The sequence below is a fragment of the Gadus morhua genome, chromosome 22 (genome assembly GCF_902167405.1).
Source record: "Gadus morhua chromosome 22, gadMor3.0, whole genome shotgun sequence".
NCBI lineage: Eukaryota > Metazoa > Chordata > Actinopteri > Gadiformes > Gadidae > Gadus > Gadus morhua.
The window spans coordinates 19082017-19133490 of NC_044069.1; the positions used below are offsets into that span (position 1 = coordinate 19082017).

At 49.7% G+C, this 51474-nt stretch overlaps 4 protein-coding genes across 5 annotated transcripts in view; 2 read left to right on the plus strand and 2 right to left on the minus strand.

Moving 5' to 3' along the window:
- Positions 1–6516: 6516 nt before the first annotated feature.
- oxsm (3-oxoacyl-ACP synthase, mitochondrial) lies at positions 6517–9646 on the minus strand. The gene is made up of 2 exons (XM_030347292.1): positions 8494–9646; positions 6517–7067 (listed from the first exon to the last, which is right to left on the minus strand). The coding sequence occupies exons 1-2, from the start codon at positions 9480–9482 to the stop codon at positions 6665–6667; spliced, it is 1392 nt and encodes a 463-aa protein (XP_030203152.1). The 5' UTR covers positions 9483–9646; the 3' UTR covers positions 6517–6664.
- Positions 9647–9805: 159 nt separating this feature from the next.
- Positions 9806–14869, plus strand: ngly1 (N-glycanase 1). The gene is made up of 12 exons (XM_030347290.1): positions 9806–9996; positions 10098–10212; positions 10313–10525; positions 10623–10785; positions 11227–11446; positions 11573–11694; positions 11860–12005; positions 12333–12443; positions 12852–13031; positions 13250–13435; positions 13700–13877; positions 14067–14869. The coding sequence occupies exons 1-12, from the start codon at positions 9896–9898 to the stop codon at positions 14234–14236; spliced, it is 1905 nt and encodes a 634-aa protein (XP_030203150.1). The 5' UTR covers positions 9806–9895; the 3' UTR covers positions 14237–14869.
- A 238-nt stretch (positions 14870–15107) lies between these two features.
- Positions 15108–33965, plus strand: top2b (DNA topoisomerase II beta). 2 transcript variants are annotated; one of them, XM_030347288.1, is made up of 36 exons: positions 15108–15627; positions 16871–17059; positions 17651–17741; positions 17975–18038; positions 18850–18995; positions 19107–19204; positions 20451–20663; positions 20946–21119; positions 22002–22103; positions 22298–22435; positions 22721–22859; positions 23274–23431; positions 24053–24178; positions 24732–24842; positions 24930–25035; positions 25151–25260; positions 25619–25711; positions 25899–26013; positions 26308–26429; positions 26531–26679; positions 27017–27248; positions 27360–27494; positions 27944–28144; positions 28423–28618; positions 28756–28847; positions 29094–29249; positions 29362–29445; positions 29861–30055; positions 30483–30645; positions 30845–31006; positions 31712–31901; positions 32080–32159; positions 32487–32585; positions 32970–33101; positions 33196–33284; positions 33385–33965. In XM_030347288.1, the coding sequence occupies exons 1-36, from the start codon at positions 15586–15588 to the stop codon at positions 33604–33606; spliced, it is 4914 nt and encodes a 1637-aa protein (XP_030203148.1). In that variant the 5' UTR covers positions 15108–15585; the 3' UTR covers positions 33607–33965. The 2 variants fall into 2 exon arrangements, with proteins under 2 accessions (XP_030203148.1, XP_030203149.1); XM_030347289.1 differs by having other exon boundaries at positions 16904–17059.
- Positions 33966–37211: 3246 nt separating this feature from the next.
- Positions 37212–51474, minus strand: part of LOC115536085 (retinoic acid receptor beta-like) — a 20275-nt gene continuing 6012 nt past the window's right edge. Inside the window, exons 4-6 of the mRNA XM_030347736.1 lie at positions 41153–41357; positions 38039–38197; positions 37212–37771 (exon numbers count right to left, since the gene is read on the minus strand). Coding sequence (XP_030203596.1) covers positions 37362–37771; positions 38039–38197; positions 41153–41357 — 774 coding nt within the window. The 3' untranslated portion in view covers positions 37212–37361. The remainder of the gene's footprint in view (positions 37772–38038; positions 38198–41152; positions 41358–51474) is intronic.

The following is a 51474-nucleotide window of genomic DNA, read 5'->3' on the forward strand; positions in this document are numbered from 1 at the left end:
CACATTCCTTGAAGACCTACACAAGGTCTCATTTTGTTTATCTGTCATTGCCACAAACCAAATTAGGAGTGTATTATGTACACGAGAATCAATGCTAGATCATAAGCAGTAGTCAAAGTTAAAAAACCTTAATGTGCTTTTAAGGCGTCTGAATGTACGTTGTGATCAGTGTGATGCCCGTGAACAGTTTGAGTATTGTAACATTGCAGTGTTATTTTCTTCTATGGCTACTCAGAATACTGTCGTTTTGGTTATTTCAGTTCAGTTCACCTTTAAAGTCTTATTTTGTAATGCAAAAATAGTTACAGATTTCCGAGGATATAGTGTTGCCGAGTAGTCCAAGGTACTGAATTTAGGCTCCAATTCGAGGAGGCGCTTTTTCAAATCCTTTGCAAGGGCTTTCAACCCTTTCAACCATCCAAGCAAAACAGTCAGGAGTTTTGGGCTCGTTGTCGGTCATTTTTGTCATAGTCTTAGTTGCCATGAAACTACAAAAATAAAACAAATTGGGATATATCTTCAGGCAAATTAAACCGGACACATCATTACTGTAATGCAATAAGTAGTATATATTTTACTCACTTTGGACAATTATGCCTAAGCGTTGCCCACTGCCTGGGGCCGAGGCGCCGGTCCCTCGGCAGCGAGGCTCTGGTGGGAGACAATCGCGGCAACAAACCCTATCTCCTCCATGTCGTGATTCAGTCTACTTCAGATTGATGTGGACGTGGAAGAACCAGAGATGTCGGAGAACCCGTCGCAGTCGTTTGAGATTTGCGATATCGTCTGGAGGTGCACTCAGCTTTTGGCCGTCACAATAGGTATTATATGATATAGGTATTGTGGGAACCCGGCCCGGGCCAATTAAGGTCAGGGCGAACACCTATGGAACAGGTGGAGAAGCAGGGCTTAAATAGCCTGCTTCTCCACTCATTCGGGGCTCTCCCAGCCATGTGGCTCCTTACGGAGAGACCGGTCCTCGTGGGTGACGGGATTCCACCCACGACGGATGGGACCGTTGATTCCTCCCAGGTTTTACGTTCTTTTGTGTTTTGAGAGACTTTGTGTTATGTTTTAGATTAAACATGCCTTTTTGTTTTTTTTCCCCTCAAAGTTGTGTCCTGTTTGGGAGGAGGTGGTTCGCTCACCGTGCCGGGTTGCCACAGTATCTATGAATAATATGATATTATTTAGATATAGAGCTCCAGGACTCCCGCTGGATCACCCGGATTGTTCTAGAATATTTACAGAACACGGCCAAAGGCTGTGTGCGCCTCGCCATTGTTATAAATCCACTGCAAACAGAGCGCATGGTACCGTGGCCGCAAACTGCTCAGGGCCACAGCCCCACCTTCCTCCTCGACCCGCCTCCTCCTCCTCATTTGCATTAAAGCTACAGACACCTAAACGGCGCGTTTGGGTAAAGCATAATGTGCGACTGGCTCGTAGTAGCTGTAATTCTGCACCATGGCTGAATTTCGGGATTTGCGTCTTCAAATACTGTGTTAGGGGCCCAATATCTAGATTAAAGCATCCATAAATAAGCATGCCATGGGACCTTTAAGTTTGAGCAACATGGTGTAAAGACATTTCAGGAGGCTCAAGGAGGAGAGTAATATTACATTTGAGCAACAAAGTGTAGTATTGCGGTGGACTCTATAGACATAGTTCCCCATACTGTGTTATTGACATATTTTCAATGTGTTGTAGTGACCCTGTCTCTTTGAGAACACGTCACTTGTGTGTTGATATGCCGGTCGGTGCGATGTTTGTATTTAACGTTTTTTATATGACAAAATGAACGACCTGCCGTTGATTGTCTAAATCGTCTCTTCTCTTCTTTTACCGCAATTTCTACAGTCTATAGACAGAACGTCTTACCTGGGCGAGTGTGTCGCTACCGTGTGTGTGTGTGTGTGTGTTCTTACATGGGCTCGCGTGTCGATGGCGGAGTCGTTATGTTTAAAAACATAATGTCTTACCTGGGAGAGTCTCGCTGCGGTGTGTGCGCGTGTGTGTTTGTTCTTACCTGCGCGTGTGTCGATGGCGGTGGCATTATGTCTGAAAACATAACGTCTTACCTCGGCGAGTGTGTCGCTGCCTTTCTCTTGGCGTGCGGTGTTTGCGCGTGCGTATGTGCGCGCGTGTGTGCGTTTCTGTGCATGTTCATGCGCATGTGTGTGTGTGTGTGTGCGGTGTGAGTATGTGGTGTGTATGTGCGTGCTTGCGGTGTATGTATGCGTTCGCGCCTGCTGTTTGTGTGTGTGTGTGTGTGTGTGTGTGTGTGTGTGTGTGTGTGTGTGTGTGTGTGTGTGTGTGTGTGTGTGTGTGTGTGTGTGTGTGTGTGTGTGTGTGTGTGTGAGCTGCAGGCTGCTTGGCACATGTGCACATGACTAACTTGAGTAACTGCGCCGACAGGCCTGCTATTATAGTAGTAAGATATATATAAGTCACTCCCTGTTGGAGTGCCTTCGATTGAGGTGGAGCTATGATAAAGCGTTGTAGTGAATGTGATTAACGCCAAAATGAATTCCCTCACCAAGAGATGTCCCGAATGGTCAGAAATTAGCCAGCAGCGGCCGGAAATCGAAATGGTCTAATAATGATTAAAGCACAGTCAACTCAAAACACTATTCTTCCAAGAGCACTTTATTCACTATCACCGACGGATGGCTCTGGCATCGCTATAGAATCACACTCACTCTTAAATCGTGCCTACTTCACCTTCAATGCAACATGCTTCATGTATTTAGTGTTCCTGAAGAGAGGATAATCCAGAGCGTTGAGGGAACACTGATGAGCTGGGAGCTCTCTGACACACACCCACCAGCAGGGAGACAGATCTGTTGGACGGAAGAGATAGATCCTGGAGCCAGAAATATTCCCTGAGAAGATGTCGGGCTTTCCTTAGTCTCAGGCTCCTCCACCACATTTGTCTCTGTCGAAGGTTTTCAAATTAAAAGAAAGATGAATAATTTATTTATTCATTAGCTGTACATGACATCCACAAGAGTTAATAAGAAATCTCTAAAAATGGCCTTAAGAAAGAAAGACATCCCCCCCTGTGATTAATCATCGATTTCTGCTCTGCGTTAACGTTATGAAAGTCTTCATCAAGAACCACTGAGTGTGTGAAGTGTATGGTGAGGCTGAGACAGCAGGCCAGGTGGTGAGGAAGGACCATTATATGGAGGGCCCCAGGACCACTATATGAAGGGCCCCAGAACCACTATATGAAGGGCCCAATAGGGCCCCAGAACCACTATATGAAGGGCCCCAGGACCACTATATGAAGGGCCCAATAGGGCCCCAGAACCACTATATGAAGGGCCCCAGGACCACTATATGAAGGGCCCCAGGACCACTATATGAAGGGCCCAATAGGGCCCCAGAACCACTATATGAAGGGCCCCAGGACCACTATATGAAGGGCCCCAGGACCACTATATGAAGGGCCCCAGGGCCACTATATGAAGGGCCCCAGGACCACTATATGAAGGGCCCAAGGACCACTATATGAAGGGCCCCAGGACCGCTATATGAAGGGCCCCAGGACCACTATATGAAGGGCCCAATAGGGCCCCAGGACCACGATATGAAGGGCCCCAGGACCACTATATGAAGGGCCCCAGGACCACTATATGAAGGCCCCAATAGGGCCCCAGAACCACTATATGAAGGGCCCCAGGACCACTATATGAAGGGCCCAATAGGGCCCCAGAGCCACTATATGAAGGGCCCCAGGACCACTATATGAGGGCCCCAGGACCACTATATGAAGGGCCCCAGGACCACTATATGAAGGGCCCAATAGGGCCCCAGAGCCACAATATGAAGGGCCCCAGGGCCACTATATGAAGGGCCCAGGTCGACTATATGAAAGGCCCAAGGACCACTATATGAAGGGCCCCAGGACCACTATATAAAGGGCCCCAGGACCACTATATGAAGGGCCCCAGGACCACTATATGAAGGGCCCAATAGGGCCCCAGGACCACGATATGAAGGGCTCTAGGACTACTATATGGAGGGCCCTTGTTAAGGAGCACAAACACGCACACACGCACACACACGCACACACACACAAACACACGAACACAACACACTCACGCACACACCACACAACACAAGCATACACAAACACACAACTGGGTGTATATATTTTCCCAACAATGTGCTGGACTCCAGTCGAATGCTTACTCGCGCTATTGGGAAAGAAAGAAGAGGTCAAAGAGGAAGTTATCAAAACCATTGTGCGTTCATCATTGTGAAAAAAGTGGATCAAACACAACAGCCTAACATGGGATCATTAAGGACTATATTTCTATCTCCCTTCCTTGCGTTACCGGCAGACCGCTGCATTGCTGCCAGGAGGGGGGGTCGTACGTGGGCTGGCTACTCTTATAAAAAAGCCAACGAAATCTAATTTAGGGAGCGTTGCTTCCTCTCCTCTGGTTCTCTGCTCTCTCGTCTTCTCTTACTGCTGCTTCTATGTTTGAATGCATGTGCTGAGCTTGTCAGTCTTGACGTTCAGTTTTTGCACCCAAACTAGCTACCGTCACATGATCAAATAGGGACTAGACATCGGACTACTGCATGTTGTCGTGGAAATATCAATCATAACTATAATATACAATGAAATTATATTGACCTTGTTAATATAATTACTAGTCAATTTAAAAGGAATTGTATGCTTTCCCGCAGTGTTACCTCGCTTCCTCTCTCTGACTGAGAGGTGTTCATATCATTGGCATTTGCCATTGTAGCCACGAAGTCTGATACTCAGGCTATGCCAATCGACTGACTTCTTTGTTATGGAGATTCCTTTATCTGTGTTGCAGCCTTGCTTGCAGACTTGCAGACATGTCCACTTCACCCATTGTGTATCGCAGTTTAACTTGGCCTCTCCCGCTAATCCTAAACTCTCCATGATGGTCACTCCCCCACACCTTTGTTTCCTTTGTATTAACCCACGATGTGAAAGTTTCCCTATAATAATCTTGTTCACTCATTGTCTCACATGTATCCTTGGTAACTTTGCCGCCTGTACTTTCCCATGATAATGCGTGCTCTAATATTAAATCAAATATTTTGCTGGCCGGCGTGTCCCAAAGATAAGTTTTTCTTTATCATATATAACCCAGCAATCATTTTCATGGGACAAAAATACCAAAGAAAATAACAATTTATTAATTTAATTTAATCACTTCCCATAGTTTATTCATAGTTTTGATATTTTATGAAAAATAAGCATTTATTTTTGCCATAGATGCTGTTTTACCCAACAAAAGGAAATCTTTGGCTTTACCTTTCGGGTTGCGAGGGCACATGAAGCAAACGGCCGCGTCAATGAAACAGCTATTCTCTGAGGTGGCAATCTGAATCCCTCAAAAGAGCCGGTTCTCCGCCTTACCAACTGCTCTCTACAGCGCCCCCCCCTGCTCCATGGGCCCCAGGCAATGGCCCCGCCCGCACTGTCTCTATCGACGCCCCTGCAACACACAGTACATACTGTTAGGCCTAACCGGATCTCTCCAAACACCATCCTTCCTTTACCATGCTTAAAATCCCATTATTATAACCCCTAACCTGACTTTCTCTTCTCTGATACAGCTCCACTAGAGAGGCTCTGAGCACCTTGTCCTCTGCACAATAACCGTTGTTATTTCCAGGAAGGCCTCAATAGAGGAGCCCCTTACATAACAACACGCTCACTCTGAAGGCCACGGCGCCTTGTTATCCAGGTATATATGGCTGATTTTCTGATTTTCTCCTCCAGGGCGGCGGACTCCTCGGAAGAGGTTTCCTCCGTTCCTCCACCCAGGCCCTTTCAGGATGTGTGTTGTTCGTCCCCTCATGGCCTGTTGTCTAGTTGGGGAGGGCCGTGCAATCAGGTCGCGCCCTATTGGCTAAATGGACTTCTAGGTGCTACTGTACAGCCATCATCTGACCTACTGTCTCCACCAGACTGTACTCGTGGTGCCTGTCCGACAGCACCCCCTGGTGGTACAGTTCTTTTACATTTCATATTCTTCAAATGTATATGTGCCTGGGAACCAGAGGAGGCTGAGAGCTGAGGTTCTATAACAGATAGGCATTGTCCTGGTCTGTAAGGCTAGACTATGAAGAACCTCCTGTAGATGGAGGAGGTGAAGGTATTTGACAACTGGCCAAAGTCTTATGAAACCATTTCTAACTTTTATATTTCTAACCTATTTATTTATACTTCAGCAACTCTAAACAATTCCTAAACCTTAACCAATACCTACTTAACTTTAGCGCTTCAAACTTTGTACCTAATCTTAATTCCAGACCCTAACCCTAACCTCAGCTTCAAACTTTACTGCCAAATCAAAACCTAGCATTAACCAAGATGCTGTGGGTAGATCTGCACCCGGCTACACTCTGCGTCCTTCTACAATAAAGTCAGATCCTGTGATCCATCTCTCAGAGTATTGATATGCTATCAACCAAATGACAGAAGGGTAATCTCTCCCCAACATGATTACAATTATATGCATGTTCAAAAATATTTATTACTATTTTACATCATCATTGCGAGACAAAACTAAATAAAACAAAGGCGAACATACGTGAGATAAATAAGGTCCTTACAGTAATGTTAGTTCATGTTTTATGTTCATGTATCATGGTCCTATGGTCGTCAGACGCTGGCCAGACACAGCGTGGCGTTGGTGCCCCCGAACCCGAAGGAGTTGGTGAGGGCCACGCGCCGGCCCGGGGCCCCCCACTGCTGGGCCCTGCAGGGGACATAGTTCAGGGGGAACTCGGGCTCCGTGCGGTCCAGGTTGAGCGTGGGCGGCAGGACGCCGTGGTAACAGGCCATGGCGGTGAAGGCCGCCTCCAGGGCCCCGGCCGCCCCCAGGAGGTGGCCGGTGGCCCCCTTGACCGACGACACGGCCACGTTGCCGGCGTGCTCCCCGAACAGACGCTGCAGCGCTGCGTTCTCGGCGGCGTCGCCCAGCGGCGTGGAGGTGGCGTGGGCGTTGACGTACGTCACGTCCGTGGGCAGCAGGCCGGCGTTCCTGAGGGCGGCGGACATGGACCTGAGGGAGGGGGGGGGACACTTTAGCAGACTGCCTGGGGGCCACTTCAGCACCACCCGGAACAACAACCAAACCGGAGTTGGAATCAGGCTTCAGGTTCGATTTCAAAATGTGGGGATCCCTCCCGGATGCACTGACCAATCGCAACACCCTCTGCATCGGGCCTAGAAATGAGGCCCCTCCCCTTTTCCCCCGGACCCCAGTTCCCAATTAACTGCACATGCACTTATCCCCCTTCTCCGGATTCTCAGTAGATTACAAGGTAAAGTACTGACATCTTAAACATTAGCAGATGTAGAGCAGTGAATTACTGTGATTTAAATCCACTCATCACCTTATTAATTAAACTTTTAAAATATAAACCACATGTGCTTATGAGAAGTTATTGTCTGTCAACCATCACTGGCTTGAGGTAGTTTGCATATGTGACAAACACAGTATCAAGCAAAGCAGCCGCATGTAATTAAAAACAACAACATGAAGATGGGACATGAATGAGCCAAATGACAATCACTTCTACTCAGACAATAAGCATGCATTCAACCTATTGACAACAGTACCACTGTGTGTGTGACTGTGGAATACATTTATAAAGCAGGCGTTGTTTGACTTTGACTATCGCATTAACAAGTTAACCATAACATACAAGTAGTTATAAGTTAAGTGGGAGATAGAATGCAGAGGGCTCCATTCTTTGTGGCCGTCATAAGCCCTCCCGCCTCTTCCTCTCAGGATGTGGTGAGCCAGGTATAGGATTACTCTATTTAGGGGCCAATTTCGAGTCAACAGAGTAATCAGGGTTCATCTCAGGGGTGCCAGACGGTGTAAGTGAGTGACTGAATGTCCCTCAGTATGTACGCCTCATTGACTGCTGTCCCCAACCTTTTGCCTTTACATGAGCCAGATAATGGCTTCCTTTAGGATATGGTACACACATTCATATGGAAGAAAAAGTTTAACTTTGATTGTGACATTAATTCCTTGGCCTTAACATGTAATTCAATTGAGAAAAATAATGAGGTCTGCTGGATATAGAGATGACAGCTTCAGCGGTATCAACGTTAGAGGTCAAAGGTCAACTTGGAACCGGCTTATTGAAACATGGGAAGAATGAAGGGGTTCCTTTCAGAGGGCGGCTATCAGGAGGGCTGATGAGTGACACGTGGGTTTCCCCTCGGAATGTGCTCCTTCATTGACTCTGCTTTTTTCAACACTGGTCACAGTCATGCAGGCAAAATAATGCTGATTCTCCATTAAAACCTCAGTAGTTTCCTACCATAATACTACATTTAGTGAACATTCAACACACCCAAGCGGCATTTAAGTTTAAAACGTTTGTCAGATGGGATGCATTTGGACCTTTAGCTATTCCTTTCCCTTGGATCCAGAGTTTGAGTGAGACAAGGATGTGGAGTATAACACCGACCTGAGCGCTCCGTCCCCGTCCTCGCTGGGGGAGGTGATGTGGAAGGCCTCCCCGGACAGTCCGTAGCCCAGGACCTCCGCGTAGATCCGCGCCCCTCTCCTCTCCGCGTGGCCCAGCTCCTCCAGCAGCATCACGCTGGCCCCCTCGCCCATCACGAAGCCCTCCCTCTCCGGATGAAACGGCCTGGAGGCCAGGTGGGGGGCGTGGTTCCACTTGGTGGCCAGGGCACGAGCCCGGGCGAAGCCTGCTAAGGCCAGAGGACACACGCAGGCCTCCGCCCCGCCGCACAGCATGGCGTCGGCATCACCGTGACCTATGAACCTGGCGGCGTCGCCGATGGCGTGGGCCCCTGTGGTGCACGCTGTCGACACGGCGTGGTTGGGCCCCTTCAAACGGTGCTTTATACTGATGTGACCTGCAGCCATGTTGACAAGGATGCGAGGCATGAAGAAGGGGCTTACTTTGGAGTAGCCCTTAGTTTGCAAGAGAATTGCAGTTCTACTTAACTCCTCCACGTCCACCATGGACATGCCCACGGCCACCCCTGTGTTCAGCTGTTCCTCTGGGGTTTGAGGTGACCACCCTGCGTCATCCAGGGCCAGCTGTGCTGCACCCAGAGCCATCACGATCCCTGGGGACATGGCCTTCCTTTCGAAGCGGGTCGTGAAACTGTCCTCGTCAAACTCTCCTTCCCCTTTTCCTCTGGGCACAAGTGCAGCCACTTTACATGGGATGGACTTGTATTCCTCCGGATCTAGGCCAACGATCCCACTCTCACCGTTGATCAGACGCTCCCAGGGCAGCGACGTGCCTGTCCCGAGAGGAGAGACCACCCCGATGCCAGTCACCACCACCCTCCTGCGGGGAGGACATGTGGAGCTGGGACGGCTCCAGACTTGGCTCGGACACACACACGACCTATTGTACACGTGAGTTCTGATGTGTTGGGAACGCAAGGGAAGCCTGGACAAACATGATAAACTGGACATATTTATCTGTCTCGGCGTCGAGTGGAAGGGAAGGGGATTAGACGATAAATTGACAACCAAACGATACAGTACCTGTCAGTCTCTCCAGTATGTCAGTCTACCCAGTCTGTCACTTTGTCACAGCGGGGATCTAGCGAGCTAACGTTAGGCAACCTCTGTTAACGCCTGTTTTAAAAGTTATTCTCTATAGTCAATCGTAGCGTAACGCAGATTAATGTTTCAGAGTAGGTGTATTTATTTAAAAGATCTCTAAAAATAAGAAGTTATTTTTAAATTTATGTATTTTTTATTTTGCAAGTTATTTTGTTCAGGCGCTATTGGGTCAGGACCAGGGCCAGGCCCCCTATGGAGGAGGAAGTCCGACTTTTTTTTTGGTCGACGTAACATCACAACTCTGTTTATTAAACTGAACCATGGCTGTGTCACCGGGAGTGCTGAGCCTCTCGGAGAACCCGGACCCGGAGTTCCTGGACGCCGCCAAACTGCTGCTCACCTACGCAGACAACATCTTAAGGTAAAGGTTGAAGAAGAGCTGTGCTGTGTGCTGATTGTCGGCCGAGCTGTCATCGTCTGGATATCAGACGTGATCAACGTGTGTCTCTGTGTCTCCTACAGGTATCCAAACGAAGACAAATACAAATCCATCCGCATAGGCAACGCCAAGTTTTCAACCAAACTGCTGCCGACTAAAGGCGCAGTGGAGTGCCTCTTCGAGATGGGTTTCGAGGAGGTACCGTCGCTAGATCTGGTTGCCAATATAAAGTCTGGATGTCCTATTCGATGCGCGCAGGATAACCACGAGCCTCGACACATAATGATCCTCTTTTTAGGGCGATACACACCTGGTTTTCCCGAGTTCCGCATCGGTTCACCAACTGAGACGCATAAGGGAGTCCATAGCTGCGGAGAAGGACCAGAGACTCGGTAGACCGTCTTCTCAGCATCCTCCTCCGACCACCACCACCAGCACAGCTTCAACAGCAGTGTCTGCTGCTACGCCTAGCCTGCCAAGCACCCCAGCTCCCTCAGCAGCATCCCCATTGGTATATGTTCTCAACTATGTTTTATATACATTTATTGCAGCTATTTGAAGATGCATGTTTGTTGTTAGAATCAATGTTTAACTTCCTTTCTTCGCAGGTGGGCAGCATGGGTTTCTTTTTGACTCTGCAGTCCAACTACCAACATGTCATGGTGTACGAAAGCCTGGAGCTCCAGCAGAAGGCCAGGAGCAAGCTCCCCTATGAAGAGCTCTCAGCAGCGGCTGTAGAGAAGTTAAACGTGGCTAAAGCAAGTGATCCAGGTACAACTAAACCGTTCTGGCTGTAGAGATTAAAGAATGGATGTTGGATGACCTGCATGACTCGGCATATACGGGCTGTGCTCCACCTTTTAGGCTGAATATCTTTTGTAAAGGAGTCCTTAAAACGGCTGGATGGTGCAGCCACATTGAAGACCTAGCTATAACATTGGAAAGTGGAAACATGTTATTCTGAGCCCTTTCAGTACCGAACTGAAATCTGTTAAATATCACACCCGACATGTTTCACTTTCACTTTCACTTTCACCTTCAATGCATACTAAGTAGTATAACAATAACATTTAAACAATTTCATACCTGGTTTTAAATATCCCCATGATTGAAGGTCGATTTTGCAAACTCGGCACAGTGGTAATAACATGCAGGGTATTTATAACTATTACTTTATGTTGTGTGTTTTTTTCTTTTGTTTAATTTCTTTAGAATGCAAGCTTGGAAAAGAGGACTTTCTGGTCATGGAGTTGCTGAGATGGTTCAAGAAGGAGTTCTTCTCCTGGGTGAACTGCTTGCCTTGTAGCCAGTGCGGCGGTGAAACAAAGACGGCGGGGTCCCTGAACCCGAGCGCTGAAGACACGCGCTGGGGGGCCCAGCGGGTGGAGAGCCACTATTGTCAGTCTTGCCATGTTGCTACTCGGTTTCCCAGGTGAGTCTCTGTGTTTACTGGACGGTCCAACACGAAAATAGTAGTCATTTAGGCAGCGGATACAGTGAACCCCTTGTCATCTGGAGCACAGCCACATACAGACCACTGTGGTTTATTATGGTTCAGGTACAACAACCCAGAAAAGTTGCTTGAAACCAGAAGAGGTCGCTGTGGAGAGTGGGCCAACTGCTTCACACTGTGTTGCCGAGCCGTGGGCCTGGAGGCCAGGTATATCTGGGACAGTACAGGTGAGGTTTCTCTTGGCATTACACATTTAGATCTTCAAAAGAAGATCAGGTTAGAAATAAAGGCGGTGTTGGATATCATCATTGGAAGTCATTCAAAAAATGTAATTGCCATGCACTCCAGGTTAAATAGTGTGTAAACGAAAGGGCAATCTCCTGGCTCCCCAGACCACGTGTGGACAGAAGTGTACTCATCGGCCCAGCGGCGCTGGCTGCACTGTGACCCGTGTGAGAACAGCTGTGACAAGCCTCTGATGTACGAGGTGGGCTGGGGGAAGAAGCTGTCCTATATTCTGGCTTTCTCCAAGGACGAGGTGAGAGCTGCCTCCCTCTCTGTATTACCACACCTCCAGCTAGATATAGTGGCCTGGGCTTTTGTCAATAGTCAAACATGTATTTGATGTACCTCTCTTGTTACCAGTCAACTTTATTTAGACAAGACATTTCATACACAAGGCAGACGTGCTCTGTGTTGCATATTAACTGAAGCCTGCTTATCCATGTTTTGTTTTGACTGACAGTTTTTTTATTCATACAATTGAGCCGTATATTGTCTGTCTAATCGAAGTCCTGATTCCAGCATATGATTGTACCCTGGGTGAGGCAGTAACCCCAGATGGGCCGTGTCTCTGGGCTTGCAGGTGGTGGATGTGACCTGGAGGTATTCCTGTAATCACCCAGACGTGCTGACCAGACGGACCAAGGTTCAAGAGGCCTGGCTGCTACGCACTATAAGCGGCCTCAATGTCACGGTACCTTTCATTACGATCGTTATTCAGTACAAAACATTTCTTAAGCCTTTAAACCACTTGTATAGAAGGGTTCCTAAATGTGCACGTGGCCTTCTACTGTAGCTGCACTACATGACACGATGTACATGTTAGTTCTTATTTTACCACATGAGGAAACTATCAAACTCATAATAACAGATCTATGGGCATTTATCAAGTCTAAACACGATCAATTCATGAATCTTCAATCACTAACTAACCTCCCAGTGTTGAGTCTCTTTGGGACGAGAAGCCTATTCATAAAGAGCTTGTGGTTTTTACTAAGGCGTGCTATTTCTGTAGCAACACCAACATAATCTGTAGAGATGTGGGTTCCTGTGTATGGAGTCAGCGAGTGCTGATTCCTCTGTGGTCGTGTGTTTACTGAAGAGGCAGCAAAGCGTGGGCCCAGAGAGGAAGAGGGAGCTGGTGAACCGGCTGCTCGTTGAGCTGGTGGAATTCATCTCGCCCAAGAAGCCCAAAGCGGGAGACCTTGGTGGCCGCGGATCCGGCTCGCTGGCCTGGAGGATAGCCAGGGGAGAGGTGGGCGCTCGGGAGGCCGTGCCCCAGGTACAGTACAAGTGTAAAAGAGGCCAGACACTAAAATACATTTTTGTAGAATCTAAATGGCACAAGAATTCAAATATTTATAACGTGACACGTTCAGCGGCCCAAATAAATATTTGGACAGTGATCAAGGCTTAGAAAAACACATCACAAACGGTGAAATGACTTCTGATGACACACAGCCACTGAATCAGCACTGACGGTGTTCACACGGTCCCCAGGTGGCAGAACACACGTTCACGCCCACAGACGTGGAGAAGAACAAGGGGCTGCTCCATGTGCGCTACTTTGCCAGCAGGGACCAGTACCAGCGCGTGTCCAACGGCGATGAGGTCATCCACGGCTGGGAGCGGGGCGTGTGGAGGAAGGACTGTGTCTTCAGGAAGGTGGAGAACGACTGGCAGATGGTGGGTCTCGTTTTGGAGCCGTGATCTTTCTTTCAACTGCATGTTTATTCAGCGGCAGGGATGTATATCGCAGTGTGAATGAATATCTATACGCATGCACACACACAAACACACACACACACACACACACACACACACACACACACACACACACACACACACACACACACACACACACACACACACACACACACACACACACACACCCCTTCTTTTATTGATAACGGCTGCTTGTGCTTTGGGTGCACAACATGTCGTCCCCAGGTGTACATCGCTAGGACAGAGGGGTCGCCTTGCGGGACGCTCAGCTGGAGGTTCGACTGCGCCGACGTGGGCGTGAAGATGAAGGCCGTTTCGGTCACCACACACAGCCAGACGTTCAACTCGGGGACGGTGGTGTGGAGGATGCGCTCAGGCCAGGCCGTTACCGAGTTCCTTGGAGGTATGGGGACGCTATAGCACCAGGACATGTGGACGACTTAAAACTGACCACTGTCGTCACTCAGCTGCTCTAATACTCGGCCTCGCTGGCCCATTACCTTCAACAAGGGCTTAAGCACTGCTCATTTTTATTGCCCTTGATTACATTTGGCAATTATGTTTTTTCTTTTTGCGTTGTCTGCATACACAGATGGGAGTCTGCAGTCATTCCCACTCTCCGGGTCTACGGAGCTTGTCATTGAAGCCGAACTCTGTGGCGGGGAAGGAGCGTTGTCATGGCAACACGCTCAGCTGTTCAGGCAGAGTTTGACCGAGACGGCGGAACCTTCCATTGAAATTCTCCTACATTTTGACGCTTGACGACGGGCGTTTCAGGACGGACTAGAGGAATGCAGATTTAGGATCCACACCATCCAGCTCCTTAAAGAAATAAATCTACACTAACCAGCCACCTAAAGAAATACATTTACAGTAAGCAGCTCCCCAAAGACATCTAGACTAACCAGCTCCCTAAATAACATTGGACTCCGCTCTGAGCAATGTGGGGTTGAAGGGGCTCTACCTTAAATGTGTTTCCTACTGTTGAAGTATAATATTTGGTTGTCATGACTCATTTCTCTGGCTAACAAGACAAATGAATAACCGATGTGGCATGGCTAAATAATACTACTTTTATGACAGCCACAAGACCCCCAAAAAATATTGAACCCCCTCTCAACTAGTCAAAATATCTCAGAGATTCTATCAGATATGTAAATCAAATGGTAAATATTTAAATATTCTATGTTATTTTTCTTCTTGTAATCTCATGTCACCTTTCTCAGAAATTGTGATTTGTATCCTTTTTTCCAAAAATTCCTATTCGGTTATGTCTAATGAAAGATTGGGATGATACTGTTTATTCTGTCACTACTGAAAATGCTGATCCTAATGATGGTATATGTGATTAAAAACAAATCTCTGCATTCGCCATAATAAAGATATTTTGACCAATTTGTTACCGGCTTATTTGAAACAGAAGCTGCTAGGACGTACTGCACTGCAGAACAGTGTCTGGAACACAGACCGTATCATCTGCTGTTGCTGCTGAAATGTATGCCTATCTATGACGCCCTCTAGCGGTCAGAAATGTAAAGTACTCCGGGGACCACGGAGTACTATAGACCTCTCTGATTGGCCGAGGTACCGGTGCCTCGGAAAGAGAGCAGCAGATTGGCCAATCCCGCGGTGGGGATCTGCCGTCTGTGTTGCTGATGGCGGAACCGGACGGTGTGTGCAGATAGCTACCTTTTAATTTTTTTTTATGAAAAGTATTTATACCACAAGGGTTCTTGGAATATTTTAACCAGGCGTTGTTCGAATGCAACATTATTATTTTATAATTAACTAATGTGCTATTTAATGTGCGTTTTTGTACAGTATTTATGTGTTAGCAAATAGCTCCGTTAGCATCTTTGTTGGAGAGAAGGCCTAGCGGAAAACACCGCTTGTCGATTTTAACAAAAGCCGCGTCACCCTCCCCTTCCTCCGCCTGTTCGGATGCCGGTGAATCGTAACCTTTTGAAGATGGCTGGATAAACGTATGGAGTGTGGATTCATATTTTGGGATTAAACCAAGGACAGTTACATCGTTGATGGACTTTTAAATCCGGTGGAGTTGAGAAACCTTCAGAGATCTGCATCGGGAGAATTAGGGACCACAAAGGAAGATGTCCAACGGCGCAGCGGGCAGTGGGGGTTTAACCTGGGTGGTAAGTCAGCCTCTCTGCACCGTGCATGGTCCTGCATGTCCTGATCAGTAAATGGCTTCAGGTCAGGCCCCGTACTATTCAGGACGACGCGTATACGCGTTGAATACAACTTTAGGAAGTAGTCTATCGTTGCACAAGTCTTTTTTTTTTGCACAACACTTTCTGTTTAGCAACACATCTTGGCTCTATTTTGTTCGTGTCTCCCTCACCGAGACCCCACCTGGTCGGTACAGCTAGGTAATCTCGTCCTCGGATCCCCGCCCCGACCCTTGCAATGTGGCCCAACGCCGGGTCACAACTTTAAACCCTCCGTGTGCCTCCGGAGGCTATAAACAAAGGATCAGCTGGACTGGCTGCTCAGATGCTCTTATGTCAACCCTGTCTCTTTAACCCTCAGCCGTTCTAGATCATTGTTGTAACCGAGGACGGTCCATAATATTTGCCGAGGCCATTTTACGTGTATAAGACATCTCTTCGTGTACAACTATACTACATACTATGTTATAATGTGTAATACACATTTGTTACGCGAGCTTCCACCTGGAAGACATTTGAAACACAATAACATGAATTGCACACACTTGAAATACACCTTAACGTCCCATAAAACCCATCAACAACCTTGCACACAGTGGCCATGCACAAATGGCAGCATCGATTATTTTAATAACCGGACGTCACTTGTGGCACAGGTTCATTGTGATGATAAGGACCAGAGAGGACGTAATGTTCTATATATAAACGAATATGTTTTGAGTCAAAGAGAGCCGTTATCAAACACATGGTCTTAAATTGGCTTAATGACTTTATCATCACACCTCCTGTCCTTTACCACTAAATCACATCATTTCTGGCACTTTCCTCTTTGGGTTCTGTAACGCTGAACTTTGCTCCTGGTTTGAAAGGGCTTCTTGTTCACCTGGCAACCTCTACATCTTTTGATACTAACTTAGCCCCTCCGCGCTGAATTGGTTGGCAGTAAATGCAATATAGGCTCCCCTCCATACATTGCTGATGTATCCACATGTATTTTACTTTCTCTTATCCTGATGAATGGGATTCACTCACATGAATGTGGTCATGTGACGTCCTTTGAGACTTGAGGTGCAGGTCTATAATATCAATTATCAACACATTATTCCACTGCAAAACTGTCTTTCAGGTCATTCTTTCCTTTTTTCAAATTCCTACAAGCCTCTCTGTTTTCTCGTAACACGTCTGCGCCAAATGTGTCTAACAACAGACCCTCTTTGAAAAAAACAATGCCGCCAAAAAGGAGGAGGCCGCGGCGAACGGCGGCAAGAGCGAGTCCACCAAGAAGGAGGGCTCCAAGAAGATGACGGTGGAGCGCGTGTACCAGAAGAAGACGCAGCTGGAGCACATCCTGCTCCGCCCGGACACCTACATCGGCTCGGTGGAGCCCGTCACACAGGTGAGATCCAAAGAGCCCCTCCGCTTCTCCTGTTTACCGGTTATCGATAGAAGATATTGAAAGCGACACACAGTGTATTCAGTGCAAAGTCGAACTCATCGTGTTCATATTAGTGGAACACTTTTGCTTAGTCATTACATTTTTCTGTGTGTCTGCGGATGCACTGTGAAGTTGTTAGTCTGTTGGGTGAATGCTAACAGTGACGTTAAAAGTAATGAATAAAGAGGTCATGAAGGAGCAGGAAGGGGTATTGTAAGCTCCCAATAGGTTGTGGACACTAGGGATCCAACCTAGTATTCTTGGGTCTGAGTCTTGACCCCCTAACCACTACGCTACCCACTACCCTACCTGGCCTCTACATTTGGTTTGTGAAGGTACATGATAATGAACACAACACATCCATGATGAGTTCTGAAAGCGCAGCAACAGATACAGTGCCTTAACAATCGGTTGTATTGGGGGAGATAGGCTTGGTTCACTAGACTAGATCCCGTGGGAGAACCACGGCTGAGAGTACGCTTCACGTCTTCCTTGCTACTGCTGACTCGGCTCCAGACCATTCTCACACCAAATCTCTCTTCTTTTATCCAGCAATTGTGGGTGTTTGATGAAGATGTCGGGATGAACCTGCGAGAAATCACATATGTCCCTGGACTCTACAAAATCTTTGATGAAATTCTTGGTGGGTGAGCTTTACTTTTCCTCTTCTATTGTTAATCCAGACATCTCTTATTTGGGGAATTAGGCATAGCTGCCTTAATGCGCTATTTCATGTAAACTGTAATAATTGTTTAATAAATCTGGCAAAAAAATAATGGGCAAATCGGAAATTTGCCCATTTGATAGATTTTCTGCTGCTTACTTTATTGTTATTGTGTGTAAACTACATCTTTATGTCATTTTCCCTGTTAACAGTAAATGCAGCCGACAACAAACAAAGAGACAAGCATATGACCACCATAAAGATCAACATTGATCCGTAAGTGTTCTCAATGGATGTCTGTATTCCTGAAGATATGATATGAACGCATAGCGGATGAATGGTTTCTGGTTCCTACTGCTATTGGAGCCATGCTGGGGTTGCCTCCATTATTAACCAAACTGCACCGGTAGCAGGTTTGACTTGAGAGGAAACCCAGAGATGTGCAGAGCTGGAGGGAGGGAGGGAGGGAGGGAGGGAGGGAGGGAGGCAGCCTGGTTGTCTGGCGCTGATGAATCTGGCGGGAGTCTGCGCATGGAGTGCAGCGCTGCCCTCATTTCAAATGCAGACGGTGGAGCTCTCCTCCTCCACCCCCACCCTACCGTCCTCCTCCTCCACCCCCACCCTACCGTCCTCCTCCACCCCTCTCTCCTGTCCTCCTCCTCCCCTCTCTACTGTCCTCCACCCCTCTCTACTGTCCTCCTCCACCCCTCTCTACTGTCCTCCTCCCCCCCAGCCTACTGTCCTCCTCCTCCCCAGCCTACTGTCCTCCTCCTCCCCTCTCTACTGTCCTCCTCCTCCCCTCTCTACTGTCCTCCTCCTCCCCTCTCTCCTGTCCTCCTCCTCCCCTCTCTACTGTCCTCCTCCTCCCCTCTCTACTGTCCTCCTCCCCCCAGCCTACTGTCCTCCTCCACCCCACCCTACCCTCCTCATTCGATCCCTCCCGTGGTAATGATAGCTCATTAGAGCGTTTCTTTGATGGCTGGTCCTGGCTGTATCCTCAGCACTGTCTGATGTCAGGCAGGTGGAGGTTCCCTTTCAGACTGAAACACTGCTCTATCTCATTCCCATGCTCCTCCTTTCCCCCTAGCGAATCCAACACCATCTCCGTGTGGAACAACGGCAAAGGCATCCCCGTGGTGGAGCACAAGGACGAGAAGATGTACGTCCCGGCCCTCATCTTCGGCCATCTCCTCACCTCCAGCAACTACGACGACGAGCAGAAGAAGGTCACAGGTATGAAGGCCACGGCCATGCGGGGGCGGCGGGGGCGGCCACGAGGGCGGGCGGACGGCCTTAAGGCCTGCTGTGTTTGACCCTGGGTATGCTGTGCTTCCCCCCCGCTAGGTGGGCGCAACGGCTACGGGGCCAAACTCTGCAACATCTTCAGCACCAAGTTCACAGTGGAGACGGCCTGCAAGGAGTACAAGCATAGCTTCAAACAGGTGCTTAGACCGGGCCAGCATCCTCTGACATTGAGGGTGACAAGCATATTGCAGTGCTGGATCGTCTGAATCGTGTCATGGTTTTAACGGCACATCAAATACATGCTGTTTTACAGGGCTGCGCAGAGATCCATCTGATGTAATGTAGGGTTTTGTTATCACCAGTGGTGTTCTCTGCCAAGTTTTGGTAACGGTTGCATTTTATGGGTGCTTTGTCACAAGATTGGCATCATGTCACAATTATATGGGGTTCCCACTTCCTCCACCAGGGGTGACACAAGGTGTGGCTGAACCTTTTCCTAACCACACTGTATTTGTAGTTATCAAGTTATCATGATTGTAACCATGTTGTGTTTTCATTATTCTTGTTCTATGTGGTTCCCTTAAGTCTTCTTGTTCTATGTGGTTCCCTTAAGTCATGTTCTTGCATGTGGTTCCCTTAAGTCTTGTTCTTATATGTGGTTCCCTTAAGTCTTGTTCTTGCATGTGGTTCCCTTAAGTCTTGTTCTTATATGTGGTTCCCTTAAGTCTTGTTCTTATATGTGGTTCCCTTAAGTCTTGTTGTTCTATTTGGTTCTATGTAGTTCTCTTAAGCCTTGTTAATCTACGTGGTTCCCTTAAGTCATGTTCTATGTGGTTCCCTTAAGTCTTGTTCTATGTGGTTCCCTTAAGTCTTGTTCTATGTGGTTCCCTTAAGTCTTGTTCTTATATGTGGTTCCCTTAAGTCTTGTTGTTCTATTTGGTTCTATGTAGTTCTCTTAAGCCTTGTTAATCTACGTGGTTCCCTTAAGTCTTGTTCTATGTGGTTCTCTTAAGTCATGTTCTATGTGGTTCTCTATGTGGACTTAAGAGAACTACATAGAACAAGACTTAAGGGAACCACGTAGAACAAGTTGTTGCAAGTGGTTCTCTCAGTCTTGTTGTATCTGGTTCTATGGTTTTCTTAATTATGTTCTCTTAAGTCTTGCTCGCTTAAGTCTTGTTCTATGTGGTTCTCTTAGGTCTTGTTGTTCCCTTAAGTCTTGTTCTATGTGTTTTTCTTAATTCTAGTTATATGTGGGGCTCTTAAGTCTTGTTCTACGTTGTTCCCTTAAGTCTTGTTCTATGTGGTTCTCTAAAGTCTAGTTCTATGTGGTTTTCTTAATTCTAGTTCTATGGGGTTCTCTTAAGTCATGTTCTATGTGGTTCTCTTAAGTCTTGTTCTATGTGGTTCTCTTAAGGCTTGTTCTATGTGGTTTTCTTGCAGACCTGGCAGAACAACATGACCAAGACGGCGGAGCCCAAGATCAAGCACTTTGACAGCGAGGACTTCACCAACGTGACCTTCCAGCCCGACCTGTCCAAGTTCAACATGGAGAAGCTGGACAAGGACATTGTGGCGCTGCTGACCCGCCGCGCGTACGACATCGCCGGCTCCTGTCGAGGGGTCAAGGTCGTGCTGAACGGGAAGAAGCTGCCGGTAAGTCCTCACTGTGCATATCACAGGGAGTCCTGAGTGTAGTGCATGTACATGTCAGAGGGAGTCCTGAGTGCGGATATCTACTGGAGGTCACGGAGATGTATTGTGTTTTGTTTGGGGTTTTGCTACTACAGGTTTGCCATTGGTTTTTTACCATGGCGGGACCAAACACACCATAGTATCAATCAGCGTTAATGAGCTACCACTAAGGTAGCGTCGACATTGCGGTCAGCAGCCGTTCCGCTGGTGAACTCCAAGCGACCGTGTCCCCTGGGCCCGCAGGTGACGGGCTTCCGCAGCTACGTGGACCTGTACGTGAAGGACAAGCTGGACGAGACGGGCGTGGCACTGAAGGTGGTGAACGAGTCGGTGAGCGACCGCTGGGAGGTGGGCCTGGCCATGAGCGAGAAGGGCTTCCAGCAGGTCAGCTTCGTCAACAGCATCGCCACCACCAAGGTATGCTACCAGAGAGGGCTCATCCGCTACTATGAGCACCGCTACATCGCTTGCAACGTTACACAGCCACGCACGACACTACGGCGTCTCTGAGGGGCGCTGCACGGTAGAGGTGGAATGTACTCAACGTGAACGTTTTTCATCTTAAACAGTGTGACTCTCCCCAAAAGTGAAACAAGCTTCGAAAAAGGAGATATGGAGGTTGGGCTTATTGGACCTTATGTAAAAACCTCCCATGGTCTGCCCCTCGCACAACTGTCTCTTGGGCCGCGTACTCCCTGCTTATCTTCAGATGTCTCATCAAAACAGCGTTTCATGGAGGCACATTTCCCAGATTGTTTGATCCCTCGTGGTTTCCCTCGGTGACAGAACATTACTCTCCACCTGAACGCCTTTGTGTTTGACTTCTTTTACCATCTATGGAGACATTGAAGTATAGGATTTTCACTCTATTTTTTTTTCATAACAAACAAAACCCAAGTGAAATTAGACGGAACATTGCTAGTCCAGTGGACGTCCTCGCTCCCATAATTCGAGGTTGTTATGAAAATCCTCTCCATCCGAGTAACCCAGTCTGCCTCACCATCAACAGTAGCCTTCACCACTATCTCACCACCGCCCCTCCTCTTCGGCCCAGTCTGCTTGAACGCATGGTTCTTTTTAATCTGTTTTATCTGAAGCAGTGTTCAAGAAGAGCGTTACAGAAAGAGACGACCGACAAATAAAAACGTTGAATTCAAACTCTGATTAATAGTTATTAATACAGGACAAAGTGTTCTTTTGGTTTTACCATTTTGGAGAGACAAATAGTCTCTGTTGTTACGGTGTGCTTCATCATGTGTACACTCTGCTGTGGTCACCATCGTTCCCTCTGGTCCACAGGGCGGGAGACACATCGACTACGTGGTGGACCAGATTGTGTCCAAGCTCATCGAGGTGGTGAAGAAGAAGAACAAGGCTGGGGTCTCGGTCAAGCCCTTCCAGGTGACGACGCCACTCTCCTCCCAAACGTGCGTGTGTGTGTGTGTGTGTGTGTGTGTGTGTGTGTGTGTGTGTGTGTGTGTGTGTGTGTGTGTGTGTGTGTGTGTGTGTGTGTGTGTGTGTGTGTGTGTGTGTGTGTGTGTGTGTGTGTGTGTGTGTGTGCGCCAAGACCTCATGACTGTATTCTCTTGATCCAGGTGAAGAACCACATCTGGGTGTTTGTGAACGCACTGATCGAGAACCCCACATTCGACTCTCAGACCAAGGAGAACATGACGCTGCAGACCAAGAGCTTCGGCTCCAAGTGCCTTCTGTCTGAGAAGTTCATCCGGGCGGTGAGTTCAGAGCGGACTGAAGGACTAAAGCTGCTGTCACCGGTGTGATGCGTGGACCACTTTATAAAGGCTCCATCGTCATGAGAGCCTGAGCAGTTGAACTGTTGTTCACTCCACGAGAACGATCCGTTCAGATCGGACATTTGAATCCCTTTTCAGTAATGAAGTCCCACTGCTCTCGGTGTTGCCGTGAGCGATGTCTCGGTCGTTGCCGCGCATCGCGTCATGAGTCATGGTATCAAACCCATTGAGATCCCTGCTCACTTAAGCCCTCCCCTTCTGCAGGCCACCAACTGTGGCATCGTGGAGAGCATCCTGAACTGGGTGAAGTTCAAGGCCCAGACCCAGCTCAACAAGAAGTGCTCGTCCGTCAAGTACAGCAAGATCAAAGGCATCCCCAAGCTGGACGATGCCAACGACGCAGGTGAGTCCTCCACCCGCCACTCCGCCCTGTGAAGCTCTGCCCATGTGGGGCCTTAGTGCCACACACAGCCACTGTCAGCCAGGAGCTGAGCTACTGAGCTGTGGTTGAAAAGCAGCTTGCAAAAGACCCATTTCACAAGTGTCACTGCTCATCAGTGGGTCTGGTAGTGAACTGGTTGAGGTAGTGAACTGGTTGAGGTAGTGAACTAGTTGAGGTAGTGAACTGGTTGAGGTAGTGAACTGGTTGAGGTAGTGAACTAGTGAGGCTGCTACCTGTACCCTGTTTCCTGTAGCCATGGTTACTGTTATGAGTGACGTGTTCCTTGGAACATGACTCTTCTAATACAACTTGAAGCTTGAGCTGCTGTGATGGAGGGTTGGTGTGACCGGTTGAGTGTGTGTGTGTGTGTTCCAGGCGGCAGACACTCGTCAGAATGCACGCTCATCCTGACGGAGGGAGACTCTGCCAAGTCGTTGGCGGTCTCAGGGCTGGGGGTCATCGGACGCGACCGCTATGGGGTCTTCCCCCTCCGAGGGAAGATCCTCAATGTGCGAGAGGCCTCGCACAAACAGGTAACCGCTCCATCACAGAACACCGCCTCATGAGACCTCCAAGAGATTCAGTCTACACACTGGAACCCCAGGCTGGGGGGGCATGGAGTCTAAACGGTAGACCACCAGGCTGGAGGGCAGGGTCATGGAGTCATAAAGCCCTTCTGTGCACACATAGAGCTGAGTGCCTTGTGCTGTCGGTTGCCGCTCTTCCCTCGGGTGCCTCCTGTGTGTTTAACGGTCCCACCATGGCATGCCACCAGGTGTGGTGTGATTAGCCGTTACAAGCCGTTTTGAAAATCTGCCCCTTATTACATCACAGGTGGGCGTGTCCACCTAGATGTGTGACAGATGAGCAACAATTGCTACAGCAGATTTTCAAAACGTCTTGTAACGGCTAAATCACACCACACCTGGTGGCATGTCATGGGACCTTTAATTTGATAGACTTTGACACAACCCATTGGTCATGAAACTCCCTCCCCTGAACGCTGATTGGTCGTGTCATTCCGACCTTCTGCAAGAGGCTTGACGGCAGACCTATGTAGAGCGAGGGTGAGCCCTGAGGGGGTCTCAGACAGGCACTGTCCAGAGGAAGCAGCAGACCCTGCAGGTGTTGACTGAGTGTCGGTGTGTCGGCAGATCATGGAGAACGCTGAGATCAACAACATCATCAAGATCGTGGGGCTGCAGTACAAGAAGAGCTACGAGGACCCCGAGTCTCTCAAGTCCCTGCGCTACGGCAAGATCATGATCATGACGGATCAGGTGAGTCCCTCAGAGCAAGGACCTTCTCTTCTCTACAGGCATGCTGGTTTTATCGGATCAGAGTCTGAATTGATTGATTGACATCAGGATCTTATAATGTCAAATAACTTTGACATATCCCAGAGGCATTGGTCCACAGTACTTATATTAATCTTGGGCCGATAATAATCCGTCTTGTCCAGTCTCATCATTGTAGGAGCGTTGTGTAACTTATTCCTAAAGTTCAGAACACTGGTTCCTTTCAGCTGCTCTCTCGCCGTGATGTGAGTGTACTGGGATTGGTCATCCCATTAGCTTTGTAGCCAGGAGGAATGAAAAATGTAAAAATAGAAAGGTTCTCTCTGAATTATAAATTATACATGGACTTGTAATCATTTTGAATAATTGCAATTCATTGCTTTTATCTGCTGCTGCCTTTGTTATCTTTAATGCGGTAAATACTTCAGATGAATCTCGGAAATGCACTGGCTCATTTTGACAGCCCCAGGATGTATTGGTGATGTGGTGATTGGAGATATTTCATGGTTCGGTGGTGCCTTGTTCTGTGTCCCAGGATCAAGATGGCTCCCACATCAAAGGATTGCTGATCAACTTCTTCCACCACAACTGGCCGTCCCTCCTCAAGCACACCTTCCTGGAGGAGTTCATCACCCCCATCGTCAAGGTGAGGCCCCTCGGGACCCCCCCCCCCCCCCCCGCCCACTGCCGACTTCACTCGGATGTAACGTTTCTATGTGCTCTGGATCTATAGGTGAGCAAGAACAAGGTGGATCTGGCCTTTTACAGCATTCCCGAGTTTGACGAGTGGAAGCAAAACACAGAAAACTACAAAACCTGGCATATAAAGTACTACAAAGGTGAGTTCCTCCGGCGTGGGTTCCCTCCCTGGCGTCTAGCCCGTGTGTCTAGGCCCCAGTGGGCCGTCCCAGGTGTGGCAGTGTGTGAAGGACGTCCTTGTGACTGGTGTTCCAGGTCTGGGGACCAGCACGAGCAAAGAGGCCAAGGAGTACTTCTCAGAGATGGAGCGGCACCGCATCATGTTCCGATACGGCGGCACGGAGGACGACTCGGCCATCACTCTGGTGAGTTCCGTCTCCATGGAGACGGCTGCCCGATGCCTGGACCAGCGCCAACTGTCTGTTGGACCTTTTGATTTGGTCCAGGTCGAATGTGGAAGTTATGTGAATGGTAAAAAGAATTAACATTGAAGTGGATTATTTGAGCTGGTTTTTATTCCACATTCCTGTTCATTCAAATCAACCTAAAAAAGTGTCTAAAAAACGTTAACTTCTTAAATAGAAATGCAGACATGAGACCACCTAGTGACCGCTATGGCTACGGTTCTCTAAGAGTTGGAAGAGGGAAATGTAACCAGAGCGGTAGGAAGGTTTGGTCGCACGCTGAGCAGGCCTTCCTCCTCCTCCTCCTCCTCCTCCTCAGGCCTTCAGCAAGAAGAAGACGGACGACCGCAAGGAGTGGCTGACCAACTTCATGGAGGACCGCCGCCAGCGCCGGTTGCACGGCCTGCCTGAGGTACGTAGGAGAACGGCTGTGACCCCGCAGCCACACAGAGGAACCCCCAGAACTACAGCCCTGCTTTGGCCGCGTTAAACCATTCGTCCATTCATCAGACGAGTGTGATCACCGACCATATGAAAAGCGGCGCCGGCACCAATGATAGCTTTGTGTTTGGTGAGCTCACGGCACTCTCTTCCTCCAGCAATACCTGTACGGAACGCAGACCAGGCACCTGTCCTACAACGACTTCATCAACAAGGAGCTCATCCTCTTCTCCAACTCGGACAACGAGAGGTCCCTGCCCTCCCTGGTGGACGGTACGCCGGCCCCCCCACAGAGCGCCCCCTGACCCACCCCCCTCTGACATCACGACATACAAACACATTTCCTCTTGGTTCTCTGGCTTGGTCGCAAATGCACACTTTTCATTGGATGTTGATAATTCCCCCGGTGATTACAAAATCCCCGGAAAGACAAACTCAGATAAAATCAAACATGAACGATCCGTTCTTGAACACACAAAGAAAGGCCGTCTCCACTCACACACACACGCCACACGTGGCTGAGCACGACAGCGTGCAGCAGCAGCCTGAGCCGGTGTTTGTCTCCAGGTCTCAAGCCGGGCCAGAGGAAGGTGCTCTTCACCTGCATGAAGAGGAACGACAAGAGGGAGGTGAAGGTTGCCCAGCTGGCTGGCTCCGTGGCAGAGATGTCTGCCTACCATCATGGAGAGGTGTGGACCCCCGTCTCCTCTTCTGAGGGAAAGTCTTCGGTGTGCGATTATATCTTAATCTTTAGAACATCCTTTGACCTCCTTCTTTTTGTCCCCAACAGCAAACCCTCATGATGACCATCGTGAACCTGGCGCAGAACTTTGTGGGCAGCAACAACGTCAACATCCTCCAGCCCCTGGGACAGTTCGGTACCCGCATCAACGGGGGCAAGGATGCTGCTAGCCCCCGTTACATCTTCACCATGCTCAGGTGAGGCTAGCCCCCGTTACACCTTCACCATGCTCAGGTGAGGCTAGCCCCCGTTACACCTTCACCATGCTCAGGTGATGCTAGCCCCCGTTGCACCTTCACCATGCTCAGGTGAGGCTAGCCCCCGTTGCACCTTCACCATGCTCAGGTGATGCTAGCCCCTCTTAATCATCAGATAGATCATACGAAGCAATGATCCGGAGTGTCAAGGAGCCACATTTAAATCCTCATTCCTTATTGTTGAATGTATTCATTAAATGTGGACCTGGATCACTAATCCCAGAGGCCTTAGACCCTAGCAGTGTGAGGATTCCTGACCATCCCTCTCCTCCTGCAGCCCCCTGGCCAGGCTGCTGTTCCCGGCCGTGGACTCCAACCTGCTCAAGTTCCTGTACGACGACAACCAGAAGGTGGAGCCCGAGTGGTACATCCCCATCATCCCCATGGTGCTGGTGAACGGGGCGGAGGGCATCGGCACCGGCTGGGCCTGCAAGCTGCCCAACTACGACCCCCGCGAGATCGTCAACAACATCTACCGCATGCTCAGCCACCAGGACCCCCTGCCTATGGTCAGAACCCCTCTCCTACTGCACTGGGGACGGTTTGACGGGATGTAGAACGACTTGATTGATAAGGTGTGAGTTTGTTCTTACTCTGTCTCATCTGTTTGGACCAACCAGCTCCCCAGGTACAAGAACTTCAAAGGAGTGATCCACGAGCTGGGGCAGAACCAGTACCTGGTCAGTGGAGAGATCTCCGTCATCGACAAGAACACCGTCGAGATCACCGAGCTGCCCGTCCGCACCTGGACTCAGGTAACCTGGGCCTGTCCTTTAGTGGACGATGTAGTCGTCTCTCTCTCTCTCTCTGTCTCTGTCTCTCTCTATCTCTCTCTGTCTCTCTCTCAGACCGCGGCCTCTCCCCCCCTGACTGGGGGCTCCTCTCTCTCTCTCTCTCTCTCTCTCTCTCTCTCTCTCTCTCTCTCTCTCTCTCTCTCTCTCTCTCTCTCTCTCTCTCTCTCTCTCTCTCTCTCTCTCTCTCTCTCTCTCTCTCTCTCTCTCTCTCTCTCTCTCTCTCTCTCTCTCTCTCTCTCTCTCTCTCTCTCTCTCTCTCTCTCTCTCTCTCTCTCTCAGACCGCGACCTCTCCCCTCTGACTGGGGGCTCCTCTCTCTCTCTCTGACTGGGGGCTCCTCTCTCTCTCTCTCTCTGACTGGGGGCTCCTCTCTCTCTCTCTCTCTGACTGGGGGCTCCTCTCTCCCTACAGGCCTACAAGGAGTCGGTCCTGGAGCCCATGCTGCAGGGCACGGACAAGACCCCCGCCCTGATCAACGACTACAAGGAGTACCACACGGACTCCACCGTCAAGTTCCTGGTGCGCATGTCGGAGGAGAAGCTGATCCAGGCCGAGGCGGCCGGGCTGCACAAGGTCTTCAAGCTGCAGTCGTCCCTGACCTGCAACTCCATGGTGAGGCTTCACCCTCCTGGCCGGGAAGGACTCGAGGACACATCCATCCATAAAGATAAACCGACGGCAGGGATCAACCTGCTGAATATCGAGCCACCGTGGGCCCAGCAATCATGTCATTTATTTGTTTTTACAATAATGATTGTTAAGTGTTTAATTATTAATATTTTTGTTCTATTGATACTTTGACACACTGTAAACACCAGCGTGTTTTCCTTTATAAAAGTGCCCCCAGTGATCCTCAGTGGAGACGCTCATCCTAGCTGTGACGCCCTCAGGTGCTGTTCGACCACATGGGCTGTCTGAAGCGCTACGACTCGGTGCACGACATCCTGCGGGAGTTCTTCACGCTGCGCCTGCAGTACTACAAGCTGAGGAAGGACTGGCTGCTGGGCAGCCTGGGGGCCGACGCCGCCAAGCTGTCCAACCAGGCCCGCTTCGTCCTGGAGAAGATCGAGGGCAAGGTCGTCATCGGTGAGAGGCGCGCACGCACTCGCACACACACACACAAGCACACAAGCACACATGCATACAAGCACACATGTACACACACACACCATCCATGCAACCATCTATTGCTTGGTGTCCTAACTGTCTGGCGTTTATCTTAGAGAACAAGTCGAAGCGGGAGCTGATCCGGATGCTGGTGCAGAAGGGCTACGAGTCTGACCCGGTGGTGGCCTGGACCAAGGCCCAGGAGAAGGTACTCTATCCTGAAGCACACACACTGGCAACGCTCAGGCTTCCTCTACTAGGAGAGGGCCCTGCTTCAGACCTGTGATCACGGTCATCATCAACTGTGGCCGCTAAACACTGCAGAGTAGTGGGACCATTGCCCTAATCATTGAACCTACACACACAGCAGTACGGCCTCACACTAGGGGCAGTCTGAGCACTCTCTCCCTGTGAGGAGGAGAGCGGAGCGCTCACCGCCCCACTCTGCCCGCAGGCCTTGGAGGAGGACGAGCGCGACGGCAACGACAGCGACGCCTCCGGGGACTCGGGCTCCACGTCGGGGCCCAACTTCAACTACATCCTCAACATGCCGCTGTGGTGCCTGACCAAGGAGAAGGTGGAGGAGCTGCTCCGGCAGCGCGACCTCAAGGTACGCAGCACCCCCGAGGGGCGCCGGGGGGCCGCTGGAGGAGCGGAGTGGGGAGGTTGACGGCTCTTTGTTTGTTTGTTTGTTTGTTTGTCTGTGCCGGTGCTTTGCTCAGACGGGGGAGCTGAACGGTCTGGAGAGGAAGTCGTCTGAGGATCTGTGGAAGGAGGACCTGGCGGTGTTCATCGAGCAGCTGGACGTAAGTCTCTGTGGCTGAGTTTATCTGCCACGCATCTTACATTATTATTAAATGTGGCCCATTTTCAACAATGGACCATTTGGCCATTTTGGCCGTACAGTCCAACACACAGACCTACAGACAGACAGACAGACACAGAAAGACCTACAGACAGACAGACCTGCAGACAGACAGACAGACACAGAAAGACCTACAGACAGACAGACAGACACAGAAAGACCTACAGACAGACCTGCAGACAGACAGACAGACACAGAAAGACCTACAGACAGACATCAGACAGACAGACAGACAGACAGACAGACAGACAGACAGACAGATTTACACAGAGACCTAGAGACTCCTCTGGTGTGTGCTGGCTGTGTGCCCCGCAGTAACCTCCCCCCCCCCCCCCCCCCCCCCCCCGTGGTTTCAGAGCGTGGAGGCACAGGAGCGGGACGAGCAGAATATGGGCCGGGCCACCAAGCTGGTGAAGGGCAAGGTGGGCAAGCCCAAGGTGAAGAAGATCCACCTGGAGGAGACGCTGCCCTCGCCCTACGGCCGGCGCGTGGAGCCGCCCAGCCAGCCCATGAAGGCCGACACGGCCAAGAAGCTCATCAAGAGGAAGAAGGTGAGTCAGGAGAGGAGAGGGCCTTTGCTCTCTGCACTTGATGGTCCAGCCGTGCGTTCTGCTGATGGCAGAGGGTAGATGGAGCTGGCCGCCCCCAGGGGGTCCACAGTGTGGGCTCTTTTAATAACAGAAGGCGCTCTAAGCAGATCTTCCTGCTCCTCGAGGTGGCGCTCAACACATGAATGAAGGAACCTTGAACGGAAGTTAACTAAACAAAGACAACCCGAAAAACCCAGATTGGATCATAAATAAAGACAGAAATCCCTAATCATACCTTTTCACAGTAATTTTGTATTCATCGTTAGACATGTACCGTGATGTATCGTTATAGGATTGTCTAACCATCTATTATGGTCTGGTGTATCATATCGTACGTGGAGGTACCCCGTGCCCCCCCCCCCCCTCACGCTGTGTTGTGGCCCCCCAGGGCGACACCGACGTGGTGGTGAAGATGGAGTTTGACGAGGACGGAGAGGGAGCTTCCAAGGAGAACTCTCTGAACTCGCCGTCGTCTGGCCCCGCCGCCTCGACGCCCGCCAGCGCGGCCAAGCCCAAGACGCCCCGCGTGAAGAGGGAGAAGAAGGAGCCAGGTGGGTCCTGCCTCCCCCCCCTGGATCAGAGGGAGGGCAAGGCTCTTCTACTGTACACAGATGTGGAGCGCTCTGGTGAACCCTGATCAGCCTCGTGGTTCAACCCGAGGATCAGAACCCAGTGGGCAGCAGACACTGCTGAGGACTCTTTGATGCTCCTCTTTAAAGGAAGCCCTTGTGTTGTGTGTTGTGATCGCAGGAGCCCCCCGGGTGAGGAAGACCCCGGTGCCCAAGGGCACGCCCACCAAGAAGGTGAAGAAGAGGAACCCCTGGTCGGACGAGGAGTCGGAGAAGTCGGAGAGCGAGCTGGATGAGAGCGAGTTCGTCGTCCCCCGAGAGACCAAGTCCCAGAGGGCCTCCGGTCAGACCCACAACTACACACTACACCGCACAACTACACACAACACCGCACAGCTAGAACCAGCACCGCACAGCTAGAACCCACACAGCACAGCAACACACAATGCAGGCCTGGGTTTCAGACTGTACAATATTGAGGGTTACAATTATAAACCTTCCCATTTCAACATAGTTCGATGTTGCATTTTAAGTCGATGATAAAAGGCCACTTCCAGACGTGGGTTTCCTCGCCGCTAGGAGAACCGTTTAGTGGGAAGGAAAGGGATTCAGAGTCTGGGGAGGGGAGTGTGTGAGTCACAGGGATGATGATGAAACACGCCGCTCCGAGGCGGCAGATGTGACGCAACAGGCCGGCAACCGCAGCCCATAACTCACAGAGCGAAGGCACCCAGCGACTTGTGTTTAGTCACGTCCTCCTCCGCCAGGGCCGTGCCCTCGCTAACCATGCAATGATTTCAACCAGAGAGAACGGCTATGTGAAGCCGGTGAACTGCTTGAGGGCTTCATGCTGATTCAGTTCCCCCTGAACCCGATGACACCGCCCCCACCCGGGGGGCAGACGGTTTGCCGGTGGGCCTGCAGATGGATGAACGCGCAAAACCACAGCAGTTTAATACAACGCATTTAAAGCTCTAAAGCACGAGGTAACTTGGAGCAGACTCGGGACCTGAACTGACCTGAGCGACCTCCTCTGTTTCCGGCTCAGCCTCCAAGGCCAAGTACACCTTTGACTTCTCGGAGGAGGAGGACGATGACGAGGAGAACGGCGAGGACAACGGGGCCCGCTCGCCCGCCAGGTCCTACATGGAGGACGCGGACCCCCCCGAGGGCAAGGCCAGCGACGAGGACCCCGACGACCAGGACACCCCCCCCTCGCCCCCCAAACACACTCCAGCGTAAGGCCCGGGGGTTACTCCTCTCATTCTATTGATTTAGTTCTCTCCTTGGTTAGTTCTGTTACTGGTAGGGTTTGTCTTGGTGCACTGTCCAAGGTATGTTTCTAGAATGCACGTTTATATGCACGTTGTGGGGAGGAAACCTGTAAGAACGACTCCGTCTGTGTTCCCCATGAAGGCCGGCAGCTGCACCACAGGAGAGGGACTCGGCCAGCATCTTCCCCTCCAAGGCCTTCTCAGAGAAGAGCAACGACAGTGGTGAGCACCCTGCTCTCTCTCCCTCCTCTGCCACCCTCCTCTCTCTACCTCCTCTCTCTACCTCCTCTCACTCCCTCTCCCACCCTTCTCTCTCTCTCTCTCTCTCTCTCTCTCTCTCTCTCTCTCTCTCTCTCTCTCTCTCTCTCTCTCTCTCTCTCTCTCTCTCTCTCTCTCTCTCTCTCTCTCTCTCTCTCTCTCTCTCTCTCTCTCTCTCTCTCTCTCTCTCTCTCTCTCTCTCTCTCTCTCTCTCTCTCTCTCTCTCTCTCTCTCTCTCTTCTCCCCCTCCCCCCTCCGTGCTCTGACCTGCTGTGTCCTCTCCCTCCTCAGACGGCTCTAAGTCAGACAGTGATGGTGGCGTGCGGCCGGGGGCCTTCTCCTCTCTCTCCGGCGGCTCGGCGCTCGAGAAGACGCCCCCCGCTAAGAAAGGTCAGCGCCCCCATAAACCTGCTCCCCGGTCACCTGACCGCTCTCACGGCCTTCAGCGGCCTACTCTCAGGGTTTCCACGGCGATATCCAAAGCTTTCCATGCGGTAGCTCCGTCCTATGAAGAGCTGGGGGTCTGTCGTACCCCCCCCCCCCCCCCCCCTGGCTGCAGAGATTACCTCACCGAGCCGACCCAGTGACCTCACCGAGCCGACCCAGTGACCTCACAGGCCGCTCTGCTTGGGGCCCCGGTGCCACACAGTGAATGTGGCTGAGGGATTGCATACCTGCATATATGTGCATGGCCTGCTTTCATGTAAGAATATCAAAATGTAGTGTATTATTCTGTTTTATTCATCATATATGAAATGTCCTGTCGGTCTGCAGCAGCCAGGAAGCCCTCAGAAGCGGCCCCCAGGGCGAGGAAACCAGCAGCACCCAAAGACAAGAAACCAGACAAGTCTGTGTGGGACTCGGACTCAGACACGCCGTCCAAGAAGCCTTCACCAGCACTTAAAGGTAGGGGCCCATGTGACCCTGTGGCTCAGGAGGGCAGGGCGGGGCGGGGGTGTGGGGTCTTCCTCAGGCGCTAATGTTTATCCCCCCATGGCAGGCAAAGGCCGAGGGAGGAAGAGGAAGGACTCCGGCTCCGAGGACGGGGACTACGGCTCGACGAAGAAGCCGAAGGCCGCGTCGGGCAAGGTGAGCGCTGCTCTCCGTCCGCGGGGACGCCCCCTTCCCTCCGCTGCTCCGACCGCTTTGATCCGGATTTAATATCTCACGCTTCTCCCTGCGTCCTCAGAAATCCAAAAAGGCGTTGTCGTCGGAGTCGTCGGACGAGGACGAGGACCCGCTGGTCAGCACGCCGCTGGCGGCCCGCGTGGAGGCCCGGGCCCGGGCCGAGGCCCTTTCGCGGGACCGTCCCGAGGCCCTGTCGAGGGACCGTCCCGGCCGCGCCAAGAAGGAGGTCAACTACTTCGCCGAGCTGGACGACGACGATGAGGACGACGGCATGTTCGACTAGCCGACCTCCCCTCCCCCCTCCCTCACCCCCCCCCCCCCCCCCCCCCACACACACGCATTACCGCCCCTCTCCGACCCCCAGACCCCCCCCCATGTGCCCAGACTTTTGTACATTTCCCTCCCGGTTTCATTTGTTACTTGACTCTTTGTGTTCTTTTAATGGTGTCGATGTTATTTCTTTTTTACCGTGTAGGTGTTTTACACTTTTATTATATACATATGCAGTTGTTTTTTTAATTAATCTTATTCTCATGAAGTGTTGTGTATCGTATGGAGCAGCTGTAGAATCGTAGACCTGTAGTAAGAGTCATCTGTACCTTTTGACATGAACTTGAAAGTAAACAACGAAATGGAAGAACATCTGGTGTCTGTTGCCCTTCTTCTTCAAACTCCATTCCTCGTAACCATGACAACACTGGGACAGATCTCCCGATAAGAGGAAGAACACAAACACGTCGGTATTTTAAAATAAATATAATTTTATTACTTTGCCAGCTCATGGTAAAGTTAAACAGGATATGAACATAGAAAGCATCGTTAATGTACAAACAACGACATTTACAACCGACAGCAAAGGACCACTCAGAGCCTCGTGAGGAGGCTTCACAAGGCCTCCCCCTGGGGGGTCTCCACCTGGGGGGGTCAGACTACCTGGGGGGCTGGGGGGGCCGCTAGCAGGGGGTCTACCCCTGGGGGGGAGGGGTCTGGGGGTCTCCAGACTGTACAGTTGAACATACGTGGGCGGGGTTCCGCCCACTCCGAGGCCGGAGTCTCAGTGACAGCTGCCGATCTGATTGAGATTTGATTGATTGGGGGTCAGCGGCTTGTCCGTTCTCTAGCCTTGAGAGGTGAGGGGGGTCAGGAACAGCTGCTCCGCTTCTCACCGTCAGGACAGTACCACGAGTTTAGCCTGGTGACCAGTTAGCCTGGTGGACCAGGCGGTTAGCCTGTTGACCAGGCGGTTAGCCAGTTAGCCTGGTGGACCAGGCAGTTAGCCTGTTAGCCTGGTGACCACAGTTAACCTGTTGACTACGTGGTTAGCCTGGTGACCACAGTTAGCCTGTTGGACCTGGCGGTACGACGGTCCCCCACGGCCGAGGTCAAGTTGAGACCTCCTCATATGAGGCGGGACGCGGGGGAAGACCCCCCTCTTCCTGTCTTCCTCCAAACCGGAAGTAGAATACTGGGCGTTGCTACAGAGGCACACAAAGCACACGTTGCAGTTGTGTCACACCTCTACAATGAAGGGCGAGCTGTGCGGCGCGACATTCAGCATGACATCGAACACTAATGTTGACCGTCACGTTGTCCATGAGGAACCTTGGGGTCCGTGAGGAACCCCGGGGGTCCATCGTGAACCTCTGTGGGTCCATGATGAATCCCGGGGGTCCCCAGTGTTCGGCTGGGGAAGGTGTTTGTGTTTGCTATTGGTTCCCTGCCACCTCTCACCAGGAGAGATGAGGTCCAGGAGAACCGGGGAGAAGAGGGGCTCTGGGTCCCAGACAGATGCAAAGCCATCGCGCAAAAACAAAGAACAAAGTATATCTTTAACACTGCATATGATTCCTAAAGAACATCATGACACAATTCACATTCAAACGTGGTCCAAAATAGAACAACAACTAAACGAACCCCTGAAGCGGCTTTCCCTTATGATATGGTTTAATATGACGATGTAAACTAGACAGAGCATGAGAATGAAAATGATAAATAACTGTTACTCTGATACTCTGAGCCTCAGCACATCTGGCCAGACCTCTCGTTTCCATGGGAACGCGATGGATCCTCAGAAACTCTGTGGAGCCGTCTGATTGGCTGATCCCTAGTAGATCTTTCTTTCCTAGTGGCCTACTGGCTGTAGGAGAGGACATTCCACCAAGCGATGCATAAATCCCTTTTCTACCAGTGATGGTAATAAACCATCAGGTTTTACTTACGTTGGCGTACTCGTTGATAGCCCATTTAATTTCTACGCCTATGCCATAATCATTTGCCGTATCAATACCTCAAATCCCCGACCTGCGACCGCTACTCTACGATAGGCTCAGAGCCTTTAAGTGCTTAGTGAGACGGCCCCGCCCACAATACCCGGTCGCCCTGACCCCGGGGGGGGGGGGGGGGGGGGACCAAAACAAAGTAAAGAACCAGAGAGCAGAGGAGCGGCTCTCGGGTTCACTGCATGACGAAGACGACCACAATCCACAATCTCCTTTAGCATCACTGTAACGTACAACGTGTTCCCTAAAGGCCCAACGACATCCTTCTTAATCTCGAGTGTTTCACCTTCTTTCACCTTCTGCCTTAAGACCTCAGCCGCCGCAGTGATCGGCTATGAGGTGGGCCGGTGAACAGGTTTCTTTGTAAGGATGCCGATGGCCCCTAGGTTGCACTGTATTAAATAAAGACACTTGGTTCAGGGCAGCTCCGTCCTGACCGCTAACACAGGAATGATCAGCGATGAACACCGGAGAGGTGAAACACGGCTTATTGCAAGAGCTGTTCCTTCCAAATCGGTTTCAGGCGGTGTGAGGGGTCCTCTGACACGAGGAGACAGAAGGGGGAGCCAGCGGTGAGGATGGTGGGTTCTACCCGCTCGCTGCTCCTCTCATAAGATGGAGGCCGTGTGCGTTCTGTTTGTACGAGCCGTACAGAACTCTGCACCTCGGAGGCAGAACTCAAGAGCACACCCATTTGTACCCGATTTTAGGCGTTTCTTTTTTCATTCATTTCTTTAGTTCAGAGAGTTGGTTTGACTGCAGTGGTCTCCCTCAGAACTCCCAGACAGGAGACGGAACACCAGAGGAAATAGCTTGAAGATGTCATCAACCTTGTGGGCTTGTGATGTCGTCCTTCAGACGGTATGAGGTGCAACATGAAGCGTTACGGTGAGACGTGATGATGAACGTGTCTCTCAAGACCTCGCTCCTTCGAGACCACCGCACTGAACAGATTCTTCAGCTTCTGAAGAGATCTGGGACTCGTTCAGACATTAACCATGAAAGAAATAAAACATAAAATGATTTAAATATAGGAGAGAAAATATAAAATATTAGACTTCTGTAACGTCTATATATGCAATAACATTCTAGATAAGGTTTTTTTAGGAGGCGTTACAAGGAGCCCCACTTTAAATCTCCATGTATCACCTTAAAGATAATATTAAGACAATGAAAAAAGCACCACAAAATGTTGTCATAGAAACAGACCTGACCATACCATGGAATATACAATGTCAGCAACATCCCAACCAATAGGATCGGGAGAGAGAGAGAGAGAGAGAGAGAGAGAGAGAGAGAGAGAGAGAGAGAGAGAGAGAGAGAGAGAGAGAGAGAGACGGAGAGAAAAAGAGAGCGACAGATAGACCCCGAGAGAAAAACAAACCCACTTTTTTAAATCCCATCATGCAGGTAAGAATTTACACAGGAGACCTGAGGAGAGTGTGTCTGTGTGTCTGTGTGTGTGTGTGTGTGTGTGTGGGGGGGGGGGGGGGGGGGTTAGGAACTCTCAGTCAAAGTGGTCCCACCAAAGAAGACCTCAGAGCTCGTCTGGGCGGGGCGGGGGCTCGTCCGTAGAAAGAGAAAGCCGGGGGGGGGGGGGGGGGGAGAGAGAGGAATAAAGGTGCGGTAAGGGCTCTCAGGGGGGGGGTCCACGTGTCTCCGCGTCCGTCTTGGTCCATTCAGTCTCATCCTGTGTCGCCATGTTAGGGTCAGTTGTTCCCCTCCCCCACCCCTCCTCCATACAGGAGCCCTCCCTCCGTCACTCCGGTCCCCTGCCACCACCCTCAGTGTCTGAAGCGTCGTCATGGGAGCAGGGCCCCTCCCTGCTGCTGTCCCCTTCCGCCACCTCCTCCTCCTCCTCCTCCTCCTCCTCCTTCTTGGGGCTGCTCTTGCTGCTGCTGCTGCTGCAGGTGGAGGTGGAGCGGGTGCAGGTGGTGGTGGTGGTGGTGGTGGTGTCGGAGCTATCTGCCTCCCGCGGTGACCCCGCCTCCGATCCACCTTCGCCCTCCCCTCCTCCTCCTCCTCCTCCTCCTCCTCCTCCTCCTCCTCCTCCACTGCTGCTGCTGCTGCTGCTGCTGTCCTGGCCCTCCGAGTTCTCCAGCATCTCCTGGATGAGCGGGGGCATGGAGCCCGGGATCTCCATCTTCAGCGAGATGACCCGCTCGGCCCCTGGGGACAGGGTGGAGGTCAGGGTGGAGGTCAAGGGTCAGAGGGATAATCACACTCCCACAGGCTCTTTTTCCACAGAGGTGTCCCTCAGGGGGCATGAATAGTTAATCATTAATAATTAATTATACATTCATAAGCATTTGAGGACTGTAACAATACTGATATATGAAGTGACTAGTTAATACACATTGATCAGCGTTTGCGCAGTAGCCTGTGGACCGGATGTCTTTGGGTCCTCAGCGTGGACAAGAGCCGCGCCCGGCGTACCTTTAGCGCTGATGCTGCGCAGGTCGGTGATCTTCATCAGGGTCTTGGGGAACATGTGGGGTTTGGTGGGCCGCCGCTTCCTCACGTAGATCTTCAGGGCCTCCAGCAGCGGCTCCTGCAGCTGGTCCACCTTGGACGGCTCCTCCAGGTCCTGGCGGTCTGAGGAACACACGAGGAACCTTTCAGAGGCCACTCCTTTTGAGAGGGTAGAGAGACTAGCAAAGCCTTCGAGGATACTACTCTTATTAAAAAAATTAGTTCCACCCTGATTCAACCTCTAATTAATGCGGAACTCTTACCCATCAGAGATTGTCAATGTCCACCGAATTGGAATATAAGCCAACTTAACCGGCTGGAAAACCAAACCAAGCAGTAAACTATCCATCAGGTTCAAAAAGGGCGACAAAATGACAAAAGTGAGAGAGCTGGTTGACTACCGTGAAAGCAAGGAACCAATTCACCCTAATCAGTTTTGATGCAGGCCAAAGACCTGACAGAAGTACCAAAGTATGAAATGGTCCACTGCCATCTCACGGAAAACAGCAAGTGTTGCCCAGGTGTTCCTGGAACTTAATGAGGCGTTTGACCCTTTAAACCACAAGGTGCTCCTGAGCAGACAGGTATCAGATGGATGCAGATGACACAGTCCGTTTCATTATAGGGATTGGTCCAGATATCTGTCAACTGTAGTTTACCTTTCTTAGCCAGATTCAGAGGAGTTATTTAGGTCAAAACAGAGCAAAGTCAAGTCAAGTGAAGTTTATTTATATGGAACATTTAAAAACAACAATATTTGACCAAAGTGCTGTACAAAAATACAATGCAAAACAACAATTAGGCCTAAGATACACAACAACAGCAAAACAACAACAACAACAACAACAACAAAGCAAAACAAAAAAAAGCTTAATTTAAGTTAAAGGCCAATGCAAAAAAGTGAGTCTTTAGTAGTGTTTTAAACGGGTCAATAGACTGGGCAGTTCTCAGACTCAGGGGAAGATTGTTCCAGAGATTGGGAACAAAGACATCTGACCCGTGTTTTTAACTGTTATAACTGTTGTGTGCACTTTACTACTAGGCACCAGCAGGGGGCAGTGTGTGCGCTACACTACCAGGCACCAGCAGGGGGCAGTGTGTGCACGAGCAACAGCACTAAGACAAGATGACATTTGATGGTGGATGCTGGTACCTCACCAAGTCATCACCAAGGTTAAGGAGTAGTGGCAGAGTCTCTCCTCTTTCACATCTTCTCTCTGAATTACGCAATAGCCTGTAATGGTTTGTCCTGCTCCAGGGACAGGTTCACACAGGAGGCAGTAACCGAGAGCAACGATGACACACACACACGTGTCTGAAGAATCATGATGACACGCTCCGAGAGAACGAAAGGGAGAAGGGGAGAGAGGGAGAGAGAGAGAGAGAGAGAGAGCGAGAGAGAGAGAGAGAGAGAGAGAGAGGGAGAGAGTGAGAGAGAGAGAGAGAGAGAGAGAGAGAGAGAGAGAGAGAGAGAGAGAGAGAGAGAGAGAGAGAGAGAGAGAGAGAGAGAGAGAGAGAGAGAGAGAGAGAGAGAGAGAGAGAGGGAGAGAGTGAGAGAGAGAGATGAGCGAGAAAGGGAGATAGGGAGAGGGAGAGATGTGGAGAAAGAGAGAGAGAGAGGGAGAGATGGAGATATGGAGAGTGACAGAGAACAGGAGAGAGAGGGATAGACAGAGATTGAGACAGGGAGAGAGATGGAGAGAGAGATAGATGGAGAGAGGGATGGAGAGAGAGGGATGGAGAGGCAGAGATAGATGGAGAGAGAGGGAGGGAGGGAGTGGGAGAGGGATAGAGAGAGGTAGAGAGGGAGCGATATGGAGAGAGAGAGCGAGAGAGAAAAGGAGAGAGATCGAGTGAGAGAGAGAGAGAGTGGGAGAGGGATAGAGAGAACAAGAGAGAGAGAGAGAGAGAGAGAGAGAGAGAGAGAGAGAGAGAGAGAGAGAGAGAGAGAGAGAGAGAGAGAGAGAGAGAGAAAGAGAGAGAGAGAGAGAGAGAGGGTGTTATGCTATACTGGAGGCTGAGTGTGGTGTAGCAGGATGGAAAGTCCTCTTCCACATTTGATCGGCGGGATGTAATTAACTTGTTTGGTATGGTGAGGCATGGAGAGAGACGACAGGACTGGAGATACTAACTCTCTCCATTGATTGAGTTTCTGCCTTTGTTGATGCTGACACACTATTTCTTAGGCTGTGACAGGCCGCTTAACTCAAGTCAATTTGTAGAGCCCTTCATCACAGTTACAATGTCCAAGGCCTTCACAGGCCTCTACTCCACAACCCAGACATATGGAGAGCTTAGAAACTGATCCAGTGTCCAGCCTGCAAGTGGCCTTAGAGGAAAGTGTCTGAGAAAGTTGCTCATTCCTCAGGTAACCTTGGCAAACGCAGTCCATCCATCTCTCTCTCCATTCATCTGTATTTCTCTCTGGAGAAAGCACAAAGCTATCACTGACGCTCTGACGGTAAAGCCAAAAGCTCTGGGTGTAAACACCCCACACTCTCTCAGTCTGAGACCTCATCCTGACCCCTCGTCCAGGAGGAAAACCTCACCACCAAACAAACTAAACTGAACTCCTAAACAGATCAATATTTTAGGGGAGCTAATCAGGGGAGCCTGAGTCAGTAGTGGAGGAGTGTGTTTGTTTTGACTGAGGGGCGCTGGGTTTGTTGTGGACGAGGGGCGCTGGGTTTGGTGGTGATGAGAGGCGCTGGATTCGGATGAGGGGCGCTTGGTTTAGATGTGGGGCACTGGGTTTGTGATCAGCTGCCCCCACCTGCCTTGGACTTCAGGTTGAACTGTTCACGTATCTTATTACCATTGGTTCAAGGATTGCCTCTGATACTTTCTACTTTTAAAATGCATCCAAGCATGAAATACTTCCCGCGATCGACTCGCCAGATCCCAGGTCATCAAACCTCTGAGCGTACGTCATCGTATAGTTCTGGTTTGGTACAGGAAGCATCGTCTGTTCTTCTGTCTCCAACCTTCAGACGCTCTAACACTTGTGTGGGTTCCCTCCTCGCCTCTTCCCCCCCTCTGACTACAAAGGACCCCCCCGCCCTCGGCCCCCCCGCTCACCCCCGGAGATGAGGCAGATGGCGCTGAGCAGGCCCGTCTCGGTGTCGTCCATCTCGATGGGCAGCAGCTGGCCGGCGAAGGTGAACACCAGGTCGGTGAGCGGGCCGAAGCCCGCGTTGTGCATCTGGGTCCGGTTCAGCGTCAGGCCGTCGGAGAAGGTCATGGTGTCCTGGTCCGGGGTGTAGCGCGTGCAGATCCTCAGGATCTAGGGGGGGGAGAGGGTTAGACAGGACCGGGACTGGAGAGAGGGGGGGGTAGACAGGACCGGGACTGGAGAGAGGGGGGGGGGGGGGGGGAGAGGGTTAGACAGGACCGGGACTGGAGAGAGGGGGGGGTAGACAGGACCGGGACTGGAGAGAGGGGGTGGTTAGACAGGACCGGGACTGGAGAGAGGGGGGGGGAGGGGTTAGACAGGACCGGGAGTGGAGCAGGGAGGGGGGGGGTAGTTAGACAGGAGGACCGGGACTGGAGGGGTGGGGTTAGACAGGACCGGGACTGGAGAGAGAGGGGGGGGGGGGGGGGGGGGTTAGACAGCACCAAGCCTGGAGAGGGGGGGTGGAGGACGTTTGGGGACATTCTGAAGGGTTTTCAAACTAGTTTCAAACTCCACAAGGAGAGAGAGTTAGAGAGCGTAACAAAAGCATTGACCTTCCTGTGACGAATAGAGGGAAAACACGCTCCCATCTCACACTGTTCTGAGGGGGGGGGCTGTGCGACAGTATGTGTGTGTGTGTGTGAGAGAGTGTGTGTGTGTGTGTGTGCGAGTGTATGTGTGTGTGCGAGAGTGAGTGTGAGAGTGAGCCTGTGTTAATGTGTGTGTGTGAATGCGTGTTTGAGCGACAGTAGGTGTGTGTGTGAGCGTGAGTGGGAGGGTGTGTGTGCATGGAGGTGTGTCTGTGTGAAGGTGTGTGTGTTACCGTGTGTGCGTGTCCTTTAATGAAGAGATGAGGCATGCAGACACTGCACTACGAGCCTTTGAAGCTGTGTGAGGGGGCGGGCTCTGACAGTGAGTGGCAGGCGTGCATAACATGAAACGGAATAAAACATGGCTGCTGGCGGAGAGCTCACACCGGCTGGCCTGGGCTGGGCAGTGTAGACGCACACACACACACACACACACACACACACACACACACACACACACACACCCTGAGACACACACACCAACACGCACACACACACACACACACACCTAGACATACACAACACACCTACTCACACACACACACAAACACACACACACTTGCGCTATCTCATACCTCCACAAAAACACCATAAACACTGGCAAAACACCATTTGGTATTCTCACAAATGTACAAAAAACAGCACACCCACACGCAATACGTTTAAAAGCACTTGTGCTTTCATTTGATCCTAAGTCATGATTACGGTTCTCAGCGATGTGTGGAAGGATTGCCAGTCCAGGAACTGGAGCCTCTGGTTTACATCAGAGCTGGAGTCAGGGACCAGGTGTCCTCTGGTTTACATCAGTCAGAGACCAGGTGTCCTCTGGTTTACATCAGTCAGAGACCAGGGGTCTCATTTATAACCGTTGCGTACGCACAAAACGGGGCTGAAATTGGCGTACGTGACTTTCCACGCCAAGGTTGTGATCTATAAAAAACCAACTTGACGGGAGAATGTGCGCAGCCCTAAGCAAACTCTGACCCATGCGTACGCATGGTTTGGAGGAAAAGGAGAATTGGCGACACAGAAGGTGTGGTGGTGAACTGAAGTCAGACAGAAGAATTGTAGAGTGAGAAGAACGATTATGTTTTATCATCGCCCTTCATACATTTAATTTCAACCCGTATCATGCGTTAAATCGATGTAATCAGAATTATTTAAGCCAACTGCGTTATTTCTCAGTTATAACTCCAGAAACGTCTCCTTAGAATTGAAATAAAAAAAATTCTCTATATTTAATCCCGTCACTCCATACTGTCCACTGACAGCGCGACTGCATGGAATAAAGCATCTGTCCAACATGTGTCAATAACATAATATTTTTACGTGACACTGTAAACACATAATCAAATGTCAATTAAATCCCAACTGTGGAAAACCAACACACACTTCTCATCACAATCGTTGTCCGTTACTCTTGATTGTTTCATGACAAATCAGGCATTAAAAAGGGGTTATGTTCAAGAACATTTTACGTGGGTGATTACAAACTGATTATCCAAGGTGTTCTCGGTCAGTCTTATTACGTAACCCTATAAATACAGAGGTGAGCGCCGTGGTAATGCCCCGTTTACACCATCCTGCTAATGGCCGCTATGGCCGATGGACCACCGATGTGGAAGTCGGGGTGATTCGGGTGACATCGGGCTAAAAATGTATGATCGGGTCAATTTATCGGGGTAGCATTTACACATAACCGATGTATAACGATAACATAACGATTTATGCCAGGGAAGACACCCGAAGTGCGTTTGGCGTCATTTGGCGTCATTTCGGGAGAAGGCCAAGGGGAGACTGGTTTAGACTGATATTTATTTATATATATTTATTTATATTACAATAGCGATTTTATAATAATAGAACGCCGGTTCTAAATGGGCGAAATACCCCTTTAATTATAAAAGTAGGACATCCATCCATCACCCCCTATTTATACCCAAGTGACAGATTGAGGGTCTTCCTTAACACAATCTGGTCACAATCGTTATTTGTCGTTAGACTATCGGTATAATTTTGCCTGCAATCTGTATGTTTCGGGTTACATTGGCTTACATCGGGTCTAATTCGGGTAAAAAATAAATAGCGTGACTCTATCGGGTGTAATTCGTGTGCATTCGTGCAATAAACGTGCTATTCCGTATGTCTTCCCTAGAGACGTCGGGTGTCTCTCGGGGGTCTTTCGTGTGTTGAGGTTGCCGATATAAAGACGATAAAACACGATAAAGCGCGGAAGATTAACGAATATAGCCGATGTACCCCAGGAGAATTCCCAAACGACTTGCGATGTCTTACGTTATACTACCATTCTATTCCCGATTATAGCCGATTAGCCCATAGCACCTGGTAACCGATTCTACCCCGATAGACCCAAAATTAACAAACATGTTCGTTCTTTGCCGATGTTGCCCACTGTTGCCCGATCATTGAACTTTTCTTCCCGTTGTCTAACGATGTTCCCGAGAAGAGTAACGGTCATACTTGCCAACCTTGAGACTTCGAAAATAGGGAGGATTCCCAAACTAAAGCGGGGGTCTGGGGGTCCCCCCCCATAGCAGCTATAAAGTCATTGTTTCCCGCATTCTGGTGACTTTAAAATAATAAAACCAACAAAAAAATTAGTAAATTGAAACGTCAATTTTATGTTGAATACTTTCATTTAATTTACATTTCATGTCATTACAATTCATATTATTATTACATATCAATAGAATTCATATCATTAAATATCATGTTATTATTACATATCATTACATCTTATATCATTACATTTCATATTATTACATTTCATATTATTACATTTCAATAGATTTCATTTCATTACATTCATTACATTTTACTGAAGCTTTTATCTTAGCAACTTCCAATAAGTCTTATGTTATCACGCAAATACACTAGCTTCTAATAAACAAAACTACCAATTAAGCTACTACATCATGTAAGTGCTACATGCAGGTTAACATGTAGGTTAACTCTTACCATCACTGCAAATGGGTTGTGAAATTAGTAGAGCTGTCAAGCGATTAAAATATTTAATCGTGATTAATCGCATTGATGTCATAGTTAACTCTAATTAATCGCGATTAATCGCAAATTATTTTTCTATGCTAAATATCCCTTGATTTTTTTGTCCCATAATTCTTCTCATTTTAATTCTCTTATCAACATGGTGAAGTGCATCGGCTTGCCTTGTGCAAATGATTTTTTATTGATAACAACATTGGCATATACACTGATCAAAACAGGACGATACAAAAAAAGAGCCTATAGTGCAATTAAACGACTGCTTTGAACAAATGTCATTTGAACATAGCAGTCAGGCTACTGCTTCTTTGTTTTGAGCCAAAAAAAAAAAAAAAGTTTTTTTTTTTTTTTTAATAATTGCGTTAATCGCGCGATAAAAAAAATTAACGCCGTTAAATTTGATTTGCGTTAACGCCGTTAATAACGCGTTTAACTTACAGCTCTAGAAATTAGCCTATCCCATGTACGCATTGTAAATAGAAAGCTTGGAACATTATCCTTATATGGATTGTTTTTATCATTTTCATTACGAAAAAATAAATGTTTATATGTTTCTAAGGGTATGTAAATGGATTACCTTTCAATATCTGTGCGGCTTTGGTCCTCCCACAGGCATACTTCTTTGCTACATCCGAGTCAGGAAACATGTCCCTTACTGACTTATTTATTTCGTCAGTAAAGCTCAGAGGAATATTATTCTTTGCCACCAACATTGCCATTTTTGTTTCGGCATATATGACTGCATCTGGTCTCCCTTTCCCCAGCAAACCAGCGATGCTTGGCTGAGACTCTGAAGCAGCTACTGCCTTCTTATGTTTGCCTGTATTGGCATGGTGTTTTATGTCCGTCCGACCGCCGTGCTCAACAGAAAAATCATCCATAGCCAGTACCTTTAAACCTTGTAGTAAGAAAAGCGAACTCCGATTTCCATTCATGATTGAATTTACAATTGTATTTTTTTCTTTTCGGCTCCATTCTCGTCTTCTTTGTTGTCTTTTTAAATACTCTGAGGTTTATTCAGGAGCGCGGGTAGAATAACGGAAGAAAGAATACTAGAGTAGCGTCAGAGAGACGTCTCTGATTGGTCGCGCCCGCTGTTACCACGGAGCGGCGGCAAACGTTTCCGTGGTGACAGCGGGTTCGCTCAAACAATATCCTTTTCTGAAGAACAGGTTGTTGTGATGATAACGAAAGTGGGGAGAAAGGGAGACATGAAATCTTGTCAGAAATCAGGAGAATTGCGGGAGATTTTTAACAGCGGGAGGAAAACGGGAGAGGGTAGTGAATATCGGGAGTCTCCCGGGAAAATCGGGAGGGTTGGCTAGTATGGTAACGGTGTTTCCCGATGCAACCACAAACTGCTGATTTAGCCATCGGGGCCCACTATCGGGTAGGTGTAAACAGGGCATAATGCTGAACCATATGGCACTTCTGGCGGACCATGCAAATGGCAAGATTCGGAGGGAGAGGGTCTTTAGGGACCATAACGATTTATTGGTAGGCTACATAAAAATATGTAACTCTATGTCAGACCACTTCTTTTTTAATTCTGGGACTGTGCGCTCCGTGCTACTGACAGAGTTCACTGCTTCAGCAACATGTTGCCACTGACTCTGCTTTCTGTTGTTGGAGATCCCAATCCCGTGACCGCCGAACAAAACTACTTTTCGGGCCTCCATCTCACCCACAAGTGTCTCCACTTCAACCTCCGTGAAATTTCGCTTTTTTGCTTTTCTCAGTCCTTCTGCCATTGTTTCCGACAAGACATAATACTTGCATCTGAGTCTGATTTATATGCAGATCGCATTCCTGGGGTACTTTGCATTGACCATTTATGGTTAAAAAGGGGCGTGTACAGGGCGGAACGTGAAGCTGATTCAGCTGCGCACACTTGTAGGCACTCTGTGATTTATAAAGCAAAGATTGCGTACGGTGTGCGTACGCAGGGTTTAATAAATCAGAATATTTTTTGGCGCACGCAAAACTTGGCTTTTGGGTGTACGTACACATTTAGTAACGATCCCACGCAGTTTTATAAATGAGTGTCCTCTGGTTTACATCAGTCAGAGACCAGGTTTCCTCTGGTTTACATCAGAGCTGGAGTCAGAGACCCACAATAAGGATCTTAGTTCAACGTGTGAGAGGCCTTTTCAAACTCATGACCCCTTGAAATTAAGACCGTTCGTAGGTTTGCATAGGTGAGGTTTTTCTTTACGTCTCTGTGTATGTCTGTGTGTCTGTTGGATTGAGTAGGATCGTGTCTATCTATGTTTTTCTGTGTGTGTGTTTTGACATTTTATCACTTCTAGTGCCCATGAGTCACGCAAAGGAACTCAGAAGCCGTGGAGCAAGGCCAGAGAAAATGGCCGAACAAAGGGCTGCTAGAGTGAAGAATGGGTCCCTCTGTTAAAGACAGCACACTTCAAAAGAAATCCATTCTTCCTGACTGGCCTTGACTGAAGAAGTCCTTTGCAGATAAAGTCGTACCCACCTCAGTTTCTCTTTGATCACTGGACATACCGGTGCTCAGTTGGGCTCAGCCCGGACGGGGAATCACAAATCTGTCGGCGGAAAGGGCCTTGAATCTTGGTAAGGTATGTATATATTCTTTCCAACCTCGCCAACATTATTTTCAACAAGAGCAGCAGCATTACAGCCGTGGTTGCACTTATACTCAGAGAGAGAGGAAGGATGTTCAGTGACCTGGAGATCAACACCATCTACTAGTGATGCGCGAGAGGGCGCTTTTTTAACACCCGCCCCAACCCGACCCAAGACATTTTCCAAACCGCCCCGCCCGACCCGTGGGGAATTCTGAAGCGGCCCGCCCGACCCTCCCAATTTGACCCGCAAAAAAATAAAAATAATAATAACAACAAATAAAATAAAAAGCCTGGGGCTGAGGCTTATGCCTAATTTAACACGTAACTAAATGAGAAGGATTTGCGCTAAATTCGCATTATTGTGAAACTTCAACGGCAGGTCTACATCAAACAACAACAACGACAGCTTTACGCAATTATTTATTGAAGAACTGTTAACAAATGCGTGGTTGCGGATTTTGACTTTTTTGACCCGCATCACTACCATCTACGATCCACAGCTGCCTAGGAATAAAGACAGTGGGCCCATAACCAGACTAGCTCACATACAGGATGCATTTTGAACAGAACTCATTACTTATTTTCTAGTTGATAACTCTATGTACTATCTTTTGCTTGTTTGAAGCCACACGCTACTGCTAAGGCTGATGCACTCCTGAGCATCCTGCAAGGAAGGGTCGATGCGCTCCTTGTCAAGGTTCCTTCCTTGTTTATGAGTTTTCCCTTTAAGCCCTGAGCTCAGGGTGGGGGTCTGTGAAGCCCTTTGAGACCGGACCTTGGATTAAAGTCTCCACAAGTTCAATCCACTTGACTTGTCTAGACAGTGTTGGGTCTGTCAGGTCAACCCAGGACCAGAGGAGCGGTGCGCCTCCCGCCCGTCTCCCCCTGGCCTCTCCCGGGCTGAAGGGTCAGGGTGGCGGTGAGCGGGAGGCCCAGCCCTCGTCTGACCCTGAGGACCTCGGTGCTGCAGGCTCAGCCGCGGCCGGTGTGTGGGCGGGGGTCAACGGGAAGCATTGTGGTGATTAGCGGTGGCTTTGTTCACTACAGAAAATAGCGCGGTTCAAATTGTTGTCTTGTTGTCTCTCCAGCCAATCACCAACCAGCATCATTTGCTTATTTGCAGATGGTAAGTAAGATAGAAGTCCTGGTAGAACAGGTTGTGTGTTGAGGAAGGCTGGTTGTGTGCACGGGTGAGACCAGCATCACCACACACACTCAGGGAGACAGCTCCTGCATGGCGACATGGAGCACCAGACCGTGTATCATTAACCACACACTTACAATAAATCGGCTTCAACACCCCCACACTCCTTGTCGGGAGGAGCCCAGTGAACGTCACCTGGGTCGAGTTTGGCGTGAACATGGCTACACAAGTCTCGATAATGCAGGAATATAAAGTGTCTTGGATCACAGCTACCTGCCATTGTTGTGTAAGGTGGCCCCCCACATCGGGGGCCCTTTTGAAACAAGGTTCCCTGCTGAGACCGCTCTGATCCCCGCAATGGATTCTGGGATCGTGTGTTATAACTACCTCAGCACTGCACAGAGGGGGGGCCCACCAGGGTGGGCCATGCAGCGCTGTGAGGGAGGGAGGGAGGGAGGGAGAGAGAGGGGGAGAGAGAGAGAGAGAGAGAGAGAGAGAGAGAGAGAGAGAGAGAGAGAGAGAGAGAGAGAGGGAGAGGGAGAGGGAGAGAGAGAGAGAGAGAGAGAGAGAGGGAGAGGGAGAGGGGGAGAGAGAGAGAGAGAGAGAGAGAGAGAGAGAGAGAGAGAGAGAGAGAGAGAGAGAGAGAGAGACCCTTCCAGAAGAGCATTGTGCTGCTCAGTCGTGAAACATGGACACAGCAAAGAATTAGGTCGTCAGTGAGTCGTCACATCCCTCAGGTTATAGTAAATCATAATAAAAATATAAAGATCATTAATATTACATAAATAACCAACTCAATGTAGTACATCTATCATTTGTCAATCATTTATCGCATATGCAACAAAAATGGGCTTCCAGTTTTATTCCATTATGTTAGGGACTGTACTGTTATTGTTCAGATCTACTTTGAAAATACGTTTTGGTATACTGCAGTGTTCTGTCGACCTCATCCCTCTTCTGGGCAAATGTTCTGAGCGGGGAGGAGAACCCGGCTGACCAACAGGGTCCACAGCAGGGGTCTACAGAGCAGGGGTATGGCAGGTCTAATTTAAGTTTAAATGCATTTTACCCGACACGATTCTTCTCCTCTAAATCGATTGGTCAGGGTGTTATTGTGTCTGTATGCTATTGCATGAACAGACGTAAGAATGCATTTGTGTTTGCATTGCACAATCCTCCTTTTCTACATTCTACTAAATTGAATTGATTCCCTAATTCATTCCCCTTTGTGCATAGCATGGGAGCGGACGACCCCAAGGGATGCACTGCTTAGTGAGGGCATTGGGTCCCCTGGTCTGACCTGTACAACATCCAACACCTCAACAAACTCAAGGGGAAGCACTCAACAGTCTAGGCACTCTACTTGAATAGATATCTTGACTTGAAAGTATTTAACTGAGTCTTTCTTTCACTAATAAAAACTCAAAACGTTATAAGTCTCGAATTCCCTGATTGTGAATTCTTCCTGAATCTGCTCCCTGTGCAGTGTGGGACCAGAGAGCAGAGGGGTTGCAGACGTCCTCTGAAGCACCTGTCCCCAGAGCCTCACCTCAGCCATGGTGCACTGCTACGACCACGCTGATCCCCGCAATGAGTGCTTGGATTGTGTGTGAAGGCACCCAGCTCAGCACTGCACAGTGGGGGATTCCCGCCTGTCCCCAGACCATCACCGCCGCCCCCCCCCCCCTCTCTTCACACACGCTGTCCTAAAGCAGAAGTTCAGCTAAAGAAACCCTAAGCTCTGCTCTTTAATACGCTTCCAGCTTTTTAGCAAGCCACGCAAAACAACACAGAGCTAGAGGGGGCTAAACGGGATCCTAATCGTCTACCTCTGTGTGCCACCAGGTATGTTCTTAAGGTGCTGACCTAACCTCCCCGGTTCTGACTCTGGCGTCCTCACGTCCGACAGCCGCTACAATGAGGTTGGCAGGGGGGGGGGGGGGGGGGGGGGGGGGGGGGGGGGGGGGTGTTCACGAGCCAGCTTCCCGGGCCACGTGACGGCCGATAAGAAGGCTCCGCTGTCCCCGACTCCCTCCGTCGACTACGGCTCCATCTGATTAGCAGCGAGTGCTCATTGAATCAGCCTGTCTGCTCAGCTGAGAGAGGCTATCGTTACCACGGACACGCCGCGCTGCCCGACTTAACAGCTCCTTAAATATCCACACTTCCCTCCGCTTGCCAATTCTCATCTCTCAGCTGATGACGTCATTCCGTAACTGGGAAGGCGAGCAGCGGACTTCCTGCGGAAAATAAGTCGAACTGTAGGCGGTGATTTCAGAGGCAACCAACCACTCCGTGCCTCTCCACACATCTTAGCGACTCCAGGATTTGGTTACATGCCGAAATCTCTGCAGGTGACGATAAGGCCATAAGGACTAAAGGGATATACATGGAACTAATGTTCCTTTAACACATTCATGCGAATGCTCTGTGGGTGGAGCATTACATACAGCACAAACAAACGTACATACCGTAAATATGGCATGTTCCACTGCCCTGGAGAAATGGCCCTTTGTTTTTCTAATATAAATATTATCCAAGAGCTTAAATATGATTTAAGAATTATCTTTGGAGTGTAATATGTTATAAATGGCCTAGCCATCTGTCAGCTATTAGTGGGTGTAAGGCACTGTGCTAATACGTGTTTCCAGCTGACTGCCTCTCAGTGAGACTGTGTAGATGTCAGACAGCTCCTGCTTCCTTTATGAACCATCAGGGCATCTCGTCCTTGATTGGTGGAGGCAATCCGTCTTGCCTGTCAATCACAGGTGCCTTATTCTCCGTCCATGACATACAGTGATCACACAGTGAGACCATAGCTCCCCTTCTCAATGGCGGAACATTTAGGGGGGAACACGGGGAACGGA

What these genes read in the sequence shown, in the direction of transcription:
- ngly1 (XM_030347290.1), top strand. Translation starts at nt 9,896, where the DNA reads ATGGCTGTGTCACCGGGAGTGCTGAGCCTCTCGGAGAACCCGGACCCG. An exon ending in TGGCTTTCTCCAAGGACGAG is followed by an intron (nt 12,006 to 12,332) that starts GTGAGAGCTGCC and finishes CTGGGCTTGCAG; the next exon opens with GTGGTGGATGTGACCTGGAG. An exon ending in TAAGCGGCCTCAATGTCACG is followed by an intron (nt 12,444 to 12,851) that starts GTACCTTTCATT and finishes TGTTTACTGAAG; the next exon opens with AGGCAGCAAAGCGTGGGCCC.
- oxsm (XM_030347292.1), bottom strand. Translation starts at nt 9,482, where the DNA reads ATGTCCAGTTTATCATGTTTGTCCAGGCTTCCCTTGCGTTCCCAACAC. An exon ending in GACGGGGACGGAGCGCTCAG is followed by an intron (nt 7,068 to 8,493) that starts GTCGGTGTTATA and finishes CCCCTCCCTCAG; the next exon opens with GTCCATGTCCGCCGCCCTCA.
- top2b (XM_030347288.1), top strand. Translation starts at nt 15,586, where the DNA reads ATGTCCAACGGCGCAGCGGGCAGTGGGGGTTTAACCTGGGTG. An exon ending in GAGGGAGAAGAAGGAGCCAG is followed by an intron (nt 30,646 to 30,844) that starts GTGGGTCCTGCC and finishes TTGTGATCGCAG; the next exon opens with GAGCCCCCCGGGTGAGGAAG. An exon ending in GCCTTCACCAGCACTTAAAG is followed by an intron (nt 33,102 to 33,195) that starts GTAGGGGCCCAT and finishes CCCCCATGGCAG; the next exon opens with GCAAAGGCCGAGGGAGGAAG.